A 72,089-nucleotide genomic window follows, 5' to 3' on the forward strand; every position below is an offset into this window, starting at 1 on the left:
GACGCAAACAGAATGCTTTAAAGCCTTTTACGTATTCTCTATACATTACGACTCATCCAAAATTAGCCCCAAAATGATGTCAGTAACAATTTACTCAGGGATTTGGCACGTCACCGTGGGAACGTTTTAGAGAAAATAATGGCAGATAGTCCATTTTAACAAACGTTGAGATACTATTCCTGTAATGTATGAGATTCTTTTCTATGCTGAAGATGTGTTAGAAGTCATAATTTTGCTTTTCTTTTTTATATGGCTAAAACACAATAAATATATATTTTTTAAAGATACTAACACTGACAAGAAAACGTGACGGGATTCAGAAAACCATTTTCATAGTAAGTGGGGTGCTTTTCATTAGATTTTTCTAGGAGATTATTGTAAAATGTGACCTTTTAAAAGGCACTGGGCTCATAACAGATATAGCCAGCCACCACATTCACAGGAACAAATATGCCCTGCCCCTTCGTACACAGAGCCAGGCATGATAGTCTCCACATGCCCATTAGAGCAGCAGCAGGTATTGCAATACCCCATAAGACCAGAAACAGGTGTGGACAGCCTTTGCATGATTAGCCAAATGTATGACTAGGCCACCATATGTTCAGCAACAAATATGACTGCCCAGTAACAGATACGACCATTCCCTACATGTCCACTAACAATTAATGCTCCGATCTCCCAGCCATGCCTACTCATGGCAAGATGGCACTGATGCGCGGGGCTCTGGTGGCGGGCTCTGGCGGAAGACTGCTGCATAAGAGGTGGCGGCCTGTCCAGCAAGTCTAGCGTAAGTTAGGCGGGAGCTGCGGGTACCGCTGGAGTGGCGCTGGCTGGCATGAGTGGCCATGCACCCGACCGAGGTGAGATGGAGCTGCTGGTGTGGCACCGACAGGGGGGCCGTGTGCCTGAAGGAGCCAAAAGCCAGATTCCACGAGCCGGTACTGCGTGGCCACCTGGGCCAATGAGGTGAAGGATGATTATTATTATTGTTTTTATTATGATATTTTATTGAGCGCAGACCTAGCTTTGAGGAGCAACAGAGCACTTTACAGAGGTATACAACAATACAGATACACCAGAGCACTTTACAGAGGTATACAATAGTACAGATACACCAGAGCACTTTACATAGGTATACTGATGTCTTCTGGAGGGCTGCAGAATGCTGTGCTTGCCAGGTGGACTCTGGAGGCAATGGCTTGTGGGCAGTGTGTTCGGGCGGGTCTCAGTCTGCATCCATGGGGGTCCTGCTTAGATACTGCATGGAGTGTGGAGGGCTCTCTGGGGGGGTTGTGGCTGCTCTGGTGCAGGGTCTCTTGTGGGCTGACTAGAATGGCTCTGAACCATTGGCTCTCTGACTGCCATGCTGTGGATTTACCAGCCCAAATTTGGGTTTAAGTGATGACTTACGTGATGACTTTCTTCTTAGCCCAATTTTATTTTTTAACAGCTCGAATCCTGGTTTTGCAGCTAGTGGATTTTTACTGTTTTTAAGTTGTGCTTCTTTCCAATGTTTTTCTGGGGGGTGGCTTGTTTTTGTATTGCAACTTCTTCATTATGTTGCTCGACTTCACTTTGACTGTGTTATGGACCATCAATACAATTTTCTTCTTGTTGGTGTTCTTTTGTTCTTCTTTCTTTCTGTGCCTTGCTCTCCCCTGTTTTTTGATTGTCAGCATTACTTCTAATATTCACGAATTATGTAAAGCACCTTGATGTAAGGTGCTACAGAAGCAAAATAAACAAACATTCAATGCTAGTCTCCACATTCCCAGATAAAAGTATGAGCAAGCTTCATTTATCCATGAACATGTAGTGCTAGTTCTATTAGCAGATCAACAGTTGTGGCCAGCCTCTGGAAGGCCAGCAGAAGATAGGGTCAGTTTCCAGTAACAGTGACTCCCAGCTTCTGGTTTGATCATTTACAGTTTGGGTTGACCAGCATCAGCCAATTTCCCCATGGAACACCTATCCTGTTTCCTTCGAAGCCATCCCCAAGCTTTGATGACTGTTATTTGGGAATGGATGAATGGGTAGCTTTGACTCTTGTATTTTGGCCAGCAGGACCTCAGAGGGCATGTGGCCACTGGCCAGTTGGGCTTTGAGGTCTTTTTGTGGATATGAGTTGTGTCCAGTTCATTCAACAGCACCCCTTGAACATTCTACTTAAACCAAGCAAACAGTTCTGGAGATAAGGAGCATGGTAGAGAATCTGTCTCCAAGTCCACACACACAGTCGGCAAGAAGCAAGCATGCAGCCACGGACAAGGGGTGGAGCGGTTTCTGGTGAACATTAGAGCTAATGCAGTGTGAGTGCTGCTGTGGCCTATTCAGTTGGGACAGGAGCAGAGCTTCTATGTCCTTGAGTAGAGGCATTGAAACATCTGCTTAGAAAAGGGCAAGCCACCAGCCACAGCTAAAATGTTTGATGCTGTGAAGAACCAACCAAGGGTGAAACAGTGGTGTTTGGAGCAATGGTAGGGCATGTTTAGGGCTGGAGGGCAACTGAAGGTGAAACGTTGCAGCTGTGCTACAGAATGAATTTGTGAAGTACCAGCACTCTTTAAAGCAGGTTGTGTCCACCTCCCCCATCATCTCACTTCACGAATGTATGTTTTCAGTTTCTGGCATTGCACAACACAGACTGCGCGGATAGCAATCATGTGCTCGTATGATAACTCATATGTTGCTTTTGCCCTAATTACTACACTGTGCAACAGGCACACATGATCGGGCCTTTACTTCGTAATGTTATTCTTGCCAGTTGCTAAGCTCTTGTTTGCTCATGTTCTCGTGTTCCTCTGATCTTGGAGTGAACCCTTGCTCTTCATTTTGGTTCCTGATTTTGCCTTAATGTTTGTGCCTATTACCTTAAGGTTGTCCCACCCATCCTCCATTATATTATCATGCTTACTTGCCCTCCTTCAACCCTGCCCTATGCTCTGTCTACCAAACACATGGGCTCGCCCTGTGCTCTGTCTACCAAACACATGGGCTCATTATGAGTGTGCCAGTCTGGTAACAATGATGCCGGTTAGCCTACCGGCACTGTTGTTCCTGGACCGGCACACTCCGAGTCTGCAGGTGGGTGCCGTCCTGCCTGCAGACTTTCACGGAAGCACCGGCAACGTTATTAACGGTGCCGTTGCTTCTGTCATCCCCATTCCCATTGAGTCCTATGGGACTCAAATGGGAATGGGGATTAACATTTTTCCGGTGCCTGTAATCCCCCGTTGTTTCCGTGAAGCCAGCTGCCGGATAAATTCACGAGTCCGCCGGCAGCCTGACAGTTTTACCAGCATGGCAATTGCAGGAATTGTAATGAGACCCATTGGGCCTCATTACGACTAGTGCAGAATGGGTTTAACGGCGCTGGTAATGGTGCCGGCACCGTTAAACCCACTCCGCACTATTACGAGGTCCCCTTGCGGGTCCCGCTCTGGACGTCTGGTTTATCCAGACGTCCAGAGCGGGTCCCGCAAGGGGACCAGGGAGCTAACAACGGGCCCGTTCGTAATGGGCCCGTTGTTAGCTCCCTCCCCATTCCCATTGAGTCCTTTGGGGGCTCGAATGGGAATGGGGAAGGACCGGGCCCGGGTTCCCTGAAGGAGGAAATACTGGGCCCTCCATACTCGGAATGGACCAGTATTTCCCCATTCAGGGAACCCGGACCCGGACACGATGTTGGAGGCAGCCATGCCCTTCTTAAGGGCATGGCTGCCTCCAAAGCCGTAATGAGGCCCATTGTCTGCCTTTTTCCTTCCTTCTACGATATCTCTCTTTTTTCCATGACTACTTCTTCCCTCCTTGATCCACTATTTTTCATTTGTCTCTATACTCGCAGCCACATCTCTTCAAAGTTCTTCCTCTAATGCCCATCTCTACTTTTATCTTCCTTTCAACTCCATGTATAACTCTCTCCCCTCCGTCTGTACCTAACTCTCCCTGGCTCACTCTCATTCTAGCTCTGCTGTGTGCAGTTCCATTTATATCTCCTATTTTTTTATTTTTTTGCTGACTTATCTTCCCTTTTTGTTCCTCACCTTCATCATGTGATGTCTCACTCTCTCTTCCTCCCCTACATCTGGCCTCCTGTTGTCTCTATTTCTAGCTGTCTTTCTCCAACCTCCGCCTCTCGCACTGTCCTTCTGTGTCCTTTTAGCATATGCCTTATTCTTTTGCCCACAGTCTTGCAAATCACAGTTTTCCCACATTCACATCTACTTCTGTAGCCCCACCCTCTGCTCCCAATCTCTTCTAGTTCCTCATCACCTCCAACTCTCATTTGTCTCCCTAACCTACCTTTGTCCCTCCTCCAACCCTTACAGTTTCCAGTTTTCATCTCATCTCATCATTGTTCTAACTCTTTCAAACCCAGTCTGCATCGCACCTACACCTTTGCCTCTACCTCCAGTGTCTTCTTTCCTCTCTCTTACTCAGATACTATCAAACCTTCACTCCTGTGCCTCTCTAGTGCTCCTTTAACTCACTCCTCCTATCAAGTATTCACGTCTATTCAACAATGTTGCCCTCTCAACTCCACATGTTATTCTTACAACACTCCCAGTTGTCCTCTTAGCCCTACCGCTCATTCTTTCACTCATATATGTGCTTCCCTCTCCCTCATTCATTAACCCCTTATGTCCCTCTCAGTCAACATGACCCATTCTTCTGTATGTATCACTACATAACTTGCTCTAAACCTCTGTATTTCAGCTTCCCTGCCTCCCCACCCCACCTCTCATTCTCTCATCTTCATTCCTACCAGTTTCCCTCTCAAGTTCACTTCTTATTCTCTCAGTTGTATCTCTTTCACCTCCCATCTCATCTTCATCTTTAGGTTCCCTTTCGTCTCCATTTCTAAGTTTCTTCCACTTCCACCTTTTTCTTTTTCCTCACACTTAACTCCCCAACTATATTCGCTTCATCTCCCATTTTCCTCGGCACCTTGAACTCTCCCTTTCTTTCCTTTCACTTCCTCCATGTCCCTGCTTCTTGCAACTTCTTGTTCTGTCATTGCATGACTTCCGCGTCTAGGATATCCCTGTGCTCCTCCCATCCCTCCTTATTGGCTCAGCATATCCAATCGTTTGCAGTGTCCTTCATGATATTCCACGAATGATGGGGTGGTCCTCTGTTGCCAGACAGTGTGTGAAGTTTGAAGTGCATTATAAGGGTGCCACCGCAGCCGGGCACCAAGTTTGCAGATTTATTCATTCAGCAAATATTAGTTTCACCTATCAAGCTGGCTAATGCTTCTACATAAGTTATACCGTATAGCCAAGTTTCAATTGTGAACATATTCTCTCATTTGCTGCTTTTCTATTCACTTAGGGCTCACTCTGCAGGGATCCCCCTACCTCTCTTGGTTCGAGTTTGGAACATGATATGATATAATACGGCATTTATAACGCGCCTACACACACGTGTTTCAAGGCTTGGAGCAGCCTCCATGTCGCCTCCTATTTTGCATCAATGGTTACCCCTTAGAGCTCACAATAGGAACAAGAACTTCAGCAGTGAATTTTGTGTATTATGAAGTAGTGCAGCCCCATGCCCAAGTCAGTAAACAATAATGTCTGACACGGGCCCCCTGACTGTTCATGCCCCTTTCAATTACTCCCTTGCAAGTGCCACCATGGACTCCCAGTGGACCCCCAGTGCACAGACTGCTACTCCCCTCATTGTGTCCACAAATGCATGTTCGAAGTATGCTTTCCCCATGTCAAAACTCAATGGACCTCATTACGAGGTTGCCAGTAGGCAATACTGGCAGCCTACCAGAAACCTAGACTTACCCTTTGCCCTGTCCGATATCTCAGTATTACCGGGATATTATGGGTGGTGGTGTTACGGTAAGTTCCCATTCCCATGAAGTCCCACAGGACCCCATGGGAATGGGAACACTGAAGCACCGGCACCGTTTTTAATGGTGTCGGTGCTTCGGTGATTTATCTGCAGGTAGGGGCCTTGATGGGGAGTGTCTTCCTCGTGCATCTCCCGGGCCAGTGTGTGGGTGTCCGTGCCAATTCCTGCAATCCCCTGGAATTGCATTTGAAGTATGGGTATCCTTACCAGTCTTGACGCACAGCTTCTATTCCCTAAGCCTAATAACGAGTCAAGGTTATGCATTGTCTATCCAGTCCTCTTTCCAGCTCTCAACAGAATTGTAGTCCTTTGTCATCCTGAACCATCAAATTGAGATGATACCACTTTGGATCGAGTGCCGGATGGAGGAGGCTGACTAGAAGCATATACTCAGTTGAGTATGTTTGAGGTGCAAATATTGCATGTCTTTCAACCATTTATTGAGTGTTTCTCATAGTTCATATCAATTGTATCTTTATTTCATGTGACGCATATAAGATTGGTCTGGGGTGACCATTTTAGCACGAGCATAAAGCTACATTAGCAAAAGGTTTATGAACATGTGATTTCCACAAGGTCAGGGTGACATTTGTTTGTCATCTCTCCTAAGGGAATTCACGAGGATCCAAAAAAGACAGTATTATAATGGCCAGCACCAAATAATGCAAAAACAAAGAGGTGATGGCTGGAAGGTTTTTAATGAATCTTAACCAATGGCATTGCTCTGGGCAACCCTCCAGACCATCACAGAGGGGGAAAGACCATATGCAAATCAGCTTGGTCTGGAGGGATGCCCAGAGCAATGCCAATTGTTAGGATTCATTCTAAACCTTCCAGCCATCTCCTTTTTGTTTTGCTAGTGTCACCCCGAGTGGGACGGGTATGCCCAGACGTGGGTCCCAAGTCTGCCGGGCCTAGAGACCCAAGCTACTCCTCACTGATGACGCCAAACACGGCTGAAACATGTCTGGGATGCTTGTGGTCTCGTGCAGGAGGGATGTGACCAAGCAGTTTAGGCAGGACTGCCCCTTTTGGGGTAGGACCAAGCCTGATTTGCATATGCTTTTTCCCCTTCTGTAATGGCTTCTCAGGCTGGAAAACGATGGTCTGGAGGGTTGCCCAGAGCTGTGCCGGTGGTTATGATTAATTCAAAACCTTCCAGCCATCACATTTTTGTTTTGCTAAAGTCACCCCAAGTGGGACGGGTATGCCCAGACGTGTGTCCTGAGTCTGCCGGGGCTAAAGACCCAAGCTACTCCTCACTGATGACGCCCGACAAAGCTGAACCATGTCTGGGGATGCTTGTGGTCTCGTGCAGGAGGGATGTGACCAAGCAGTTTAGGCTGGACTGTCCCTTTTGGGGTAGGACCAAGCCTGATTTGCATATGGTTTTTCCCCTTCTGTAATGGGTTCTCAGGCTGAAAAGTGATGGTCTGGAGAGTTGCCCAGAGCTGTGCCCGTGGTTATGATTAATTCATAACCATCCAGCCATCACCTTTTTGTTTTGCCAGCACCAAATAATCCCATGGATAATCATGGTCCTTGGGCTTTGCATATGGTTCCTCCCGTTCTATTCAGATTATCTCTCAAATTGTAGCCCCTCTTGATGCTTTGCTTCAGAAGACTGATCAATGAGCCTCATTAAGAGTTTGGCGGTAAATAGTAAGGTTGGCAGTTACTCTGTTACCGCCAACTTTACCACCATGCCAAATTACGGGTTTGGGCATGGAGTGGAGGATTTGCCTCCAGGAAAATCCTGGAGGTAAATCCTCCAATTTTCCATCTCAAAATTGGCAGAATCGATGGAATTACCGCAGCGGAAATTCTGCTGCGATAATTCCACCAAAAAAGCCCCATTCAGTCTCGGACTCAAATTAAATGGGGAATTTCACTGCCACCACCACTTGTAATCCGGCAGAAATTCAACTGTACCAAGTGGCAGTAATAGTAATTTGTTTGGGTGCAATTGCAGCAGATTTACCACCGGGATACTGCCCAACTCGTAATGAGGCCCAATGTGTCCAGGTTCTGAAGCTATTGTTGCATTCGAGGAATTGTATAACAAATGTTACTCCCAAGAACTAATCCACTGATCTACCATTCTGCAGTTTGTCAAAAAGAACATGTGGAAAGTAGTCAATGACCTCCAGTGCGTCTTACTTTTAAAGAAAGTTGCCAGACTGTGTCCACTCTTCTATTCTTTGGGGTCTTCCTGGCTACTTGACATTTCGGCCTATAATTCCACTTAAAGTGGCAGTTCTTACTCATAACTGTCTATTTAAAATGTCTCCTTCTTATCTGAGCTCTCATTATTCTTTGCCAACCTTACTGGCGTTTAACATCTCACAATGCTTCTCATCCATTCTCCCCCAGATGCAATCTTACCAAGGAAGGGAGCAGATCTTTCACAGTCCAAAGTGCTCGTCTTTGGAACCCTCCTCTGCTTTATCTAAGAACTATTCCTGATCTTACTCTGTGAAGGAAATATTTTAAAACAATGCTTTTCGCGGTTTTAATTATGTGTAGCTCACTTTTACAATCCCTTTGATGGCCCTTCCTATTTAACTAATGTGCATTAATGAATGTAACTTCTTGCACAGCCCTCCAGCGCTCTAATGCCTATCAGCACTTAGTGTTATAGGAATACAGTTAGAATAAGCCCATAACACATACTGAGCATAATAACGCAATAGCTAAGATTGAAAATTCAGAATGGAAAACACTCTGTGGCACACCCAATTCTTGACACCAAGGGCCTCATTACACGGTAGGCGGAGGACCAAGGAGCTATTAGCACCTTGGTCCATGCTGGTAAAATACCGGCACCGCCTTGGTGGAAAGGGGACTTACCGCCCTATTCCAAGGTTGGCGGGGCGGTAATTCCCCCTTCCCCCATTGCCCTTCCCCATTCCCATTTTTGCCCCATAGGGCATAATGGGAATGGGGAAGGTGCTAATTACGGTACCGCAAATTGCGGTACTGTAATTAGCACCCTGGTCCTTTTGCGGGTTGGTTTTTAACACCTGCTAAACAGCAGGCGTTAAAGTACCTACCCGCAAAGGGACCTCGTAGTAAGGCGGTAAGGGTTAACGGTCACCGGTACCATTACCGGTGACCGTTAACCCTTACCGCCTTCCATGTGATGAGGCCCCAAGTATGTTATGTCACTGGAGAGATCAAAATCCAGAGGAATAAACACCACAGGACTGGCAAAACCTGTTTTTCTTGCTAATCACTCAAAACACAGGGGCAAGGTAGCTGGTAAAGAGGGGACTACTGTCAAACGCTCACTTCTCAGCAAAGTAGACAAGGACTGCAAACATGTTTTGCACTCTAGATAAGAATTACAAAACTGCCCCTAGCATCTCAAATATACATGGGGAGGGCCTTGTTGGTTGCATGCAGGCCCCAGTGAGGCAGTGGGGAATCAACCCACCTAATTCCCCTTCATACGCCAAGGGAACATTCAGCACCCATTACTGACTGGACAGCTCCAGAGAGCAATATTAAACAGATCCAAGATGGCAGCCAAATATTTAAAAACTCCCTCCCTGGTCTATGTGAAAGAGATTAGAACCTGGGAATACTGGAGAATGACAATGAGGAGGAGAAAGAGAGATTCTGCTCTCTCCACCAATGTGGTAAAGACTAGAGAGCAGTGCCAGCTCGTCCATAATGGGAGACAGAGCACTGACCTGCTTCCCATTGTGGCAGAGGCACCACCAATGCTAAAAAAACAGAGACACTCTATTTCACTTTGCAATTTGCTGTTCCCCAGCGTGCATGCCATATTGGACATGTAGGTATGTGGTGTTGCTTCCTCAGCCTTGCATGGGCTGTTGTGTAAATTGGGTGGGTATCTGCTGGAACGAATGTGCCCAGTAAAAATGTCATGCCTCAGTAAGAAATGGCTAGACTGGCTGCACCAAAATGCATGTCTAGGCACCAATAGCACATATCATGCCTGCTTTACCATGGATGCCCATTTTAGTGCACCCCCCATCCTGCCCCACCTTTCCAACACATCCCCCCTCCCTCCAACTCTCCTCCTCCAAACTACAAAACTAGCTCCTCTGCCCAGAATTTCCTCCACATCTCTCTTCCTTGTACTAGGGCTTACATATGAGGCCAGGTGCTTCATAGGCAAGTACTGGGAGAGGGAAGCGTTGGACTAGGAGTAATGAATATTATTATTCAGGACTCGGGCATTGAACGCAAGCACACATATCACACACATTCACACACCATCCACTTGCTTGTTTACGCATGCACTCATTCACCATTCACTCACACATGCACATCCACACATGCTGATCCACACACACACTTAACAAAAATACATGTCCTTTTACCTTTCCCGCCCAAACCGTTTCTACCAATGTTTAGAGATAAAGTGGAGGATTAACCCTCGGCATTTTGCTACTGGTAAATCCTACACTTTACCTCCAAATTTGGAATTCGGTGCTGCACTGCACTGCTGCACTGAAAGTGGTAGGAATTCCATTACAACCCAAAAAGTGCCAATAACGGAATTGCTGTCACTTGTATTTGTATTTGTATTTGTATTTGCAACAGGGCGCATATATTAAGGCAGGTACATACATAAATGGTAAAGTACAGTTGCAATCAGACAATGGCCCTCATTAGGACTCCGGCGCTACACCATGGTGCTATTAGCACCATGGTCCATGCCGGAGTCCGCCATGGAGCAAGGGGGAATTACCACCCCATTCCAAGGTTGGCGGGGCGGTAATTCCCCCTTTCTCCATGGCTCTTCCCCATTCCCATTTTTGCCCCATAGGGCTCAATGGGAATGGGGAAGACGGCAATTACGGTACCGCAAATTGCGGTACTGTAATTGCCATCAAGGTCCCTTTGCAGGTCCCTACTTTAATGGCTGGTCCAGACCAGCCGTTCAGGTCGGGTCCCGCAAAGGGACCTTGTAGTAAGGCGCTAAGGGGTTAACGGTGCCGCAGCCTTTTACGGCGCTGTTAACTCCTTAGCGCCATGGTCGTAATGACCCCCAATCCGTTATTGGGAAACAGTATTCATAACAAGGTGGTAGAGTACATACTTGTATTTTGCAAACATAACATAGCACAATTGAAAGTTGTGATTTTGGAGGTAGACAAAAGATCACAAAGAGGGTGGAACCATGGAAACACATGGACCGGCGAGAAATCTTCTGGGTAGAAAAACTGAATAGTTTATCCGCTAATGGCATGAATGAGGAGTATAACCTGGGGGCTTTCCTCTAAGGCTTTCCTTTATGGATTGATGCTAACTGGAGAGTTGTAACAAATGTGACCAATGGACCATAAAAAAGGAATACATGGATGACGAAATGTAAAGAATGTGAGCATGATCTTGATTTTATAGACACCTATAGTTTTGGGATCTTATAGAAATCTTCTATATCCACTTCAAACTCACTGTGAGATTTATCACCCATGCCCCAGACATCAGAACAGATGGGATTGAACACAAACTAAGGGACTCACTTAGGACTTCCTTTTATCCAATTGATTACTTTTTCTAACACCACCTCTCACTAAGACACCAAGTCCTTAGGGATTAAACCACACACCGACCATGGAACAAATAGACTAGTGGATGACAGCTTAGTTAATCATTATTACATGTACACTTTCTAAACCCCACAATTATGAGCCTACGGTACCAATGGGCTATATGTTGAGCAGAAGGCCAGAAATTGACTGACATTTAAGGCATTACACATTAGAACTGGTTATGCTAAAAAACTAGGCACCTCTTTATTTAACATTTGTTAATTTTTATATTGGGTGTCCTTATACTTCTATAGACGGCACCTACCTCTTTCACCAGGGGACTACCATTTTAAACCATCCCAACAGGGAATGACGTGCACTACATTATTTACTATTTTTGTGATGTCGCGAGTGTGACGTCATCACGCACCCACGTCAGAACGTTTGTAAACAATAGACGCCCATTTTGCTGCACCGCGATTTTCACGGCACCCGTGAGGCTCCACAGTACCCGTAATTCTACACAGCACTAAGACATTGGGGAGGTAAGACTGCTAGGATATGGAGGACGCCTAATCTTTAGGCTAGATTTCTTTTTAAACGTTACACAAAGGGACTTCTACTTTAAATGTGACATATTACTCTGCATTACAATTTGCAGGATATGCCCCAGAGATTTTTCTGCTACCAAAATCCGTGAACAGAGCTCAGTTTGACAACTTGAGAAGGGAGCAAACTTGAGAAGTAATATCAAACCTGGAAGAATACTCTGGGTAAGACAAGTCACATTACGTATTCTTGCATAACAAACCACCAGAGTAAGGTAGAGACTTACTCTGAATTTACAATTGTTATTGGTAAATTAAAGGGGCAACTGGAGAACAAAGGATCTCCTGCACGGAGCAGCCAATTAGGGGAGATTTACCATATTGTAGAACTTTGGGTCTCCTACTGCACCACACAGGTAAACAAGATTCAGAATCTTTTACCAGTTGTGTACATACATATGTGCTGTGACTCCAACACACAGCTGGCACAATTTGTGCTTTCTACTAAGGGTATCTAAGTGTTGACAGTTATATATTTTTAGATTTTTAGGGAGATTATGTACCCAAATTCCCATGATTGGATAACAGAACTACTTGGATTGAATTTCCATGAGAGATATTTACATAGGTGACTATAAGATGGAGAATCATGACAGATAATGAATGAACTGTATCATAAATTAAGTTGTTGAGATTAAGAATTACTAAAACATGATTAATTATTCATTGAGATTTGCTAAGAAAAAGGGATTGGATAGACAACTCCTGAAGCAGTGGAAATTTACATCCCGAAATGCATATAGAAACATACAAAGATTAAACGTATCACAGTATATTGACTTGATTGAGCTAGTCATATGAGAAACTATTCTACATTCAATGTATGAAATTGTCTATCTAGGTTTCTGAAATTGTTCATTTGAAATCACTGAAAAAATTATTGATTCGATCTAACTGCAAAGCATATATCATGTAACATGAGTTATTGGTCCAGATACCAGATGATGAAGTAAAAATACTTGAGTTATTTTAACAAAATTCTGAGTACTTAAATAATTATTTGATTTGAAATTAATTCAATTAATTACTTTGATTGATCCACACAAATTGATTGTCAACACAATACCAATTAGGTGTGCAGGGGACGGGAGAGTTCCACAATTTTGTGGACATCTGTTGTCTTATACTTGTATGCTGCACTGCCAAACTCATAATGAGGGCCTAACAATTTATTTTTTAAAACACATTTTCCTGGTAGTTTTTGTATGTGTTCCAGAATACCTCTTTCATATTGGATGTCCACTTAACTTCAGAGAAACAAACCAAATACCATTTTGCACATATCGTAACAAGCACATGATATGATATGATAGGTTATTTACAACGCACTTAATACCCAGAGGCTTTTAAGTGCGGACCCGGGGATCGAACCTGCGTTGCTCCGTTTCATCTTTCCGTTGAGCTATCCTCCCGAGACAAGACTGCATCGCTCTTGCACTGTATTTCCTGCCATTATTTAAATGAGATTCTCAATTTCAGATTACTGCAACCATTGCATTCTTTCTCCGGAACATGCATACATGACTCTATGGTCGACCTTATCAAAGGTCTGCAACCAGCAGCTCTCCAGAGGTTTTCCTATACAACTCCCATGATCCCCATCATTGACTATGTTGACTAGGGTTGATGGGAGCTGGAGTCTGCCCACACTAGTTTACATTTTAATCCAGTCATTATCAGGTAATATTCACCTGATATTACCTCATTTCCACAGCTCTTATTCACAAAACCCTAATTAATGCCACATATTCGGTGTACAAAATAAGACCATGGGTCAATTCAGAACACCATGACTTATATCTTGTAGTTTATATTTGTTCAGCCGCTAGCGATAACACAGATCTAGTCCTTCGGTATGGACAGCACTTCATTATGTCACACACTCATATGACTGTTTTTTTTAATAAACTGCAGTTAAATCTCAACACCATACATTGTAAAAAATCGTTGTTTTGTTTTTATATTAACAATTAGATAATCGTGTTTTCTCAACTCATATACAACATATACGAGAGCATAATAAAACTCTGCTTGGATGCTCGATATTCAGTTAAGTACATTTCAAATGCATTTCATGAAGAAGATCAACAATTGTTTCAATATATTGAAATGGGACTTTCATGTGCCTGCTGGATTTCAATATTGTGTGGAGCAATAGAAGAGTTGTAACAAACCTACCCTTATTGTTGAGTTCTAATATCATCAATACAAAATATACCGTCAGCAGTCTGACTTCTGTCACAGTCGCCCGACCAGATACAAGACATTTGGTGGCAGATCTCTTCAAAAGAGGGATCCACCCTCTGGAATTTCTTAAATTCAGAAGCGGTCTTAAAACTCATCCCTTCTAATTGATTGATGGTAACGACACACCAGTGGTTGCCATCAACCACCTGACACACCACCAGCCTGTTGATACAGTGCAGCTTCTCATAGTGTTACTAAACCACTGTTTCTGCCTACTGTGACGGCTGCTTTCTGCTGGTCAGATGATTAAAGCAGATTCACTGAATGCCAACCTTTGGGACTGACGAGCTTCACGTCAGTTTATGGCTCTAATTGTAGCTCGTTTCAAACAGATGATGGATGGTCATTCTGAGCAACATGTTAAATGGTGAACTGATGATTTCCAGGGCCATCGTTCCACATTAGACTATTGAAAAAAAACGGAACAATAAAATAAAAATAAATTAAAAGAATTTGTGATATGGCTGAATCAGGTTTATGTAAAATAATCAAAGTAGAATATTTCTGTGCATCAATAGAAAATGCAGCCCTATAATGTTTAAATTGCAATGGATGTCTCCCTTTTATTCGTGTTGCCACATGCAATATTGCACTGAACATGACCATCCTGGTCAGGAGGATAGCTCAGGGGCAACGTATGTCTCTTGGAAGAAAGACATAGCATAGCAACACAGGTTCGAATCTCGGTCCAGTGCTTAGAAACTGGTCTCTATATTGAATGCATTAAAAAAGATAATTATATGTAATATAATATATAATAATGAACAGTCTCTAGACATTGTTCCCAAGCCAGCAAAGAGCATGAAAAGCATAGATGGGGAACGCATCACCCACACTTTGTGCTTTTTACCGGCTCGTTGTCAAATGCAGCATTCAATGAAAAACCCTATGCATCGTCCACCATGCTTTCTGCTGCAGGAGTCCAGAAGTAATCTTGATGTAGGTCATCCCACATGTACCATCCAGCGAGGCAGCCTTAGCCTGGAACATGCACCCTTTAGACTTTGCCTGCAGGAGGACCATCTGACCTGCTGGAAACTCCTGAACATTTGTCTGTTCAGTAGGCTGCAAGAAGGAAAACAATGCCAATACAATCCCCACGTGCCAGCCCAGGACAAAGATACAGATCAGGCACACCCACAAACTTACAGCAGCTGGACAGTCAACAAAAAACATCACCACATTTCCAGGATAATACCCCCCCCCCCCCATCCCGGACACTTCAGTAACAGGTCACGTGCCAGGTTTACCACTCTGATCCAAGTTCATACCAGCTAATATTAAAAGGAACACAACTCTTTGAGAATGAAGCAAGAAATCCTACGGTGGCAGCGCATATTCAACTAGTCCAGTGATACCAGACATCACCAGATGCCCCGTGTAATGTCCATTAACCCAGATTTATCAGAAATAGGACATGTGCCAGGTCCTCTCTACTAACCCCAGGCAAACCAGTTTCAAATGAACAAGAAAGTAAAGCATTAAGAAGCTAGCACACATGTCTTCCAGGAAAGCTTATTCATAAACTAATACAAGAGACCCCCCCCAAACCCTCCCTCATCTGACCCCCCCCCCAACCCTCCCCCAGATCAACAATAAAAGCAAGGAAGCTCCTCCGGGAACGGTATCCCTACAAAATATCCCTACCAAAAATATCGCCGTACCTATGGCCGTTTGTCTCGCCATAGGCAATATTTTTGGGGGGGATAATTTGTGGAAGCAGGGGTTGGGGGGTGTCCCCCGCACATTTTAAAATAATGCAGGGGCTGCAGGGGTGTCCCACCGCAGGGTCCATGGGTCAATATCCTTACCTCTCTCAATCCGCTCTATACCTACATTCTCCTCCTTCCGCACCTCACTTAAATCTCTCCTTCTCCATCCCCCACCAAGAAACCCTTCCCCCTTCTTGCTCCCCATCCTTCCTTTATCTTTCTCCTTGATCATCTCCCTCCCCTTCCCCCACCCACCCCATTCTCGCCCTTATTCCCCTTCTGTTTCCCTCCTTCTTCTCCTCCTTACCCCTCCCTCTTCCCTCTCAGTTCTAGTGCTCTACTCTCCCTCCTCCCTTTCAGTTTAATTGCTCTACTTACTGTTGTTTTGGTTGATTCATAATTGTAAATTGCTTCTACTGTTATAATGTTTTTTGTATCCAGTTGTTAAAATGTTCAGCGTTTTATAAACATAATAAATACAATACAATACAATATCGCCGCAAAAATATGGCGATATTTTTGTATTGCAATATTTTTGCGGGGATGTTAACACATGGAACCCTGGGAACTGCTTACTCAAAACTGATACAAGTCATCCTGGACTATCACTTAAGCAAAGAACGCCTGGACAGTAGAAACAGATTACCACAAAGCAGAAAGAGAATGTCTGCAGCACAGCTTAATTCAAAATGAAGATTGAGCAAAAATCCATGGATACGGGCCAATTAACAAAATACGCACAGCAGTGGACCAGTCACTTGAATGTCCTCCTATCATGATCATGTACTTACTACTGAGGAGAAATGTTCATTTATGAGTTCTCCAACAGGTCTGGGCTCTCCCTCTATTAGTATCATCAAAGTGGGCAAACGCAGACCACCGGGAGAAAGAAACCTTATGGTAGGAAGTCTGGGGACTCGGAATGCTTCTTAAAAGCTAGTCCTTTTTCTGAAGTCTTATTCCCGGCTTCCTTATTTAAACAGTGATATAATCATGATTAACAAGTCCTCTCTATTCTGTCAATTCAGAATATAAATTATTCGTTATCCCCCTCTCGCCCAGGTACTATGCATTCTCTTTCTCTATGTCCCCTAGTTACCTGACAAGATGTCTCAACTGTAATACTTAATTCAGAGTTTTGAAGTTTATGAGGCAGGAAAGGCAACCAATCAGATTTCTCGGATGGTGGGCTGAATGCCACAATCTCAGCTTGTGTTCCAAGCATCCTGATGGCTGCTTTCCCTGCCCTCTGCCCCCCACCATCCTCTCCGATTTCTCGTCCCTTCCCAACCACAGCCCCACTTTCCTGATTCATTTGGCGGCAGTGCCCCCGCCACTGCTGCAGCTCTGTGTCCCTGCTGGCTGCCATGGAAATGGAATAAGAGCCTCGTATGGGGCCCGCCTTCCAGATCCATGGTAGCCATCTTAAGTAAGTATTTTGTTTCAATGAATGGGACTCCATGAGGCGTCCCATTCATTAAAACAAGATACATTTCTCTTAACACCCTGCATTACCAGATTTAAAAACCAGGGAGGTAATAACAATAACACCCAGTCTGGTGGGCCGGATGGGGCGGAAACAGTGCTGGACCCATCGTTAAGGTCGGGGAAGGATGCTAAGCCAATCAGGTGGCTGGAAGAGCAGGTGAGAAAACAGTGTGTACCGTCCACTCTTTCCAGCTACCCGAGGCCCTTCCCTCAATCTCTTGATTGTGAGGAGGCAACAGGGAGCTTCCCCTTGTTGCCTCTCCACGTCCCACCCTAACCCTCTCCACCAAGGACATTAGCACCTTTACCCCACCCTCTACCCTTGCACACTTACCTCCTGTTCCGGTCCTAGCACTCCTACCGCCCGCGACCGCCGCCATGGAAATGGAAAAGTCCCTTTTCCAACAGCTCGAGCCACCTTTTTCTTTTGGTGGGGGGTTTTGTGTTTGCACAAAAGCACGTAGCCCATCTCCCGAGAAAAAAATACTTTATTTGGTCCCCAAGCAAACCCCTGGGTGCAAATAGCAATCAAGCCAGAGCTGGGGCTGTACAGGCCGGTAATGGCCAGCAGTCCTCGCCAAGGTCCTCGCCCCCAGGCTGGGGTGTGATTGCCTCATTCTGAAACTGAAGTTATGAAGCTACCTCAGCGTCAATTGAGGGGGATGGAAGTTTGTTGGGATTCATTTTTGTGTTTTTGTGTCGTGCTGGATAGGAGTTTGAGGCATTTTGCAGACACTAGGGTAGACTCTGGGAGAAACAACCAGGAATACTGCCCTCTCCCCAAATTGCCTGACAAGTGCACGACAAAATGCACCCATTGTCTGATGAGCCAATGTCACAGCAGGACCCACTAGCGGTGGACCTGAGTGAGGTGTGAGACAGTACTCAGCCTGGAACCCACCTTACTCTCGAAGGTGAAGTGAGAGCCTGGGGTTTGCATATCCCAGGTAGACCTTTCTTCGAATGTTCTTTCTTCATATAATCCTTAGCCCTTACTTGACCTTAGTTCTCTTGCTCAACTCAGTTCACAATGTATCTATTTTAGTGAGAGAGAAAGAGAGAGAGACAAAGAGAAAGAGAGAGAGAGACTGGCAGCTGCAAAGTGAGAAATAGAAATGGCAGGTGTCTGTAAAGGTCCGAGGGAAGAAGCCAGGCAGTTTTCCATAGATAGGACTTTTCATGCTTTGATACGACTTCTATTTTGTTCTGCCATGCCATGCCCTTATCATGCTTTGTTAAGTCGTGGTATGCCTGCTGTATATGGCTGGATTGTTTGCGCCCCTCGGTAACCTGCTCACCATTCCATTTTCTACCTTATAGTATACAGCTCCTGTGTGTCTCGCTATAGTTCTGCCCACTTGAACTAGCTCCCATGCATCCCACTGTACTTTTGATCCTTTGCGTCCCGCTGCAAGTTTGCACCTCTGAGGTTTTGTGTCCGAGTGTCCCATTGCGATTTCACCAGTGGTGCCCAATGTGTTTAGTGTCCTACTCTATCCTGCTCTCTGATGCCCAATGTAATTCATAGGGCAGCTCCTAGATATTTCACCTTGATCTTGTAGCATGCTTGTCTGTTCTTCACAAGATATCTTCCCGCTGCAGGATCCTGACTCTGTCTCTTCTTAGGAACTATTCTCACCCACTTCCTTCTTGGTACCCACCACTATTGCATGCCCCCCTTGTCTTCCAATGCTGCCCATGTTCAGTCACTCTCATAAAGTACCAGTTACTGCATGCTGCCCACTGCCAGAGATGCTGCCCACTCTTCAGTGCCTCGGAGCATTGCCTCGAAAGTATCTTAACCGAAGGGCACCACTACAGAGATGCCACCATGGCCACACTGGATGGCAGCTCCAAGTTGCCAACGGGGCCCTTCACTAATCTCCCTGGATTAACCTTCTCAACCTCTGTGCTCACTATGCCACACATGATGCACATGCCAACGAAGCCACTCACACATGGCAATTGAATACCCTTCCCCAAGGATATATAACAACAACCTCAATAATCAATTTACATATCACAGTCCACACCAGTGGATCCCAACACCAAGGCCCTGATTCATGGAATTATTTGCATGTAAAACAGGGATTTGCGTGCCATTCTATCCGCAAATCCCCCTTCATCAAACAGGGTTTTGCGGGCAGAATAGCATCCAAATCCCAGTTTTACTTGCAAATAATTCCATGAATCAGGGACCAAGTGTACCAAAGGCCCCCCTTTGGAAGCAAATGCTTCTATGCACTCAACACTTAATACATAGAAACGGACCCAAAGGCAGAGCTGAGGGTGCTTCTGTTCTGCACGCATCAACTAAATAGAACAGCTCTCTTGCATTTGACCTCTCCCCCTGCTAGCCTCACACACACCTCTCTCTTTCAGATCTGCCAGAACCCCTGGAGGCCATGCAAATGGCCGTAGTGTTTAGTATAAATAGGGTGACCAGACGTCCTGGTTTTCCCCTTCCGTAATTAAAACCGTGATTATTTTTCACAATACGTACATAATTTTGAAGCTGGAGGTTTGGCTCGAACCGCCAACCTTTCAGGTACAAATCACAACACTTACTGACTGTGCCAGAGAGACTTAATTGGAAATCATTATACAGCAAGCCATGTAATATCTATCAGAACTAATGCTTGGTTTGAATTAACATGCCAAGATTCACAGATAAAACTGCACAAATGAGATCATATACAGTTTATAGAAAGGAGAAGTGCTGGAAATATGGTTGGGTGGTGGTTGGAGGAGGGTGTTGGGGGACGGGCGGTAATTGGTGGGCTGCGATGGGTAGTCCCTCTTTTATGTTGTTGGTCGTCCTGGTTTTTTCTTTTGGAAATCTGGTCACCCTAAGTATAAATCCCAAAAGCATAACACTATGCAATGCTTCTAAGGACATTTTCGTTGAAATAGTAGGAACATTCATCAGCATTGAAGTAGAGATTGCTGGTCAAGCATTAAAGGCATGCTATAGACCAGCACTGTTAGAAATCTGCAATGTCTTTCATTGAATTATTATTACAGAGGTTTTGTGGGCTTCTCAAGTTCAGATGGCCCACAGCGGGCCTCGGAGGTGGAGGGGGTCTAATAAAAAGAATGCTGTGTGCATTTCAGCAATTCTCAGGTAATCCCTCCCCAAATATCAGCTGATACTAGATATCGTCAAGGGACCCCAAAAGGGATATAGCACAAACATTGCCCTAGTGCAACAATGAATTGATAGAATACTCTTGTTGCACTAGGGCAATTTCTGCCGCAGTTATAATTGCACTTTGACGGGTGCACAGTTTTTGTAATACCGCCTGTTCTAAATCCTGCGCGTACCGGCTTGCCCCTTCACATTCAGCGCAGAGGTTTAGGTTTTCGGTTAATTGCCCTTTCCCCGCCAGCTAGCTTGCTTCAACACGGGGCAAAAGTTTGAGTTCTAAACATGTATCACTTTGGGCATTTGTTGCATCAAATGGCCCAAACCCTGTGGATTCCCATTATAACTCACTGATGCAAAAAAAAAGGGAACCATTATCTCAGAGTGCATTTAAGACATCTGTGGAGAGAGAGAGAGAGAGAGAGAGTGAGAGGGAGAGAAAGAGAGAGAGAGAGAGAGAGAGAGAGAGAGAGCTGTTGCTGGAGTAATGTGGTCTTGACAGTAACCGTTTATTGTGCTGTATTTATTCTACTTTCTAATGTTGTCATCTCTCTTTTTAAACTCTTACACTGAATTTACCAACTCATTAAATATTAAATTAAACATTATTAAACATTACATTTTGAATTATTAAAAACTCATGTTCCAGTATTACCAAATGTCCATTTAGGCAGCGCAAGCAGTGCGGGCCCTGTGAGTAATGTGTTTGCTAATGAGCCAGGCTGGCACTTGGAGATGCACAGAAGGAGCTCAATGCACCGCCGCAGATTGCAATTTGTACACGTTCCATCTAGGCTACACTCCTGCATAGTGCACATACGCATAGGTTTCGAAATGCAGCTGGGTGCTCAGGATGTCCACAATGAAAGTGCACGTGCAAAGTTACAAACAATTAATATTCGTCTATGTCTATATGTTCACATCTTCCTGGCCGATATCCCTGCTGCCCGATGTTAAATCGTCGAACATTAAGTCTCGAAAATCTCTATTGTCATGGATTGTATCCTCTGGCCGATATTTGGTCAATAACAGTTTGTTGCTATTTTTGTCTTTCATTTGGCTTTTGTTTCTTACCCCTTTCATTACTGAAACTCGTCCTCAACTCATCCTCTCTCCTCCGCCCTCACAGCACCTCATCTTTCTCCCTGTCTCTTTTATTTCTATACAAAACCCAAGGTGGGAACCTCAACAATTACTGGCGCCTTGAGGTGAGAACATACAATGAAACATATGGTGGTGCCAGGAGAAGGAGACTATTCTGAAGAAGGAAGGCAGAAAGCTAGAAAAATCAAATCATGATTTCATTTTATTTTGATTTGAATATGTAAAAAAACATGAAACAATTTAGTCAGTTATGTTATAAAAACATCCTATATATCACGCATCCATACATTCATTCAATCTAAATACATTTTTAAAACATTTAATTATTTTAAGATATTGAAGAGGAATATACAATTAATTTCCAATTCATTTCACCTATACAATTAATAATAGTTCATTCCAGACAAAGTATCGACTATTGGTGCCCATAAGTGTAGATCTTCTTTAAAGCACAGGCTTCCCAGTTGGTAAATAGTTTCGACTTGGCAAAATATATAAGTCTTCATCAGGATGGGATGAACATTAACAATTTCTAAAAACAAACAGATAAACATATTGTTAAAAATAATTAACCTAGCTTGCTGTCTCCCCTCACTCAGTAGAACTCACAATAGTATTGGACCAGGGGGAAATCAATCAAATCTATCTCTCTACCCATCAGGCTCATCTATTAGCCCACAACATAGGTCCCAAAGTTTGCTGCATACCTAAATGCAGCAGAAAACCAAAACAATGCCTCAACAAATGTCGACAAAATTTTCAGCAAACCATCTGGACCCTTTACTAATTTAAGGTCAATGGTATGTAGCACAAAAATCAAAATTCCTTTCATTTAGTGCCATATCTCACACTTTATACTCATCCATGCTCCACATCTGTCGGGACTCAATGTAATTAAATATTCGTCATACCTGCAAACCCTGCTTGGGTTCGCCTGGTAACTTGTACTCCAATGGCCCGGTAACTTGTGCTCCTGTGGCCTCTGGTGAACATCAGTATAGCTCACTCTTCACATACACGCTAGTCTAGCGAAGATACAAACGTTTACTTTAATAATGAAAGACTACCTGCAGGAATCTAACAGAGAAAAGCAGCAGAGGATAACAATTAGCAAAAAAGTATATATATATACCTTTGTTCGACAATGCTAATTCACCCGTGCGAGGAAACTCCTACATATCAATGCGTCTCTCACGCGTTCTCATTTTGGTAAGTCACGCCGCGGAACCGTTCATAACGAGCGGAAAAGGAGTGATGCACTCTTAGCGAATCATCGCGTGTGTGCATTCTGTTCTCGATCTATATGGAACCAAAACAGTAGAAAATACTACCGTAAATTTACTTTTCTCCCTTTCAGAAAGTCAAAAGCCAGCTTAAACTAAAAGGCTTACCTTGCTATCAGGACCAAGAGATCGATCGTGGTAGCATCCGTTTCCAAAACAAAGCGACCAGCAAATGCTAAGGAAAACAGAGCCATCTTTTATTTCACTTGGCCAACTAGTAGACATAAAAGGCGTACTCACGTTACTGCTCAAAAGGAAGTCCAATGGCTAAAAACAGATGACAGACTATTACGGCAGAAGTCTGTGAAGGAAGAAAGTGAAAGGGTGCAGCTTCGAAATACCGAACTGCATTCCTATTTCTGAAGGGGAATACATACCCTCATATACAAAGTATAGAAATGATATATAAAGAAAGGGAAAATAAGGAAAAAAATAATAATAAAAAATAATAATGAATAAAACAATAGAACACCAAAATAAGATAGAAGACAAAAGAAACACCAAGGGAAGGTCTACATAAATAAAACAACAAGGGAAGGTCTACATAAATAATACAAATATGAAGCCGACCCCTAAGGGAATCAATTCCATTCTTCCTGTTGATTCAATCCCCTACTTAGACAGTTAGTGTGGTATATCCACCACTGTTCCTTCTGGGACAGACGTGCCGCCATGTTGGCCGCATCAGTGCCGACTACTTTTTCAACAGCCCACCATTTTAGAACCTCTGGGCTATGTTTCAGCTCCAAAAAATGCATAGTCAAAGGAGCATTCAACTGCCCCGTCCTGATTTTGGATTTATGCTCACTTATACGCAATTTTACCGCTCTAGACGTCTTACCAATGTAAGCCTTTTTGCAGGGGCATATTATTGCATATATTACATTAAGGCTGAGGCAGGTTGTAGGATGCCTCAATTTCCAATCCCTATCATGAATTTTGATAGTGGAGGTCGCCGAAGTGCTTGCACAGTTAGAGCAATTACCACAGGGGTAATGTCCTATAATAGGGGGCATACCCCAAGTCGCAGTTAATGTCCGTTGGCTGTCTTGCACTTGGTTTCTGTCGGCCTTAGACACCCAATTTTTGATGTTCCTGCCTCTTTTAAATGCATAGATAGGTTTAGGTAAATCAACCATATTTAGCTGGAGTAGGTGCCAGTGGTTAGATATTATCTTCTTGATCTTATTGTGCTGATTATTGTAGGTCAAGGCACAAACTAACTGGTCATTTCCCAACTTTCTTTCTTTGGTTTCCTTTTTCAAGAGTACTTCCCTATGTTGATATCGGGCTTGTTTTTTCGAGTATTTCAGCAATTTTCTAGGATAACCTCTCTCAGTTATTCTTTCTTCAATCACAGAAGCCTGCTTAGTAAAATCTTCCATTTTGGTACAGTTTCTCCGGGCCCTTAGGAACTGTCCATATGGAATATTAGACATTAAAGATTGAGCATGAAAACTCTGGTGGTGCATTATCGTATTTCTATCGGACTCCTTTCTGTAAAGGTCCACTGCCAAGACATTTTTGTCCACCTTAATTAGCAAATCTAAAAACGCAATCTCCTTGTTGCTGGTCTGGATTGTAAACAGCAAGTTAGGGTTCAAATTATTGATCCATTAAAAAAGGCATTGTAGTCCCCTTTGGAACTATCCCAAATTATGAGTATGTCATCTATATACCTCTTATATAATTTGAGAGCAAGTTTGAAGGGATTAGAGTCTGCCATGATGTTAGATTCCTCAAAGTCCCACATATATAGGGTGGCGTAATTGGGAGCGAAAGACACCACCATAGCCGTCCCCTTAATTTGCATGTAATACATGTTCTTGAACCTAAAGAAGATTTTTGAAAGCGCAATTTCCAATAACTTTACCAGAAACTCACTGGGAACGGAAGTGGTGTCTGTCCTGGTTTGTACAAATGTCCTCATAATGCCCATGCAGTCTCCCTGGGGGATGTTGGAGTACACAGACTCCACATCCAGGGTGATAAGCATATCCTGGTCGCTATTGAATGTAAAAGATTCCACCATCCTGATCACATCCGTCGAGTCTGAAAGATAAGTGGGAGTATTCTTAGCTAAGGGTTTCAAGAAAAAATCCAAGTACTGCCTCAATGGTTCCAAAATGGAACCACTTAAGGAAACTATGGTTCTACCTGTGCTGCTTTTCTCTGTTAGATTCCTGCGGGTAGTCTTTCATTATTAAAGTAAATGTTTTTATCTTCGTTAGACTAGCCTGTATGTGAAGAGTGAGCTATACTGACATTCACCAGAGGCCACAGGAGTACAAGTTACCAGGCCATTGGAGTACAAGTTACCAGGCGAACCCAAGCAGGGTTTGCAGGTATGACGATTATTTTATTACATTGAGTCCCGACAGATGTGGAGCATGGATGAGTATAAAGTGTGAGATATGGCACTAAATGAAAGGAATTTTGATTTTTGTGCTACATACCATTGACCTTAAATTAGTAAAGGGTCCAGATGGTTTGCTGAAAGTTTGTCGACATTTGTTAAGGCATTATTTTGGTTTTCTGCTGCATTTAGGGATGCAGCAAACTTTGGGACCTAAGATGTGGGATAATAGATGAGCCTGATGGGTAGAGAGATAGATTTGATTGATTTCCCCCTGGTCCAATACTATTGTGAGTACTACTGAGTGAGGGGAGACAGCAAGCTGGGTTAATTATTTTTAACAATATGTTTATCTGTTTGGTTTTAGAAATTGTTAATGTTCATCCCATCCTGATGAAGACTTATATATTTTGCCAAGTCGAAACTATTTACCAACTGGAAAGCCCGTGCTTTAAAGAAGATCTACACTTATGGGCACCAATAGTCGATACTTTGTCTGGAATGAACTATTATTAATTGTATAGGTGAAATGAATTGGAAATGAATTGTATATTCCTCTTCAATATCTTAAAATAATTGAATGTTTTAGGAGTGTATTTAGATTGAATGAATGTATGGATGCTTGATATATCGGATGTTTTTATAACATAACTGATTAAATTGTTTAATGATTTTTTACATATTCAAATCAAAATAAAATGAAATAATGATTTGATTTTTCTAGCTTTCTGCCTTCCTTCTTCAGAATAGTCTCCTTCTCCTGGCACCACCATATGTTTCTTTTATTTATATATACTTTTTTGAATAGATACCCATAAACATTATATTTAGCCATCCATTTATAGATTTTAGGTATGCATGGAGTTATCACCTTGGAGTTATCGCCCTCTGTTAGCTTGATCAATATTACCATATTGTCAGTATGTAACCCCAATGGAACAGCAAACCCTTCGACAATGATGGTGAGCGGCCTCTAATGGCCGCGGGACCGTTTTCGGACGGGCCCGTGACGCGATGACGTCATCGCGTTACGTGTTGGTGCGCGATGACGTCATGACGTCACATTTTCAAGCCGTTTTTACCCGCGAAAATCACGGGGCGCCAGATCCTAGCAGGAACACAGGATTGGTGCTTCTACGGGTTGGTGGTAAAGAGAAAGGATGCTCAAGTAAGTGAGGGCAGAATTTGGATGAATAAATCCATGAAAAACTCCATGGTGGAGGTGACATTTGTAGAACTATAAGGACTATAGAAATCTGAATGGGGATCTATCTCTTACAGGAACTTGGCCCTATAAGGGGAGTGGAGTCTGGTACTCACCATTATATAGGAGGAATCCTTACAGAACACTTGGGATCAAGATGTTCAGCCATACTGTAGCATAACCCTGCTTTGATATAGGTAAGACTTTGAACCTATTTTTTAGCCTATGAAGTTGACATATATGGGAGGTTGTGTTAAATCCCATATCTTTTTGCCCTATTTACATACTACTAGAGAGAAGGGAGAGATAAGGAAGCGCTAGAATACCTGAAGAAATCGGGAATCTACAATATTTAACTGAGAAAGCCCAAGATTCATGATTGAGCAGAGAGGTATGTAATTTAAGACATACTCTTTACCCTTGGAGGGATGAGGGTATACATGTTTTATGTAAATAGAGATTGATACTCAATGACTAGATACTAATAGGGTGTTCACTTTTTGACCAACAGAGTTCTCCCCTAAGAAAGAAGAATTTTTAAATTGCGGCACAAGACAATTTCCCCTGAAGAATGTCCTACATCACTGTATCTTAAGGACAGAAACTTGTACAAGTCGGGTTGTTTGTATTATACCAATAGTAAATAGGCCATTAGTAGTGTGACATAGGAATCAGAGTGTGAGTTGTACACACAATGTAAGATCCTTATAGAACATCTGAAAACTTGCCGTACTTATGGTATTTCTACTTGTGTGGTTTTAAGCATAATGTATATGTTTTATGTACGATGATCATCATTTTTTTGATTGTTTTATGAAATTTAGAATCTTAATAAAATTTTGTGATAATTGTTACCACTTTTTGCTGTGGGAAGAGTGTTTAGTGACACCTAAGTAAATATCGGACTGTCTTTTTGTTTATATAAGTGTATGTGCACAGAGCAAGAGGTCTGTTTTATCCCTACCTGTGATTTAGTACCGTTTTGAGAATAGAGTTGTTGGAGACCAATAGGGTCTCGGAGGTTAACGTGACAAGTGACACGAATTTGTCCTTGACTCTCCCCGATTTCACGTAGTGTGTATAGAGACGAGCTAAAGGGTTCTCATGATGGAATCCGAGAAATGTTTAGCTTATGATGATGAGTATGTTCGAAAGTTAATAGAATCTTTACCAATAGGAGGTCTCAATAAAGATTTAGAAGCATTCGATAAAGATGACCAATGGGATGAATTGGTCCAGATGAGGAAGAGACTCATCCGTACAGAATTACATGCCATCATCATGCTAGAGTATGTCAAAAACCAGGCTTTACCTCAAGGTCTTACTGTAAGAAATGAACCCAGATTATTTTTAGACAACCCAGAGTTCAAAGTAAAATGGAGCTATATTTCCAATAAATATGGCCGGGATTGGCTAATATTAATTATCGAAACAGCACAAGAAACAGCTAAAAAAATCGAAGTAGATCTGAAGGACTTAGAAGAAAAAATCAAGAGTAAATTTGATGTGGAAGCTTTTAAAAAAGGCTTAGATAAGCATCTTAAAGAGATGCAAGAATTCAAGAATGAAACTGTCTCTGAAAGAATTAAAAGAATGAAGAAGGACATTCTTAATTTCTCTCACTAAAAAGCTTTTCGTTATACTAACAAAGACTATAAATTTGGAGAGCCCGGACCTAATACTAAACAGAATCGGAGAGTACGGTTCCGGAATACATCGTATAGTTCGAGTGGAGGTGGCTCCTCGGACTATGACGAATCCGGCGATACAGATGTTCCCAACAATAGGGGTGGAGGCCGTCCCTTTAGAGGTAGAGGAAGAGGTACAAGGAACAACAGCCAGAGGGGGAATAACCAAAGGCAGTCTTTTTTAGGAAGAGGAGGAGATCAGAGACAGTGGGAACCAGAACGGATGCAAACGAGGAGTTACAGGGGTTGGTAGTGAACCTTTCAGATACTCATATCACTAAAAAGGAAGAAGAAGTACTCAGTAAGGGTTTGAACTTTGTACTCACCAAGTTTCATAATCCTTTTGAATTTAGGATTGAATTCAATCAGTTCATGCGGAAAGTTCACCTTAAAGAATTCTTTATGGATAACGCCTTTGATAAAAGTGATAATTGCAGTGGTTTGAGAAATCCCTCCGTTTTTTGTGCACCTAGCAGTGCACAATCAGCTGAATCTAAGGTTTTTGAAAAAAAGGTTTTGGAAGAGGTAACTAAGTTGGAAACTAAGGGTATTCCTCACCATTCTAATTTAAGTATAGCAGAGCAGAAGATTTTGAAGAACTTGGGGGCAAATGATAAGATTATTATTCGCCAAGCAGACAAAGGAGGCGCTATTGTCATAATGAATAGGAATGATTATATTCAGGAATGTGAGAAACTGTTATCTGACGAGAATCATTACCTTAAAATAGATAGAGATCCCAGTAATGACCTCTTAAATATCATTCGAGACAAGGTACATAAGGCAGTGGATGAACAGATGATTAGTAAACAAGAGGGTGAATATTTGATAAGAGAGAACGGGCGGGTACCCATTTTTTACATATTACCTAAGATTCACAAGAGTTTAGAGAACCCGCCGGGGAGACCTATTGTTTCGGGAGTGAGTTCCCTTTTGGAACCACTTTCTAAATTTGTAGATTTCTATTTGAGACCCTTCATTCCTATTATGAGAAGCTATATTAAGGACACCACTGATGCTATCAACAGAATAGAGGGCAACACTTTTGACCCCGCGGTTAATTTACTCATGTGCTTAGATATTCAAGCACTATACACCAACATACCCCAGTTGGCAACTTTGGAGGTAGTGGAGGAAACTTTATTGAAAAGAGATGATGGGCACCCGGTAGCCAGTTCTTTCATAAAATGGTGCACAGAGATGGCCCTCACTAAAAATTTCTTCCAATTCATGGGACAGTTCTACAAACAGATTGAAGGGACAGCAATGGGCTCAGCCATGGCCCCAAATGTCGCCAATCTGTATGTCAACATGTTTGAAGAAACGGTAGTTTATAATGAACGTAATCCTTTTCAGAATAACATCATCTGTTGGTTACGCTATATAGATGATGTTTTCGTCATTTGGAAAGGGAACGAAGAGAAAGCAGACCAATTTTTACAATGGCTCAATCTACAAAATAGATATCTTAAATTCACTAGTAATATAAGTAACAAGGAAGTGAATTATTTAGATATCAGTATATACCATCAGAATGGATTACTTTTAGTTCGACCATATACTAAAACAACTGATAAGAATGCCTTATTACATTTCAAGAGTCATCATGCTCAACATGTGAAGAATAACCTCCCATTTGGCCAATTTTTGCGGTTAAAGAAAAATAGCAGCACTAATGAATCATACGAGAATGGAGCAAACAATCTGATTACCAAGCTGGTACATCGGGGATACCCGGCCTCTCTGGTAAAAAAAGCAGCCAAGAGGGCCTTTAATAATAATCGTGAATCCCTCCATGACCAGCAAATTCAAAGAGAAAGAAAAACAAAGGAGAACCCTTTAGTATTTGTCAATACGTTCAGCAATCTGTCATATAAAATTAAGGGTATTGTGACAAGAAATTGGAACAAGATCATGACCAAGGAAGTGGGTAAACCCATTGTAGCTTTTAAGAAAAGCACCACCGTACGAAATTTGATAATGAGAAATGATGTGAGTACCAAAAAGAGACCTTTGCAACAAACAAATCTATGGGGTTTACCCCCTGTTGTTGGACATTTTCCATGCGGTAATTGTTCTATGTGTACTCAAACAAGAAAAACAGCAAATGTAGATCTGGGACTGGACAGGATGTGGAACATTAATGAACATACCAATTGCAATACTAACAATGTGATTTATTTGATTGTATGTCCATGTAAACTGATCTACATTGGTAAAACTAATAGGAAATGCAGAACTAGAATGATTGAACATAGGAGCTGCATCAGGAATAAGGTGGAACAAGCTCCTATGGTCAAACATTTTATAGAAATGGAACATTCATGTAACGATTTCGAGTGGTGTATTTTGAAACAAGTTAAGGGACAGTCACAGGTGGCTATCAACAGAAAATTATTACATCTAGAACAAAAACTTATTTTTTTGTCCAAAAGTCACATTAGGGGTTTGAATGAAGGAGTCGAATGGAATAATGCCTAATTAGGCAAATAGAGAATATGGACAATGGGGTTCTTCAATCTAGTAGAATATCTATGAATTCATATTCATATTAGTATAATAACTAGATTTGGAATTTTTTGACACCCCTTGGTGATGAGGATTTAAGTTGCGATACCCATCTGGGGTCTTTTTACCCATGACTTGCGTACAATGAAATGTAAAGTTGATGTATTACAAGATAATGCCAATGGGAAGAGTGTTATGAGTTTTTGACACCTTGAAGTTTGGCACATGACATCGGGGGACCCGCCAGGGTTTTTATGACCTGTCTCCCGCACAATGAAATGTTAAGTTGATGTGTTACAAATTAATATCTATGAGAATAGCGCTATGTTGTACAGCTGAAGACACAGTTCCCTTTTTGTTTTCGACATGGAGACTGATTGTGTGGTGTTTGTATCTTTGTTCTGCTATCTGGTGTTTATTCAGTTTACACCTAACTATGTTTGCGACTCTCCGTGGCCTTGTTGACTTCTACCTGGAAATAGAAGGTTAGATATGAAATTTGAGAAGTTGTCCCAAAAAAGGGGGGTATTTGTGTGCCCTAAGTCACGTCAATAGAGAGATGACGGCCATCTTGCCTTAAAAAAGGAAAAAAAAGGGGGTTGGGTTTATTTCCCAGTCTTCATTTGGCACAGTGCTGTTTTTATGTTTTTATGTATTGGCTTGTTGTGGTGTAAGCCCTATCTGCGCCATTATTTCCCAGTATTATATTGGTCAGCTATTTAGTTCTAGAAGGACATAGGCCAGCCACTATCCTATTTTAAGGCATTCTTGGGGTGTCTGCATGCGGCGCCTAAGAGTCCCAGAACCACATGGGGTGCCTCTAATGGCCGCGGGACCGTTTTCGGACGGGCCCGTGACGCGATGACGTCATCGCGTTACGTGTTGGTGCACGATGACGTCATGACGTCACGTTTTCAAGCCGTTTTTACCCGCGAAAATCGCGGGGCGCCAGATCCTAGCAGGAACACAGGATTGGTGCTTCTACGGGTTGGTGGTAAAGAGAAAGGATGCTCAAGTAAGTGAGGGCAGAATTTGTATGAATAAATCCATGAAAAACTCCATGGTGGAGGTGACATTTGTAGAACTATAAGGACTATAGAAATCTGAATGGGGATCTATCTCTTACAGGAACTTGGCCCTATAAGGGGAGTGGAGTCTGGTACTCACCAGTATATAGGAGGAATCCTTACAGAACACTTGGGATCAAGATGTTCAGCCATACTGTAGCATAACCCTGCTTTGATATAGGTAAGACTTTGAACCTATTTTTTAGCCTATGAAGTTGACATATATGGGAGGTTGTGTTAAATCCCATATCTTTTTGCCCTATTTACATACTACTAGAGAGAAGGGAGAGATAAGGAAGCGCTAGAATACCTGAAGAAATCGGGAATCTACAATATTTAACTGAGAAAGCCCAAGATTCATGATTGAGCAGAGAGGTATGTAATTTAAGACATACTCTTTACCCTTGGAGGGATGAGGGTATACATGTTTTATGTAAATAGAGATTGATACTCAATGACTAGATACTAATAGGGTGTTCACTTTTTGACCAACAGAGTTCTCCCCTAAGAAAGAAGAATTTTTAAATTGCGGCACAAGACAATTTCCCCTGAAGAATGTCCTACATCACTGTATCTTAAGGACAGAAACTTGTACAAGTCGGGTTGTTTGTATTATACCAATAGTAAATAGGCCATTAGTAGTGTGACATAGGAATCAGAGTGTGAGTTGTACACACAATGTAAGATCCTTATAGAACATCTGAAAACTTGCCGTACTTATGGTATTTCTACTTGTGTGGTTTTAAGCATAATGTATATGTTTCATGTACGATGATCATAATTTTTTTGATTGTTTTATGAAATTTAGAATCTTAATAAAATTTTGTGATAATTGTTACCACTTTTTGCTGTGGGAAGAGTGTTTAGTGACACCTAAGTAAATATCGGACTGTCTTTTTGTTTATATAAGTGTATGTGCACAGAGCAAGAGGTCTGTTTTATCCCTACCTGTGATTTAGTACCGTTTTGAGAATAGAGTTGTTGGAGACCAATAGGGTCTCGGAGGTTAACGTGACAAGTGACACGAATTTGTCCTTGACTCTCCCCGATTTCACGTAGTGTGTATAGAGACGAGCTAAAGGGTTCTCATGATGGAATCCGAGAAATGTTTAGCTTATGATGATGAGTATGTTCGAAAGTTAATAGAATCTTTACCAATAGGAGGTCTCAATAAAGATTTAGAAGCATTCGATAAAGATGACCAATGGGATGAATTGGTCCAGATGAGGAAGAGACTCATCCGTACAGAATTACATGCCATCATCATGCTAGAGTATGTCAAAAACCAGGCTTTACCTCAAGGTCTTACTGTAAGAAATGAACCCAGATTATTTTTAGACAACCCAGAGTTCAAAGTAAAATGGAGCTATATTTCCAATAAATGTGGCCGGGATTGGCTAATATTAATTATCGAAACAGCACAAGAAACAGCTAAAAAAATCGAAGTAGATCTGAAGGACTTAATCAAGAGTAAATTTGATGTGGAAGCTTTTAAAAAAGGCTTAGATAAGCATCTTAAAGAGATGCAAGAATTCAAGAATGAAACTGTCTCTGAAAGAATTAAAAGAATGAAGAAGGACATTCTTAATTTCTCTCACGAAAAAGCTTTTCGTTATACTAACAAAGACTATAAATTTGGAGAGCCCGGACCTAATACTAAACAGAATCGGAGAGTACGGTTCCGGAATACATCGTATAGTTCGAGTGGAGGTGGCTCCTCGGACTATGACGAATCCGGCGATACAGATATTCCCAACAATAGGGGTGGAGGCCGTCCCTTTAGAGGTAGAGGAAGAGGTACAAGGAACAACAGCCAGACGGGGAATAACCAAAGGCAGTCTTTTTTAGGAAGAGGAGGAGATCAGAGACAGTGGGAACCAGAACGGATGCAAACGAGGAGTTACAGGGGTTGGTAGTGAACCTTTCAGATACTCATATCACTAAAAAGGAAGAAGAAGTACTCAGTAAGGGTTTGAACTTTGTACTCACCAAGTTTCATAATCCTTTTGAATTTAGGATTGAATTCAATCAGTTCATGCGGAAAGTTCACCTTAAAGAATTCTTTATGGATAACGCCTTTGATAAAAGTGATAATTGCAGTGGTTTGAGAAATCCCTCCGTTTTTTGTGCACCTAGCAGTGCACAATCAGCTGAATCTAAGGTTTTTGAAAAAAAGGTTTTGGAAGAGGTAACTAAGTTGGAAACTAAGGGTATTCCTCACCATTCTAATTTAAGTATAGCAGAGCAGAAGATTTTGAAGAACTTGGGGGCAAATGATAAGATTATTATTCGCCAAGCAGACAAAGGAGGCGCTATTGTCATAATGAATAGGAATGATTATATTCAGGAATGTGAGAAACTGTTATCTGACGAGAATCATTACCTTAAAATAGATAGAGATCCCAGTAATGACCTCTTAAATATCATTCGAGACAAGGTACATAAGGCAGTGGATGAACAGATGATTAGTAAACAAGAGGGTGAATATTTGATAAGAGAGAACGGGCGGGTACCCATTTTTTACATATTACCTAAGATTCACAAGAGTTTAGAGAACCCGCCGGGGAGACCTATTGTTTCGGGAGTGAGTTCCCTTTTGGAACCACTTTCTAAATTTGTAGATTTCTATTTGAGCCCCTTCATTCCTATTATGAGAAGCTATATTAAGGACACCACTGATGCTATCAACAGAATAGAGGGCAACACTTTTGACCCCGCGGTTAATTTACTCATGTGCTTAGATATTCAAGCACTATACACCAACATACCCCAGTTGGCAACTTTGGAGGTAGTGGAGGAAACTTTATTGAAAAGAGATGATGGGCACCCGGTAGCCAGTTCTTTCATAAAATGGTGCACAGAGATGGCCCTCACTAAAAATTTCTTCCAATTCATGGGACAGTTCTACAAACAGATTGAAGGGACAGCAATGGGCTCAGCCATGGCCCCAAATGTCGCCAATCTGTATGTCAACATGTTTGAAGAAACGGTAGTTTATAATGAACGTAATCCTTTTCAGAATAACATCATCTGTTGGTTACGCTATATAGATGATGTTTTCGTCATTTGGAAAGGGAACGAAGAGAAAGCAGACCAATTTTTACAATGGCTCAATCTACAAAATAGATATCTTAAATTCACTAGTAATATAAGTAACAAGGAAGTGAATTATTTAGATATCAGTATATACCATCAGAATGGATTACTTTTAGTTCGACCATATACTAAAACAACTGATAAGAATGCCTTATTACATTTTAAGAGTCATCATGCTCAACATGTGAAGAATAACCTCCCATTTGGCCAATTTTTGCGGTTAAAGAAAAATAGCAGCACTAATGAATCATACGAGAATGGAGCAAACAATCTGATTACCAAGCTGGTACATCGGGGATACCCGGCCTCTCTGGTAAAAAAAGCAGCCAAGAGGGCCTTTAATAATAATCGTGAATCCCTCCATGACCAGCAAATTCAAAGAGAAAGAAAAACAAAGGAGAACCCTTTAGTATTTGTCAATACGTTCAGCAATCTGTCATATAAAATTAAGGGTATTGTGACAAGAAATTGGAACAAGATCATGACCAAGGAAGTGGGTAAACCCATTGTAGCTTTTAGGAAAAGCACCACCGTACGAAATTTGATAATGAGAAATGATGTGAGTACCAAAAAGAGACCTTTGCAACAAACAAATCTATGGGGTTTACCCCCTGTTGTTGGACATTTTCCATGCGGTAATTGTTCTATGTGTACTCAAACAAGAAAAACAGCAAATGTAGATCTGGGACTGGACAGGATGTGGAACATTAATGAACATACCAATTGCAATACTAACAATGTGATTTATTTGATTGTATGTCCATGTAAACTGATCTACATTGGTAAAACTAATAGGAAATGCAGAACTAGAATGATTGAACATAGGAGCTGCATCAGGAATAAGGTGGAACAAGCTCCTATGGTCAAACATTTTATAGAAATGGAACATTCATGTAACGATTTCGAGTGGTGTATTTTGAAACAAGTTAAGGGACAGTCACAGGTGGCTATCAACAGAAAATTATGACATCTAGAACAAAAACTTATTTTTTTGTCCAAAAGTCACATTAGGGGTTTGAATGAAGGAGTCGAATGGCATAATGCCTAATTAGGCAAATAGAGAATATGGACAATGGGGTTCTTCAATCTAGTAGAATATCTATGAATTCATATTCATATTAGTATAATAACTAGATTTGGAATTTTTTGACACCCCTTGGTGATGAGGATTTAAGTTGCGATACCCATCTGGGGTCTTTTTACCCATGACTTGCGTACAATGAAATGTAAAGTTGATGTATTACAAGATAATGCCAATGGGAAGAGTGTTATGAGTTTTTGACACCTTGAAGTTTGGCACATGACATCGGGGGACCCGCCAGGGTTTTTATGACCTGTCTCCCGCACAATGAAATGTTAAGTTGATGTGTTACAAATTAATATCTATGAGAATAGCGCTATGTTGTACAGCTGAAGACACAGTTCCCTTTTTGTTTTCGACATGGAGACTGATTGTGTGGTGTTTGTATCTTTGTTCTGCTATCTGGTGTTTATTCAGTTTACACCTAACTATGTTTGCGACTCTCCGTGGCCTTGTTGACTTCTACCTGGAAATAGAAGGTTAGATATGAAATTTGAGAAGTTGTCCCAAAAAAGGGGGGTATTTGTGTGCCCTAAGTCACGTCAATAGAGAGATGACGGCCATCTTGCCTTAAAAAAGGAATAAAAAGGGGGTTGGGTTTATTTCCCAGTCTTCATTTGGCACAGTGCTGTTTTTATGTTTTTATGTATTGGCTTGTTGTGGTGTAAGCCCTATCTGCGCCATTATTTCCCAGTATTATATTGGTCAGCTATTTAGTTCTAGAAGGACATAGGCCAGCCACTATCCTATTTTAAGGCATTCTTGGGGTGTCTGCATGCGGCGCCTAAGAGTCCCAGAACCACATGGGGTGCCTCTAATGGCCGCGGGACCGTTTTCGGACGGGCCCGTGACGCGATGACGTCATCGCGTTACGTGTTGGTGCACGATGACGTCATGACGTCACGTTTTCAAGCCGTTTTTACCCGCGAAAATCGCGGGGCGCCAGATCCTAGCAGGAACACAGGATTGGTGCTTCTACGGGTTGGTGGTAAAGAGAAAGGATGCTCAAGTAAGTGAGGGCAGAATTTGTATGAATAAATCCATGAAAAACTCCATGGTGGAGGTGACATTTGTAGAACTATAAGGACTATAGAAATCTGAATGGGGATCTATCTCTTACAGGAACTTGGCCCTATAAGGGGAGTGGAGTCTGGTACTCACCAGTATATAGGAGGAATCCTTACAGAACACTTGGGATCAAGATGTTCAGCCATACTGTAGCATAACCCTGCTTTGATATAGGTAAGACTGTGAACCTATTTTTTAGCCTATGAAGTTGACATATATTGGAGGTTGTGTTAAATCCCATATCTTTTTGCCCTATTTACATACTACTAGAGAGAAGGGAGAGATAAGGAAGCGCTAGAATACCTGAAGAAATCGGGAATCTACAATATTTAACTGAGAAAGCCCAAGATTCATGATTGAGCAGAGAGGTATGTAATTTAAGACATAGGGCCTCATTCCGAGTATGGCGGTAAGGGATAGCGGCCACCGCTAACCAGAGCGGTGGCGGTAATCCCTTACCGCCATACTCCGAGTTCCCTTAGCGCCATGGTGCTTTTAACACCTGCTTTTAGCAGGCGTTAAATACCATGGCGCTAAGGGACCTTGATGTTAATTACGCCACCGTAATTTACGGTGGCGTAATTGACGCCTTCCCCACTCCCATTATGCCCTATGGGGCAAGAATGGGAATGGGGAAGGGTAAATGGGGATTGGGGAATTACCGCCCCGCCAACCTTGGAATGGGGCGGTAATTCCGCCAACCACCAAGGCGCTGCCGGTCCGGGTACGGCGTCAACCAAGGCGTTAATAGCGCCATTGGTTAGCGCCGTACTCGGAATGAGGCCCATACTCTTTACCCTTGGAGGGATGAGGGTATACATGTTTTATGTAAATAGAGATTGATACTCAATGACTAGATACTAATAGGGTGTTCACTTTTTGACCAACAGAGTTCTCCCCTAAGAAAGAAGAATTTTTAAATTGCGGCACAAGACAATTTCCCCTGAAGAATGTCCTACATCACTGTATCTTAAGGACAGAAACTTGTACAAGTCGGGTTGTTTGTATTATACCAATAGTAAATAGGCCATCAGTAGTGTGACATAGGAATCAGAGTGTGAGTTGTACACACAATGTAAGATCCTTATAGAACATCTGAAAACTTGCCGTACTTATGGTATTTCTACTTGTGTGGTTTTAAGCATAATGTATATGTTTTATGTACGATGATCATAATTTTTTTGATTGTTTTATGAAATTTAGAATCTTAATAAAATTTTGTGATAATTGTTACCACTTTTTGCTGTGGGAAGAGTGTTTAGTGACACCTAAGTAAATATCGGACTGTCTTTTTGTTTATATAAGTGTATGTGCACAGAGCAAGAGGTCTGTTTTATCCCTACCTGTGATTTAGTACCGTTTTGAGAATAGAGTTGTTGGAGACCAATAGGGTCTCGGAGGTTAACGTGACAAGTGACACGAATTTGTCCTTGACTCTCCCCGATTTCACGTAGTGTGTATAGAGACGAGCTAAAGGGTTCTCATGATGGAATCCGAGAAATGTTTAGCTTATGATGATGAGTATGTTCGAAAGTTAATAGAATCTTTACCAATAGGAGGTCTCAATAAAGATTTAGAAGCATTCGATAAAGATGACCAATGGGATGAATTGGTCCAGATGAGGAAGAGACTCATCCGTACAGAATTACATGCCATCATCATGCTAGAGTATGTCAAAAACCAGGCTTTACCTCAAGGTCTTACTGTAAGAAATGAACCCAGATTATTTTTAGACAACCCAGAGTTCAAAGTAAAATGGAGCTATATTTCCAATAAATATGGCCGGGATTGGCTAATATTAATTATCGAAACAGCACAAGAAACAGCTAAAAAAATCGAAGTAGATCTGAAGGACTTAGAAGAAAAAATCAAGAGTAAATTTGATGTGGAAGCTTTTAAAAAAGGCTTAGATAAGCATCTTAAAGAGATGCAAGAATTCAAGAATGAAACTGTCTCTGAAAGAATTAAAAGAATGAAGAAGGACATTCTTAATTTCTCTCACTAAAAAGCTTTTCGTTATACTAACAAAGACTATAAATTTGGAGAGCCCGGACCTAATACTAAACAGAATCGGAGAGTACGGTTCCGGAATACATCGTATAGTTCGAGTGGAGGTGGCTCCTCGGACTATGACGAATCCGGCGATACAGATGTTCCCAACAATAGGGGTGGAGGCCGTCCCTTTAGAGGTAGAGGAAGAGGTACAAGGAACAACAGCCAGAGGGGGAATAACCAAAGGCAGACTTTTTTAGGAAGAGGAGGAGATCAGAGACAGTGGGAACCAGAACGGATGCAAACGAGGAGTTACAGGGGTTGGTAGTGAACCTTTCAGATACTCATATCACTAAAAAGGAAGAAGAAGTACTCAGTAAGGGTTTGAACTTTGTACTCACCAAGTTTCATAATCCTTTTGAATTTAGGATTGAATTCAATCAGTTCATGCGGAAAGTTCACCTTAAAGAATTCTTTATGGATAACGCCTTTGATAAAAGTGATAATTGCAGTGGTTTGAGAAATCCCTCCGTTTTTTGTGCACCTAGCAGTGCACAATCAGCTGAATCTAAGGTTTTTGAAAAAAAGGTTTTGGAAGAGGTAACTAAGTTGGAAACTAAGGGTATTCCTCACCATTCTAATTTAAGTATAGCAGAGCAGAAGATTTTGAAGAACTTGGGGGCAAATGATAAGATTATTATTCGCCAAGCAGACAAAGGAGGCGCTATTGTCATAATGAATAGGAATGATTATATTCAGGAATGTGAGAAACTGTTATCTGACGAGAATCATTACCTTAAAATAGATAGAGATCCCAGTAATGACCTCTTAAATATCATTCGAGACAAGGTACATAAGGCAGTGGATGAACAGATGATTAGTAAACAAGAGGGTGAATATTTGATAAGAGAGAACGGGCGGGTACCCATTTTTTACATATTACCTAAGATTCACAAGAGTTTAGAGAACCCGCCGGGGAGACCTATTGTTTCGGGAGTGAGTTCCCTTTTGGAACCACTTTCTAAATTTGTAGATTTCTATTTGAGACCCTTCATTCCTATTATGAGAAGCTATATTAAGGACACCACTGATGCTATCAACAGAATAGAGGGCAACACTTTTGACCCCGCGGTTAATTTACTCATGTGCTTAGATATTCAAGCACTATACACCAACATACCCCAGTTGGCAACTTTGGAGGTAGTGGAGGAAACTTTATTGAAAAGAGATGATGGGCACCCGGTAGCCAGTTCTTTCATAAAATGGTGCACAGAGATGGCCCTCACTAAAAATGTCTTCCAATTCATGGGACAGTTCTACAAACAGATTGAAGGGACAGCAATGGGCTCAGCCATGGCCCCAAATGTCGCCAATCTGTATGTCAACATGTTTGAAGAAACGGTAGTTTATAATGAACGTAATCCTTTTCAGAATAACATCATCTGTTGGTTACGCTATATAGATGATGTTTTCGTCATTTGGAAAGGGAACAAAGAGAAAGCAGACCAATTTTTACAATGGCTCAATCTACAAAATAGATATCTTAAATTCACTAGTAATATAAGTAACAAGGAAGTGAATTATTTAGATATCAGTATATACCATCAGAATGGATTACTTTTAGTTCGACCATATACTAAAACAACTGATAAGAATGCCTTATTACATTTCAAGAGTCGTCATGCTCAACATGTGAAGAATAACCTCCCATTTGGCCAATTTTTGCGGTTAAAGAAAAATAGCAGCACTAATGAATCATACGAGAATGGAGCAAACAATCTGATTACCAAGATGGTACATCGGGGATACCCGGCCTCTCTGGTAAAAAAAGCAGCCAAGAGGGCCTTTAATAATAATCGTGAATCCCTCCTTGACCAGCAAATTCAAAGAGAAAGAAAAACAAAGGAGAACCCTTTAGTATTTGTCAATACGTTCAGCAATCTGTCATATAAAATTAAGGGTATTGTGACAAGAAATTGGAACAAGATCATGACCAAGGAAGTGGGTAAACCCATTGTAGCTTTTAAGAAAAGCACCACCGTACGAAATTTGATAATGAGAAATGATGTGAGTACCAAAAAGAGACCTTTGCAACAAACAAATCTATGGGGTTTACCCCCTGTTGTTGGACATTTTCCATGCGGTAATTGTTCTATGTGTACTCAAACAAGAAAAACAGCAAATGTAGATCTGGGACTGGACAGGATGTGGAACATTAATGAACATACCAATTGCAATACTAACAATGTGATTTATTTGATTGTATGTCCATGTAAACTGATCTACATTGGTAAAACTAATAGGAAATGCAGAACTAGAATGATTGAACATAGGAGCTGCATCAGGAATAAGGTGGAACAAGCTCCTATGGTCAAACATTTTATAGAAATGGAACATTCATGTAACGATTTCGAGTGGTGTATTTTGAAACAAGTTAAGGGACAGTCACAGGTGGCTATCAACAGAAAATTATTACATCTAGAACAAAAACTTATTTTTTTGTCCAAAAGTCACATTAGGGGTTTGAATGAAGGAGTCGAATGGCATAATGCCTAATTAGGCAAATAGAGAATATGGACAATGGGGTTCTTCAATCTAGTAGAATATCTATGAATTCATATTCATATTAGTATAATAACTAGATTTGGAATTTTTTGACACCCCTTGGTGATGAGGATTTAAGTTGCGATACCCATCTGGGGTCTTTTTACCCATGACTTGCGTACAATGAAATGTAAAGTTGATGTATTACAAGATAATGCCAATGGGAAGAGTGTTATGAGTTTTTGACACCTTGAAGTTTGGCACATGACATCGGGGGACCCGCCAGGGTTTTTATGACCTGTCTCCCGCACAATGAAATGTTAAGTTGATGTGTTACAAATTAATATCTATGAGAATAGCGCTATGTTGTACAGCTGAAGACACAGTTCCCTTTTTGTTTTCGACATGGAGACTGATTGTGTGGTGTTTGTATCTTTGTTCTGCTATCTGGTGTTTATTCAGTTTACACCTAACTATGTTTGCGACTCTCCGTGGCCTTGTTGACTTCTACCTGGAAATAGAAGGTTAGATATGAAATTTGAGAAGTTGTCCCAAAAAAGGGGGGTATTTGTGTGCCCTAAGTCACGTCAATAGAGAGATGACGGCCATCTTGCCTTAAAAAAGGAAAAAAAAGGGGGTTGGGTTTATTTCCCAGTCCTCATTTGGCACAGTGCTGTTTTTATGTTTTTATGTATTGGCTTGTTGTGGTGTAAGCCCTATCTGCGCCATTATTTCCCAGTATTATATTGGTCAGCTATTTAGTTCTAGAAGGACATAGGCCAGCCACTATCCTATTTTAAGGCATTCTTGGGGTGTCTGCATGCGGCGCCTAAGAGTCCCAGAACCACATGGGGTGCCTCTAATGGCCGCGGGACCGTTTTCGGACGGGCCCGTGACGCGATGACGTCATCGCGTTACGTGTTGGTGCGCGATGACGTCATGACGTCACGTTTTCAAGCCGTTTTTACCCGCGAAAATCGCGGGGCGCCAGATCCTAGCGGGAACACAGGATTGGTGCTTCTACGGGTTGGTGGTAAAGAGAAAGGATGCTCAAGTAAGTGAGGGCAGAATTTGGATGAATAAATCCATGAAAAACTCCATGGTGGAGGTGACATTTGTAGAACTATAAGGACTATAGAAATCTGAATGGGGATCTATCTCTTACAGGAACTTGGCCCTATAAGGGGAGTGGAGTCTGGTACTCACCAGTATATAGGAGGAATCCTTACAGAACACTTGGGATCAAGATGTTCAGCCATACTGTAGCATAACCCTGCTTTGATATAGGTAAGACTTTGAACCTATTTTTTAGCCTATGAAGTTGACATATATGGGAGGTTGTGTTAAATCCCATATCTTTTTGCCCTATTTACATACTACTAGAGAGAAGGGAGAGATAAGGAAGCGCTAGAATACCTGAAGAAATCGGGAATCTACAATATTTAACTGAGAAAGCCCAAGATTCATGATTGAGCAGAGAGGTATGTAATTTAAGACATACTCTTTACCCTTGGAGGGATGAGGGTATACATGTTTTATGTAAATAGAGATTGATACTCAATGACTAGATACTAATAGGGTGTTCACTTTTTGACCAACAGAGTTCTCCCCTAAGAAAGAAGAATTTTTAAATTGCGGCACAAGACAATTTCCCCTGAAGAATGTCCTACATCACTGTATCTTAAGGACAGAAACTTGTACAAGTCGGGTTGTTTGTATTATACCAATAGTAAATAGGCCATTAGTAGTGTGACATAGGAATCAGAGTGTGAGTTGTACACACAATGTAAGATCCTTATAGAACATCTGAAAACTTGCCGTACTTATGGTATTTCTACTTGTGTGGTTTTAAGCATAATGTATATGTTTTATGTACGATGATCATCATTTTTTTGATTGTTTTATGAAACTTAGAATCTTAATAAAATTTTGTGATAATTGATACCACTTTTTGCTGTGGGAAGAGTGTTTAGTGACGCCTAAGTAAATATCGGACTGTCTTTTTGTTTATATAAGTGTATGTGCACAGAGCAAGAGGTCTGTTTTATCCCTACCTGTGATTTAGTACCGTTTTGAGAATAGAGCGGTCTTGAATACACAGTGGAAAACTATGGTGATATAGTGGAACCTCGGGTTAGCCGCAAGAAGGTGTTGTGGTGGGCGGGGAGGTTTTATAGAGTTATTGCCCTAGTATGTAACTACCTGCTGTAGCAGGGTGTCATATTCACTTTAGAGGAACTCTTCTAATTCCTATGTGATTAAGGAAGCAATAGTGGAGGACATTATGTTTGATCGCATCATATGCAGCTAACCAATCCGGGATGATCCGTGCTACTCCTTGGTCATCATCAGCATTGACAGGATCTCTTCTCTTCTCCTGGGGAAAACCTGTTTGATTTTCTAAAAGGGTATTTTCCATGCTGGCATTTTTTATTTGAAGGACCTCTATCATATAGTATGTCGACTTTGATGTGTAGAATGATAGATGTAGTTAATTGTGCTCACTCTGCGCTAATCCTCAAGGTATTGTTCGGTGTGGAGTCTTGCTGCCCCGGGCACCTTAAAGTATGCCCAAATCTTAGTTTCATCTTCAAGTGTTAGGTTTGGAACCTGGGTGTGGCACTGGTTCATCAGTCAAAAAGTGTTCTTAAATGATTTTACTAGAACATATGTGGAACAGTGGGAACAAAAGTATTTATTCTAGAAACGTGCCCTTTCGTTGACACATGTTTCGACCAACTATGGTCTTTTTCAAAACATTGCATTCGTTCTTTCAGGGTCCTGGCACTCTGGCGGGGTGTAAATAAACTATGTGTATAATTAAATTGGAAAGATTTCCTTTACACCTAAAATGATGAGGATCCGCGTGTTACGGCGGGACCCGAACCTGATGGGGCGCTGCGTTCTAATTAGGACTTTGATGTGTAGGTTGACAATAAGGCTACAGCAGGTTAGAACCAAAGGGTTTGCAGTGATGTCATGATGGCTTTTTTGTTCATTGGGTCATGGATTCCGCCTCGTAGGAAGATTAGCTTAAGGGGCCCATAGCAAAGGGGCAAAGGTGTTTATGTTCGCCTTCATAAAGCTGGCTGGGCAAGGGTTTCCTTGGGAGGACGAGGCTTTTGTTTAAGGTGGCATTTTAATTATTTCCACTTCTGTTGAAAGGTGGAATTGAAATGATATTGTAATGGAGGACACTGTGGGGATCATGCTAGTCTACTAACTGGTTTGTTGTGAACGGAGATGTTCCATTTAGTAGTGTTTATACATTTTTATAAAGAAGTCAGAACGGTTTCCGTATGTCATGTGGGACATTTCTGGGATGGCAAGCTATTTCTTTGTATACTTACAATAGTTTGGCCATCTTGTTCAGAGCTTGGGAGATGCAAGTTTGAAGGGCCTCTTTTTTCTGTTGGGTTATCTAATGTTTTTTTTATTTATTTTATTTATTATTTGCGCTTATTAAGCACTCTATGCCCAGAGGTATCAAGGCGCTAGTTACAGTGTTGGAACGGAAAAGTAAGACAGTATAAGCAATATATAATCATAGTCGGAGGCTAACACCGGGTTCGAGCTCTGGACAAAAAGCAATGTCTTTAGCAGCTTCTGGATGGTCCAATAAGATTCTTCTGATCTTAGAATCAAAGGTATGGCATTGCACTTCTTGAGGGCGATGACTGGGAAGCTCAACCCCCCGGATTTCTTTAGTCTGAAACCGCATGGTGTTGACACAGAATTTGGTGGTCTACAAGGTTAAAGGCTGCCGACAGGTCAAGCATCAGTAGGAGGACTGGGTTGCGGGCGTATTTGATCTCATCCAATTGTTTTTTTAAATCTAACAACACAGATTCTGTGCCATGCCCTGGTCGGAATCCTGATTGGTGCAGACCGAGGAGGCATCTTTTCGCATGTAACCTGCAGGCAGTTTGACTTTAGCAGATTGGGATGCTTTCCATCTATATTTCAGTTTTCTTTCATCACTTCTGACTACAGCCAGTTCCTTGTTGAACTATTTTTTCCTGTTTTTGTTCTTTTTTGGCTGATCAATTATGGGATGCTCAGTGTTCTTTCTATTTTAGAATGTTGTCAATCCAGCGATCATAATCATACAAAATGATGACCCTTGTAGAGGTGTCTTGTCTGCCCATCATTAGGCTGATCCAACTATCTCGAAAGTTCTCAGAGAAACCCTGAGGCATCAAGCTGCTACCAGAGGGATAGATGAGTAGTCACCGAACATGGATTTGACAGCAGCGTTAAAAGGTTATATAGATATTGGTTATAATGTTTGCGTTCCACAAGCACTACTGGCCTTTTGGATTTAGTCATTCTTTAATTTGTATCAAGCTTTAGCCCCTTGGGAACTAGAGTGCTAAGAGTGGTGCTAGAGCGACCAGGAAATCACTTCTATGTCATAACAGTGAAGGATAGGACGTGGATATCAGTTAGGTTGTTTTTAAGTTTCGTTTTATTGTTTTTCAGCGGGGCAGGTTGTAATTGCTCCCACCGTTTTGTGGCATTTTGTGGTGGGACTAGCAACATCTAGCATTTTGTGTACTTTTGTTCTGTGGGTTTAACTAGCAAGTTTCTGGGTAAGAGAGGGTTTATATTTCGACTGTCTATTTTGGTACTGCTAGTCAGTTTCCGCGGTTAGCTTTTCTGGGCATCCCTTGCGTTTGACATATCTTGAGCTCTCATCCTAGTGTTATCATTATAGAACTTCAGAGCATTTCTCTTTAGCTGGTTAGTGGGGCCAGACATTTTTAAACGTGTCTTAAATGCTTTGTATGGATGCTGGTGTGAACTGGTGATGTTATTATGATGGTGTCCCGGTGAGCGGGATGTTGAGAGTATGGTGCATCCAAGAGGTAGGTGAGGGGTTGAGAGTGACAGTTGAAGTGGTGACGGCTATGGAGGTGAGTTTGTGCTTATGTTGTATTTCCTGCCCTTAATTACCTTTAAATGAGAAGATTAAAATAACATTTTGTCTGTCTGTGTATCTTTCTTAGATCCTGACTCATCATTTTAAAATAAATGCAAGCTCGCATAAAATGTGGGGGTCAGTGGGTTTCCAATTAATACGGTAAAATAAATAAAATGTCAGTACTACGGTGTTTGAAATGTACGTCATTTAAATGCACAAACATCCTTGTACCTGTACAGGTATCTGTAATCCTTTTTTATATAGATGGTGGTGTGAAGGGAAAAGGGGTTCATGTAAACTATATTTTGGTATAAACCATATAATATGTTTAAGCTTCAATGCATTACCTGTTTTTTGTTTTTGTTTTGTTATGCTCTAAATCTGTGGGATAAAAGTAAGCAATCCACCCTTTATAAAAAAGTATTTATTTACCTGACTGGCCCTTTCACTAAATGGTTGCCGTTAGTAGTTTCCCATCACGGGCACACGTGTTAATTTAAATTGATTAAATGACTGTCACCCCTCTGGGGACTGTACAGAATTGTACAGCCCCCTTGCTGCATATAAGTACATTAGCCCACCAAATCCGTGGAGAGTTGTGGGATATTTCCTGTAAGGTGGACTGCTGTCCCAGACCTGTCCTATCAAACCCTCTTTTTTCAGGCCCTTTTGGCTAGCCATGCAATGAGGAGGCTGCCTTAAGTCCATGCCTATTATGGAGAAGGAAACAGTCCTCTGTAAATTCAGGGTCCATGCCTTGAAGCAGCATGGACCAGATCAAAAAGAGTAATCTATCCCACGGCCCACTCGAAGCACTCCGAATCCCAACTCAGAGCACTGCCAGGTTAGTAGTAAGGTGTGCTGCCAAAGCGTCACAGATGGCACGGAAAGCACCCTGAGTCTCAAGGACAGTTCAAGGGTCTTTATTGAATTGTTAATTCCCCTAATTGACCAGTCTTCATTTCCCCCAATTGAACAGGGCATGAAACTGCTGCCCCGATCAATCAGTATCTCTGCTGGGAAACACGCTCATGGCACTAGGACTTTCAGAACAGCCTTTGTGGTGTTGCTTCCACTCTGGGTATTGGGTCACGTGGTCAATGTTTCCTTGGATATATTTGTGTCCCCGAGATTGAGGGTTCAACTGGTCTGCCTGGGTACATCAACAGTGGAGGTTTTCTGACTGATGGAACAACATGAACAGAACTGTTTCACCTCAGTGTATACCTCAGGCCAGTGCAATCAGGTTAATGGTGTTTATTGAGGGTTTTTTGCAGACCAAATGCCCAACAGTCCGGTACGTCTTTGAGAGTACAATCAATGCCTTCTTGAATTGTTTGGGCACAACTCAATATTCTTCATTAACTCTGTCGACTCTTGGATGAATACTGACACTGCTCCGGTACAGTTACACCACTTTCTCGAAGAAATGCGGAACCTTCATTGTTCTACTCTTGTCTTCTGACATCAAGGACATTTGGGCCTGGTTCAAGAGGGTATCTGTTCTCTGGGCTGTTGCGAAACTCCACAGATGATGGGTTGGTGAGGCCAGCTGAAGCTGTCTCTTGTGCTTCCGTCACCATTTGCCCCTGTGTCCGAAAGTATAGCTGTCATCATAAATTGAGTAGGAGTACCTTGACCTCCTCTCAAAGGTCTTGGTCAAACACCTCCGCGTCAACCTCTAGGGAATGTTTCAAGGCCAATCCTGGCTTTGGAATAATTCTCCCATAGGTTCCCTCTGGTATTTCCATTTTCAAACTGGTCTGAACCAGGGCTTGGGCATCTGATGGTCCCTGTGGTGATGCAGCAGGTAGACAGTGTGTTCTTGTAATCCTCGCCACTTTTCAACATCTTGGGGCCATGGGCAACCTATGTATCAGGGTCTAACTGGATCTCACTTCTGACAGCATGACCTGCCACAGAAAACACTCCTAGTGTTAAGGATAGGTAAAACATCTTACTGTATACTTTGTGGGGCCCATGGCCGTTCCTCTTTCTCTCACCTTCCCACTAACATCCTCTATAACCAAGGCGTCCATAGCCCTGCTTTGGGCTATGAATTGTACTGTCTACCTTAGACTAAGGATGTTTTCATTAATAACAGGCTCACTGACTTCCTCTGGGACTCCCATACGTTCCCTGCTCTCACCAAGGGATAGTGTTTCAATGTGTTTATTCAGAGTTTATAAAACTGCTCAGTCAGGAACAATGGAGCCACTCAATCCACCGTTATTAATGCTAGAAACACTTCAAGCACATAGACCCCTCATACCAGGAAGCACACCACTTACCATTTGTCACACTGTTGGCTGTGGGAGCCCCGGTGGCTGAGACAGTATAAGGAAACAGCACCAGGCCAGCACCTGAGTCATCGTCAAGTACATACAGTGAAAGCTCCAATCCGAGTCCACGCTGTTCACATTCTCTTCCCATGATCCAATGAGAGCCTTTCTTGGATGAGGCAAGACTTGACTCTGGCATAGAGAACACATGCCGATTCCATGATGGCCGCTGCAAGGACCCACTCTCAACTAACATCATATGACTCCTACAGTCTCCCTGATTGCTCCATGTGTCAAACCAGTCAACTGAGGACTCTGCAGACGCTGGAAGAAATGCCTCAGGGGACACAGTTACAAGGTCTTTGCTATCACTCAAGTATTCCATGGAATTCAACAGAGGTCTTTTATTTGCTCCAAGATGCTAGTGCTAATTTCCTGATACGAGAGTCAACCAATGTTGAGTTTAAATCTGAATCATGTACCACTGCTGTATGTCTTGGTGTATTCTTTCCTAACGTGTTCTTTTCAAGGAAATTGAAACACAGGCAAGAAGGATACCACATCAGGGCAGGCAAGGGGTGGACTACATGCTTGGTAAAGCAAGTGCATCACTGTCTTTATTTTTTGCAGCTGTAGGTGTTTCTGTTATTCCTGTCCCTGTCCCTGAAATATTTGCATGTTCCATGGATATGTATCCCTCTGCCTTGGGTAGGTTTTGTTCATCTTTTGAACTTGACTGGAGAGTGAGACTGGTGAATGTATATTTCGGAAGAATAGCCCAGGGGCAACGCGCTCACCACACGGGTTCGATCCCCGGGACCGCGCTTAGAAACCTATGGGTATTAAGCACGTTATAAATAACCAATTATAGTTATACCTGAATCATTCCGTCCAAGCCAGTGTAGTGAGCAAGCCTGAAATAACACTGGTTGGGGCAGAGAGAGAGGGAGTTCTCCCCCGGAGATATTATTTTTAAAAATGGGTCTAAATGTTATGCTATATTATTAGGGATTATACTGCATCCTGCAGCCATTTACTTTGTCTCTAGATGCTCTGGTGGATCTGAAAGAGAGGGTGGTGGGTAAGGTTAGTGGCGAGAGTGGCAATAATGCAAGATAGCCTTGCTGTTGGGTTGATGCTTGCAGACCAGAATTACTCTGAGCTCTGCATGCGGTTCAGTTTCTAAGTGTTCTCTGTTGGGACCATACATACATTTCTGTCCAAAGGGGAGCCTTCTGTGCCCATGGTGCTAGGATGTATTGGTCCAGGTGTGGTATATAAATTGGATGTAGAGGTCTAAGGTACTGATGTTAGATGTCTGTTGGTAGGGGTTTTCATCTGACATGTGTTTTGTGTGTTGGAAGTAGAATGTAAGAGTGTTTAGTGCAGGGGAGCACTCAGAGACCTTGATATGCAGACAAACCTGAAACTACAGATATCAGATAATTAATTAATTTATCTTTTATATTGTGTTTAATGACTATGACTCCTAATGCGTTAGGGTGACTTTTATGCTTTATTCATAAGCTTTGCTATTCCATGCTAGGGGACGGGGATTTGAACCTGTGCCGCTCTTTGGTGTCTTGCTTCCAAGACAAATGTGTATCCGCCGAGGTATCCTTTCCGCCCCCTAGCATGAAATAGCAAGGCTTACGAAAAAGCATGAAAGTCACCCTAAAGCATTAGCAGTCACCCTGGCAGCCACCCTGGCTTTTTTTGTTGTTTATTCTGGCGGGGGGTTGAGGAGGGTGTCCCCAGCAACCCCCGCTCACTGTAGTGAGCAGAGTGTTGCGGGGGACACCCCCCAGCCCCATACCGACACCACCGAAACACCTAAACACATACCACAAAAAGTTCCAAATTTTGGTAGTTAGAACTTTTCGTGGTGTGTGTTTTAGGTCTTTTGGTGGGGTCGGTAATTTTAACTCAGACATTTCGTCCTAGTCTCCAAACTCCTCTTACACAATGTCAAAATGAAATGAAATGAAATCCCCCCTTGCCCCAACTCACCAGCACTCACCTGGTTTTGCGGCCATTACATAACTTCACTTTCTGAATGAGGCTGACACCCTGCTGGGGGTTCTTCATAGTAAAATCAGGTGCAGGAAAGATAAAAGGTGGAGTCTGGATTTCTCCAAGTGTCCCGTGAAGCTGGGTGCACAATTCCTTAGACCTAGATGGTTGCTGCGGTGGCAGGAAGGTGACTTGGTAGGGGACAGCATGGGCAGTCCAGTAACACTGCAATTTCAAATTTCCAGTATCTCCCGCCCCTTACTAAATGCTGCCCGATGCCCAATGCATTTTACAGTACCAATTTCCGAATGATCGTTCAGAAAGCAATAGAATTGACAAGTGGTTCTGGAGTGGAGCACATGGCATGCACATTGTGTATATTCCGGCTGATCAACAGAAGACAGAGGCGTTTTCCAATACATATATTCATGCTTGCAGTGCCCAAAGAAAATCATGCATCCTGTCTCAATAATGCAAATCAGTGTAGGAGGTTAATTGTGTTTACTACCCACTGAGAATGACTTTCTACCACCCAGCAAAAAAAGTCTTGCCGATCGTAATACCTTACTTTCCCTCCTAGGTCGATGGGAGACCTCTTCACACACATGTTACTGTCGTTTCAAAACCTACAAGATCAGTTGATCACATATTTCCTTAAAATCGTATGAACTATTTGAAACGGTTTCACCATGACAACAAGAAACCACTTCAACAGGTGGCTTCAGGCCTGCATTGGTGTCGGGCACCCTGGTTCTGGCATCTCAGTCGCCCTAACCTTGGCCCCAGGTGAGACTCTCGACTCCTGCCACAGTGCCAGCCCCTGCCATCAACCCCAGATTCTATCAGGGTGGGATCTCAGATGCCATGACATCGTATGCTCAGTAATTACTCTGGGCATCCAAGATTGTTTATTCTTTTCATACTCAGTTTAAAAATCACTTTATGATCAGGCCTCAGGTGTATGCCTCTGTGACTTTCATGTTAGTAAACCTCGAAGGTGATGCTTTAGTCTGGGCCGTACCTTTGATAGATTTCAACAATCTGATCTCAGAGGACTGTAAGGGACACCTACACAATACAGCCTTCTGTTTGGTAGACATTTATGTACACCAGTTCATCTGGAATGTATTGATTGAAATAGACCAGAATGATGTGCTGTCTTGTCCAATGTATTACATTTCTGGTAGAAATGGCCCTCTGGGCTGAGGCTGTCCAAACCACAGTGTAATGTAGCGACATAACGCATGACTTCAAGGATGGCCTATGCCAAGTCATTATCCCCTCAAACACTACATCCAAGGTCATATATCTTGTGGTAGAATTGGATCAGTTTCAAGGGTTGGACTCATCATACCTCATTCAGAGGAAACATAGAACTTGATATAGCTCGGATGCAGTAGGTGAACCATAGCAAACAAAGAAAACAACAGGAGTCACAGGCCGAACCTACGTTTTACTGTGGAAAACCTGGTTACACTTTTAGGCTCTTTCCCGAAAAAACCTTTGGGTTAAGGGGAAATTAACAAGTTATCTGCACCAAAAAGTCTGTTAGAGAGAGAAAAATACTTTCCCTGTCCACTCTCACCACCTTCATTGATGTCTGAAGCTTACCACATCCGCCTGTCCATACCTCTAGAGCTATTGTTGTGCAACCAAAGGTGGTATCCAGTCAAAGCTCTACTGGATATCAAATTTGCAAGGATCAGTATTGACACAGGGTTCACCTGTGCTTACTATATCATTGATTCAATTAGTGGATGAATCAGCTCTTATATTCATCTGACATATGGTCAGAGATACTAAAAGGATACCGTGTTCAATGCCATGAGAGCCCCCACTTCCAAGGGATACTAGGCATGCCTTGGATGCATAACCATAACTGCATTATGAGTGCAATAATTGGAGGTTAAATTCAAGGCAGGTCATTGTCAACCCTCCTGTTATGCTCATCCACATGGAATTAACATTGTTTCTGGGGTCCTTTTGACATGTGGAATGATGGTACTCCTTCACAGTATAACTCCTGACAACCAGGCATATGCTTAACTGTGTAATGCTTGTAAAGCCTACACCCTGCCTCCTCACAGTCTTGATGATATCAAATAATCATCCTACAAGCACCACAGATCCCCTATGTTGGTACATATGTTGTAAACGATAGAGAAAGTGACCCTTAAATGACACACCAGAGAGAGACTGGCCAAGTGGTGCATAGAAGGGGGTTATAAAGCATTCTAGGTACTTTACAGGAACCCTGATATTCTTTATATGCCCAAAAAATGAGATTGAACTCTCGGAATATGAAGACTTCAGATTCAAAAGATTGGGCTCCTGGTTTGGAGCCTATTCTACCCAGGAGAGTTAACTAGAAAACAAAGAATACAATTGAATAGGTCCAAGGACACTATGCTCAAACAAAACTCCCAAATCTTGTCAACCTCTGCATGTATAAAGAAGGAATCACTCTTGAATACTCTATTAGTGAGACAAATCTCATTTTTTATATTAGAGTTGTGTAAATCAAACTATAAATGGACAATTAAGAAATATGACATCAAAAGGTATTTAACCAGAAATACAGACAGCAATATTTACAACACACAGCACCAAACATTTTTTGGGACAACAGCCAAATTGTGTGTGTACAACAAACTCAACCTTTGTTGTGGTTTGCCACGAAATTCACATATTACAGTGTACATATTTAAATCGACATTATAAAATCACATAGAAAGGTTAGAAACACACAATCGTTTTCCTTGTGTTAACAGCATCAATGTGCTGCAGTTTAGGGTAGTAGTGCGTCACTACTGTTTGAGCATAGTGTCCTTGGACCTATTCAATTGTATTCTTTGTTTTCTATATGAAGACTTCAGACAAATTACTTCTATCACTGTCAAATGCAAGTATGTGTTACCTCTCATCCAAGTCCTCCACTGTAACACAAAGTCAGGACATTTCACATCTATGTGAAAATATTGTATTTTTCATTCATTTGGAGCAATGGCCTTCAACCTTTAGCTGTCCAGATGTTTTGGACTACACCTCACATCAGCCCTAGCAGCATAGTAAATGGTGGGGGATCATGGGAATTGTAGTTCAAAGCATTGTTAGAGCCACACGTTTCAGACTCCTCGCTTAAAGGAACCACTCTTTATTATTTGTTAGTTTGCTCTCATCCATCAATCAAAGTACAGTAAACATGTTCATCAGTAGAAGCCACAACCATATCAGATGCTCAACTCCATAGAATAGTAATTCTAATAGTGCAATATTGGCAGCAATATGAATACTGTCATAGGATTGTCAATTGCCTGCTCAGCCTGAACAGCTTGCAAGTGAAAGCCTTGGTGTGGATAGTACCCATCATTCGATCCCACATCTGTTAAAATTAGGGAAGACTGCATACCAAAGATAGGAATCAGCTACCTCTCCATCCATGAATAGAGAGAGAAGGTCCCTTTAGGGAATGAATCTTGGTAAAAACCTACCTAGAGGATTTCTTGCATTCCTTACTAGCCCCTATTTTCTGTTACCCACATTAATGCCTCTCATGGAACACATTCATAAAAACCTTCCCTTAGTCCTTTACTCTTGGTTTGCAGGACATACATCTAGTATCAATAAAAATGTTAATACACACATAATCAATTCAAGTGGATGGTGTAGCACCTTCTGAGCTCAATCTGGATTCAAGACGCCTTATACTCTGGGGTGAATTTGATCACAATATTTGAGAATCCCAGATTTTTAAAGCTTACCTCACCAGAGTTGTGTGTTTTTGTCCCTAGTTTAATGTGTCTGTGTCTTTTTGTATTAAAGAGTTTGGAATATATTGGCTAGGCTGATGGAGTACCAATCATTTCTTTTGTTGTTATTGACAAGTCCATTGCACCGAGCTAAGGATCTGCAGATTTTCATGAAAGTAAGTTTTTAGGAAGGATATAATCTTGCATAAATGTACAAGGTGATTATAGATAAATGGCCTTTGGAACATAGTTCAGCAACATGCATGTCCTGTGATGCTGTTGAGACTGCTGTAAGGAAGCCATGTTATCAAACAGTAAGACAGATACAAATGATCACTGTTCAAGGGTGTTTATTGAACTTCAACTTGGTTTGAACAACACCTATCTAATCCTAAATCTAAAGGTGGGAGAAAGCTACAACCATCACATAATAGTAATGCTGTCCTAGTTGAGTCTGTCAAAATAAAAGGGCCTATAGTAATACACCTATTGCCAATCCTTTCTTCTGAATACAAATAGTGTGGGAAATAATGTTGTGCAAAAGAAAAGTGTTCACAAAATGATATGTCAGGATATTCCAGCTGTTGGCTTCCCTTCCACACGTTTTCAGCACGGGACAAGGCGGCACACTCGAGCTTAGCACTCTCTCTGGCTTCTCTAGCATGCGGATTCAGTTCAAGACTTCAACATCAGGGCCTTCTGTGCCAAAGTCTCTTTGCCATTGAAAGTATCTTATTTCAGAGAGCCTGATGCAACACAACAAAATATTCAAGGTCCTTTCCTCTCAGGATTTTCACTTATACAACTTCTCTGTGAATTAATGTTCACCCCTGGTCTCCCTCCGCCGGCTCAAGGCCACTATAACACAAAATATACAATTGGTCTCCCTCTGCCAGGCTTGAACCAAATTCATGTACTTTTCCAAACTTTCTGTACTATAACAAAATTGAAGACTTTCAATTGTGCACAGGATTTAGCTTGACCCATCACAGGACATCTTAGATTCACATGTATTCATTCTCTTTCAATTGGACTCCCTCTGCCGTGCTCTGCCCAAATGTATCTACATTTGTCATTTCTCAGCTGGATACCTTACAGATACCTTCAACTGAGCACTAACACAGTGCCAGACCTCTCTGTCACAGGTATTGTAGCTTGCTTTAAAATTCAATCACCCATCAGCAGTTCAACATCACCTGCGTCTCTTATAACACACGTTTTAACAATGTTCGTTCCACCACAAGGTTGCTTGCAACCTTGACTTCAACACAGACCGGTATTATATGAGTCGCGCCAACTCACCGGCTGTGTTGATTTCACTGGAGTGGCTTTGTTCTCGGAGCCAAGGACAGTACCACAGCGACTGGTGATTCTCCACGCCTTGATTATTGCTGCAGTAGGGCCCCAGGTATCTCCGACACACAATGCAGGATTCTTCAGCCTAGTTTCCTGGTCTCATGCTTTCTATTCTCAAACTCTCTGGAAAGTAACAGTTCCTTGTCATAAAGGTCAAGGGAATTTCCCTCCTTGCGATCCCCTTCGGTTTTGCCATCTTTCCGCTCTTGCTCAGCTGCCATCTCGAAACTGCTGTTTCTTCATGTGCTTTGCCTCGCTCTGAGTGTGCTCTCGTGCTCGGACTTTCATCCGAGGGGGTAAGTGTAATGGAAGTCAGGTGTGTGTGATGTCATTAATTGCCTGACCATTTTATTGGGACATGTCAGGTATACTGCTTGGGTGTTAGTCTGTTTTCTCTCATAGCGGGCAGTCTGTGACAAAGTGTTGTAAAAGGGGGGATAGAGTTCCTAAAAATCCTACCAGGTAGTATGGGGTAAAGGTGTTACAAGGAAGGGGATACTGCGTCTCACCATCCGTTGTCCCACTCCCACTCCCCGAAGACTCCTCACCCAGGTGATCCTCCCTCACTGGTCCACCCCCAGGAACTGGATCCAAAAGTGATGGCCGTGTCCTGGCCACCTGATTGACAGATCCACCTTCTGGTTTCTCACACTGCACACATCTGCAGTGCCATTCCAGCCCTTTCTGAAATTATGTATTTAAGGACTTAGTGGAAACTTACATAGTAACATATCTTGGCAATGTTCTTGCATTCTCCTCGTCATTCTAGGAACACATTTGTCCTGCTGAGTTTCGTTAAAAATAATATTTCTGCAGTAATTCTTGTAAATGTTTTTTCCACCCAAAATGAATCCCTTTTTTATTATACATAATCACACCCACACATATGTAGCTGGGCCCCATGTAAAGGTTACTGGGATTTGCACCCTTTAACAATCAATGTATCAGTATCTATTCACAAGTAATACCTCATGAGGAATAGTGTGTCTTCCTGTATACAGACTGGACAGAGAAGTGTTCCAGACCATCAACACACATTTTACTTCAGCTCATATATCAGGTTTCGTAGCTTTCTTTTTTTCTTACAATGGGCTTGATCCTGGATTCGTTCCACTTCTAAGCACTTTAATAATAGCTCTTTTGTCAAATGTAATGGTAGTCAATTTATCAGCTTTAGGAGAAAGAATGTTTGGTTGGCTCAGCCGAAATTCGAACTTGGAATTAGAGTCATGCCCCATGTGAGAGAGGAGCATTTAACATGTGAGCAATCCACCAGTGTCTCCCTATCCCATTTCCTTTTATAGCCAGATGCCCCAGAGTATGCCACTGGAGCAGACAAATCCAGATATCCAGGACCATCATCCTGCAGCACATGTCTCTAGAAATATCAATGCTGCCTTGAAACAGCATTGAGATTTCTAGACACAAAGGACACCAGGCCATAAAGGTTGCTTTAAGACTTGGAGTCATCACCTGGGAAGTGCCTGCCTCTGCATAACCATCCTCCCTGATCATCACAATTGGGGTTCTAATAAACAGCAATCACCATGAATCAACAGCCAATCCAATGAGTCCATTTAATTTCTCTTCTTGATTTCACTTTTGCCTTCCGTCCCCGAATCAAACATATCTTGTTGCTTGAATGTCACAATGGGTATTCCTTTAATGTCCACAGACAAGACCAGCATTATGGCTCTACTAATCCCAATTGATGGACGGTTGAAGTCTTACATTCATGCTTAACCCCAGAGACCATAGGGAGATGCTTGCACTAACTAGCAGTTCATAGAAGCAAAGATGTATGTTACTTGAGAGTCAGTTAAAGTAGAACAAACCTATTGAACTCAGGTTATGAAACCCCTTTTAGCAGAATACTTTGGGGTGTGCAATATATGGTGGGAAATAACATATAATGGTTTTATAGATAATATGACTTGTCGCAGGTTTTGGGCTATGCCAACAATTCTCAGAGCAAGACCTATGTGCTGCTACAATTCCTAATGAAACCTAAAGGCTCCTGGATATATATTCCATTGAGTTGATCACTCACCTGCCCCTGACTCAAGTAAAAGCTTTTCTATGGATGGTGGTGGATTTCCATGCAAAACTGGCTCAGTTTACCGCTCGGATGGAAATCCCTTGCAATGTTCACAAAGATGAGATGAGGAAAAACCAGAAAGGGCAATGATAATAAACTTCTTATGGTTTTATTTAGGTTGGTGGAATCATGAGAGGCTGCCATGATCATCAAGCAAAGTGCTCTCCTGATTCTATTGTGGACTAAACAGAAACCAACAGGATGGTGTGTGTAGTAAGCATAGAAACAATGGGGAGAGGGGCAGTTAGCATGGTGGCCTCTCTTAGGGTGCAAATAAATGCGGCTCTGGATTCTACAGCTTGTGCTTTTGCCTGGGCTCCACTGAAAAGAGTTACAGTCCCACAAAGTCCTTGGACTGGAGCGCCTCTGTGCTTCTTTCGTGGCAGTTACAGTCTGTCAATGTGCCTCCTCTTGGCATCTGGGAGATGCGGCTTTTGGGTCTTAGGTTCAAAGTTGTTTTCAGGTTATGGTGGGACCGTAGCGAATGCTTGTGCAAGTGAATGTTGAGTCACAACCCAGAGCGGGCACCAAAGAGCTGGGTAGCAGCTGAAGCGTCTAGATAGCTTCCAACAAGGAGCTGGATAATAGGTGAACAAAGCCCAGAGCAGGTGCCAAGAATCGGCTCTAAACTCGCGAGACAGCGTGGTGTGACTAGCTATTCTTGAGGTCAGGCATCAGAAGGGCTACTTGACCATTCAAATCTTGGCACAAAAGAAATGTCAAAAACATTTCCGACATATAAATGCTGCAAGCCATTCTTTGTGATGCGAAAATCATTGAGGACCTTTGAAATTTGTGAACAATGGTCATATCCTGGAATGTATTTTAGCAGCATTGGAGCTAAAAGACGAAATCATATAGCCTATACATCAATTTCCCAGTATGCTTTTATTTAAGAACACACCTGAAATTTTCGATTGGGGGATCGTGTTCCTCAGCATATAATCAGGAATGCAGTATTAACATAGTGAAAATCTATTGCCACCCAAATAGAAATATCACAAAGTGGCAAATGGAACTGAACTGTGAATCAAATAAACAAATGGTTGTCTATGCAGATCCACAACAAGAGAAGTGAATGACTAATGTCCTGTAGTAGGCTGTGGCATTTTTATTAATAACCTATAGGCCAAAAGACATTATGAACATATGCTTTGTATTGTTATTTTGACATGATCACAAGTTTTTGTTTTATATGTTGCATTAAAGAGTTTGAATGGGGGATAAAAAATATTTGTTTGACAAAGTGTTGTTTTGCAATTTATTTGGTGCACTATGTACTTTGTGGAAAAATATTTAAGCAATAGGCCCCGAGCGGGGAGGGTGGGGGCATTACCACTTCAGGTAATGCCCCGGGGCCCATAGTTGCAGCCTCGAGCGAAGCGAGGGCCTTTAATGAAGGCCCTGGGGCTTTACCTAAAGTGGTAATGCCCTCCCCCCGCTCAGGGCTTATTGTTATTAGCACCCCGGGCCATAAGACTAGGGTAGTAAAAGCATTTTTCTTTCTGCCAGAACATTTTGGAATGGAAAAAAGAAATTGAAAAAAATGACCGCCGGGGAAAGGAAAACATAGTCCGTTTTACCTTTCGATGGCGGCCATTGAAAAAAATTGAAAAAAGCCAACGACAGAAAATGTCTGTGATGGAAACGGGAGCAGGAACTACACATAGTCCCTTCCCTCTTTCCGCGACAGCCATTAAAAAAAAGTAAACACAAACAATGGTCACCATGGATAGGGGAGAAGGGACAATTTGTAGTCCCTTCTTCCTTTCAATGACGGCCTGTTGCAGTTCAGGAGCGGACACGCTGGGGACAGAAATGGTCCCAGTGTGTCCGTTCCTGAAATGGGCAGAAAATAAGGTAAGTGGTGGTGGGAAGACAGTGAGGGAATTCTGCGAATGGGGGCTGAAGAGAGGGAAGACTTACCTCATTCCCCGGCGAGGGGAGATGGTGGCCACCAGCCGTGAGGAGATCAGGGCAGTGGGATTACCGTCTGGGAACGGCTGCATTCTGAGCCTCCCCATTGGCTGGGAAGCCACCACATCCCCCTCACCCCCTCACCGAGTACTAATGAATAATGTTCCATTGAGAACAAAATGTGTAGTCAAAGGATTTGGGTCACAGGTCTTCTCTATAACCATACAACCTTCTCCCGGTCTTACTTCTAGATCTCCGGACCATGTTCTTAAGTATGACAAGACACAATGGTCTTCGGTGTAAGGGGACTTCTTATGTACGTGCATCAACTGCCCTTAATTTAATTGTCTTTTTTATAATGCGCTTAATACCTGAGTTCCGTTTTTAAGCACGTATCCGGGACTCAAACCTCTGTTGCTCTGGTGGTTTTGTTTCCAAGAACAGCATGTTGCCCCTGTCCTATCCTCCGTTCCTTAGTGCTTTCTTTCTCCTGTTTACTTTGTTGATGCCTCGCCATGTTCTCATACCTCCACCCCTTCCCAACTCATAACTTGCTGACGGGTGGTGTGTTTTCTTATCCCAATCTCAGGTCTCAGTCATTTCCTCACTCGCTTAGACTGCTCCTCCTTCCGCCTTCACCCACTGAATCGTGTGTCTCTATTCCCCTTTCGTGTGAATGCCTCCAAACATATCTTTAATCTTCCTTTTTTCTTCCTTGACTGTGTCTCCTACCAAACTCCTCTCTACCCTTTGTGTGTCCTCCTGCACCAGTATTTTATCCACACTCCTCATGACCCTCCTCAAGTTCCTTCTGACCTCTGTGTATCCTTCTCCCCTCTCCCTATTGTCTGGCATTCACCTCCTCTTGTCTACTCTTGATAACTGTTCTTTCCAACTCTTGCCTTTTTCTCACATCCTCCTTGTTTTGAATGTTTCACCTCCCCTCCTCTCCAAACTCAAGTGCCTTCTCCTTTGATCCTCTCTTGCATGCTCTTTCCTCATCTGAACTATTGCCTGAGCTCTCCTCACCTCTTATGATTTTCCTCCTTCCCACTGTCTGGGTTTTCTTCACTTCCTTTCCACCACCTCCAATGCTTCTTCACACCTCCTCTCTCTCTTCCTGCATCCTGATAACCTATCTTCTGCTTCATGACCTCTGTCTTAGATCCTCCAACTCATTCGTCTAGCACCCTCCCAAACTGCTCCTGCACCATCTTCAAATACCCCCACTTCCTTTCAGTCCCATGGCCGGATAAAGGGGTTTAAACTCGCCTCCAGGTCCTCCCTCCTCAAACAGGGCCCATTTGCATGGGCTATTCCATGCTAACCCTGATCCATTATGTGTAAGTGGGCCGTGACATTACTACCAATGTTCTGCCCCGCCCTCCTTATATCCCAGCCTGCATCCTGAGTCTTTTTGTGGGCTTGCCCCCATCTTGGTTTTGACTCTTGCACATGTGCAGAGAGGATTGGATTCGCAGAAAATATGCGTTCTGTGGTCTCTCACTGGTTCTCCTGCCTGCAATGCCAGACAGGTGAAGAGGGGTTTGCAAGTACGACATAGGAAATATTGTCTGATTTAACACAGCTGCTGCACATTTCTGATACTCATGCTCCCGGAGATTTCACATGCAGAATACATTGCAACCCACCAGGGACATCTTGTTGCATTCTTACTTTCGTAGTAGATCTGCCTGATAATTTATTGTCCAACAAGGTGGTGTGCAACAAGGGTGACTATGTTGCACCACTTTCCACTAAAGTGACAGCACCAACTTGTGGCTCCATACTTGTCACTTGGAGCATAGCAGAGGGCCAACTTGCTGGTCTTGGAAGCAAAACCACACAGAGCAACAGAGGATCGAATGCCGGATCCATGCTTAGAAACCAAACTCATGTATGGTATAAGGGCGCATTATAAAAAAAACAATTCAATAAAATAAATAAGTCTATGCCTCCCAACCACGGCATGGTAGGGGTAGCCAGAGACTCTCCAGATTCCAGGCCAGCCCAGTATAACACAGCAGGTGGTGGTGCCTGACCCCCTTGGCTACCACGCCGTATTGGGTCAGGCCAGGTAGCCCACTATAAACTTGATCATGGATCTCAAACGTGACTTCTGGTATCATGCAGTCCCTGTGAATATAACAGATAGAGAAACCCCACATGTTTTTGAAATCCTGCAAAAGAGTTAGCTTACTAGCTGACATCACACATCTCTGCATGCCACCATCAGAGTGACAGCCACCATAGTATAGCATGCTACACAATCTGTCTGCCCTTTGCCAACATTGTGTACTTTCTCGTATCTGCTCCTTGTCCCTCCTCTCCCCCTTCACTGGAACCTGGTCTCCTCTGACATCAAACATGCCTGAGACATTCACTCTCTGAAATCCACTCTCAAGCTCCATGTCTTTTGTCATTAGAAAGAGCAACCACCCTATGACATACAATTACCCTGGATTGCAACTCAGTTCCTACCATCAGTGTGAATGAGCTGGCGGCTCACAGTAACTATACCTCCATACCATGCATGCATCTGTTGGTGTGTGGTCTGTTAAACCCCCATCACCAAATGGTTCTATGTGTGCTGCTCATTGTTCATTACATGCCTGTAAGACACCTGCTCATGTCACTGCCCAGTCTACTGCATATTACTCTGTGGTTCTAATTGAAGAAACATGCGCTATATTAAATAAATGCAAAAATAACATATTCCTGCTACCTGTGCCACTGTTCACTGTCACAGACAGTTGCAACAGCGTCTGGTCTTCGAACACAGGAACAGAAAGGTTTTCTAAAAGCATCTCATCTCCTTAAAAGAGAAATGGTAAGACAGACCACCACTAATAACCAGCCCCCCAATACAAGTTATTGTCACCGCCCACATACACATACCTCCTCTGCCAGTTACACTGAATACCAGAAGCATCACAAAACGGCCAGCTACATCTGCCACACCATTATCAAATACACCAATATTTCATGCGCCAATGCACACCTGCAAACAAACACCTTAGACGAAGATCCTCACGCCCTCCAGACCTCTGGAAGAGTATGATCTAGGCTGTGTATTAGATTTACCAGAATAGTTTGTAGACTGGCAGGTGTATGGACGTGAGGGTCACATATGGTTTCAAACCCATGATGTTTGAACTCATCGATTCATGCAGCCAGGCCAGGCACAGAACATAATTGCACGAGCCAAGTCCCTGACCATGGAAGATGCCACTATTTGGACAGTGAAAAACACCACTCTTAGCGGAAATGACATATGCTGTTTGCAGACACTTTTGGTTGTAGCAGGTCCAGTGGTTAGTGGCAGCTGTGGCAGTCCCAGTGGTTCAGGGCTGTATGGGGGAGTGTTATAATCACAGCACCAGAGTTTCAGGAGAGGCCTATGGGTAAAGCTGCAGTTCTGGGCCCATTTGTCCACACTCCCTTCCAAGGACTTGATGAAAGGCATCCAGGGATGTGGCAGACCTTCACTACTTGCTCATTTGAATACACCTTCACCAGGATCCAATTCCTCCTGACATTGGAAACAAGAGCCCACCCCAAGAAGGCCCACCATGATCTAATACCTTCTTTTAGCTGTGTTGGTATCCAGCACTCCTCAATGCATCAGACCAGTGATGCAGAGGCCTTCCCCACAGCTGGAGGTTCTAATGAGTCTAGAAATAAGACTGCAAAGGACGCGGCTACTGCATCCTTGTAAATAGGTATGTTCACCATGTGATTAAACAAGGACACGCTGGTCTGGTAGAGCGCTCGCCTTCATTGACGGTGGTTCGAATCCCGGCAGGGCCAAACTCAGCCTTTCTTCCTTACGAGGTCGATAAATGAGCACCACACACCGTGGGTGATAATAAGCAGCGCTCAGATACCTGAGGTTTCGCAGCGCTATATAAATGCTAAATTATTATTATTATTCTATGCTCCAAGCTGTTGATGCTAATTTCCCGGCATGCAAATCACATGCAATTGTTGTAATACTTTGTGCACCCTTTACTGACATGATTGACTATGCAAGCTTGGCAAACATGCAAACTGGGTTTATTTATTTATTTATTTAGTGGTGCTTTTATCCAAATTGCTTTACAGCCTTGAAAATCGCAGTACATTAAAAATTGAAAAGATGGTATTAAAAAAAAAGCCAGCAAGAACAAGATCTTAATTCACATGACGATTCCAGTAAATCCGATTATAGTACATACGGTTTTGAAATGTTTTTCAACTGAGCAACAGAAGAACAGGAACGAATATCAAAAGGTAAATAATTCCAGCGCGTGGTAGGCACAGGAAGTTGAAAAGAACGACATTGTGAAGAGGCACAAGGAGGAAGAGCGACGGACAACAGAAATTGTGATGCAGAACGGTGACTTCTAGAAGGATGATACATAGAGATCAGAGAACAAAGCTACAGCGGTGACGGAGTATGAATACTTTTAAATGCTAAACAAAGGAGCTGATATTCAAAACATTGCTGAATCGGAAACCAGCAAAGATGAGCAAGATAAGGTGTAACATGAAAAGAGGAAGGAAGGCAAAAGCGAGTCCTAACTACGAAAAGTAAAATGGAACTTAAATGAAAAAAGAGCATAAAGAGAACGGCAGTAATAAACAGCAGATAAAACCATAGTTTGCAACAAAGTTTCAATAGAAGAAAAAGTAAGCAGATGACGTATTTTTCTAACATTGAAAAGAGGACAAACACAAGATTTACCCACAGCTGAAATCAGAGACGGTTCAGTAGCGAAAAAGAAGCATTAAAAAAAATGCCCAAATTGCAGACCTGGTGAGAACTACAAAGCTGAAGTGGAGAAAATGTCATAAAAGAAGGAGGAGAAATCCTATGAGAAGCAGGAAAAAGAGGATTTCAGATTTCTTTGGGATTGAGACAGAAAGCCGCTGATAAATGGAATCCTGAAAAGAAGGCAATGACACCATAATCTGTGCATCATCAGTATAAAGGTGAACCTGGAACCCAAAGTCGGATATTAAAGAAGCTATGGATGAAGTGTAAGGAGTAAAACGAATTGGACCAAGGACAGAGCCCTGAGGAATACCATAAGGGGAAGAAACGGAGCAAGAAGCAGAACCCTTCCAAGAAACGGCAAATGAACGATTAGAGCGATTGGAAGAAAACCACTTAAAAACAGAACCACAGACTCTCGTAAAACAGCAGGACTGGGCTCATCTTTTGTGTGAAGAACCCCTTCAGGTGGATCGGCTCGTCTTGAACGCCCTTCTCTTTTATACTTGGAGGATTGGCTCCCCCTGACGAGATATGGTCTGTTCCTCTTTGCAGCCACAGTGCCAGCCTAGAGGTACAGGCTAGACACGGTGACCACCGCCAGGGACTGCCTTCTGGAGAAGAAAACGTTTCTGGACACAGAAAAAACTCCAAATGATGACTTTAACAGTGGGTAATGGATTCCAAACAGTGTTGCAGAGTGTCCACGCTAACAGTCAAGGACTGACAGGCAGTATGCACGGAGAGCGCGAAAAAGGCAATCAACTAGTGGTTCAGAGAATACCAGAAAGGCAGCTTCAAAGCGGACAGTGAAGAGGAAGGCAGCGGGCATTAGAGCGAACCTAAGAGGATGGTAAGGCAAGGTGGACCAAAACAGACGGGCAGCAGAACAAGGAAAATAAGGAGGAGGGAAGGCAGAGAGCCCAAAAAAGAGGAGTGGAAAAACTAGCATCTTGCCCAAACCAGGACCTAACAGGGTTGCAACACGATGCACCCTCTTGGAGAAAAAAAGACTGGTCTCATAAAAACCAAGTCGGAACAAGCATGACGGAACACAACTGTGTATCTGTTTCCATCTCTGCCAGCGGCACCATCAATGCGCCATGAGAGAAAGACTCGTAGAGGAAAGAGTAGAAAGCAAAGAAGGGTGATCAACAGTGCACTCAGATCAAACAAAATCTAGGTAGAGCACAGTTTGAGATGGCAAGCATGAAGAATAGAGTTGGAAACCGATAAGAGTGCAGTTTCAGTTGAGAAACCAGAATAAAATCCATATTGTTCAGGAGGAAGCACACTAGGAATATTTAGATAGGAAGAACGTTGTGAATTATTTGAGAACGAGAATGTCTCTCTAGAAGTTTAGACAAGTAAGGAGATTGGGCAAATGTGTGCAGTGTCAGAATGATTTCGAGTTTTTTTTTATTACAAAGGAATTACAGTTGCAGTTTTTAATGATAAGAACAGGATCCAGTGCAGGAAAGATAGATTTAACCAAGGAAGGTGATAGGGGATATGAAGTGGTAGCCTTAGAGTGAGTCCAAGAAGTCAAAGAAATAACATTGCCATCAAAAATGAGAGCAAAAGAGGAAAAGGAAGCAGTGGAAACACAAGCACTGATAGTAGGAAGGTGCTTAGATGCAGGATCAGAAAGAGCCTCATTATTTAGAGAAAGTCTAAATGTGTCGATTTTAGACCCAAACAAACACCACAGTCATTAGATTGGAAATAGTAGAAGGACCAAAAGGAGGAGGGCAAGAATCTTATTAAGGGTTGAGAAAAAGCAATTTTGGGGGGTTATCTTGGGACTGAATCAGAGTTTGAAAATAGTTAGTATTAGCCTGTTTTAGGGCAGAAGAATAGGAATTAAGCAGTGTAGAAAAGAGCTTATATTTAAAGGTAAAGCAGTTTTTCAGCCACTGACAATCAGCTTTCCGAAGTTGAATCCTAAGGGATTTTAAAGAAGAAGAAAACCAGGGACAGGCAGGTTAACCATGATGAATTAATAGCAGAGTACATCTTTCTAAGGAAACAGTCAATATTAGAAGTAGGAAACTCTTCAACTTCCAATACATCTGAAAATATAGACGCAAGGAGCAAGCAAGAGAAACACGTACCACAACTGAAACGCACAAGCCGAGGAGCATAGGTAGCGTCAAAATGATTTCAGTATAAAAAGGAACTCACGTTTAAAAGAAATAAATCAATCAAGAATTAAATAAATTTATGACACGATAGAACAAGCATTCCTCAAGCCAAGAGTGAAAGAAAGAGCAGAAGCCTGAGTGAGAGAATAGATAAGATTCGAGTAAGAGATGTTCAACATGCTGCCCTTCTAAAGTTAGAATAGTGAACAGCAATATTCATAGCATGAAAAAAATACAGCAAACAAGAAGCACATAAAGGAAGACATTGTGGATTCGTCAGATTGACATGCTTAGTCAACGTAAAAATTGAGATGTTTGAATACCAGTGACAGACCGGAACAGGGGCAAACAGGGAGTTACAGTGTCCCTTATGAAGACTGCCCTTAGCGAAGGCCACCCAGGCGATGGGCGCCATGGGAAATGAACATTTAATGGGGTATAGTCACGTCCAGCACCAGGAGTCACTTCAAGATGGTAAAATGCTATGCCAGGAGCAGCTGAGAGATGTTGAGTCTCAAGACCACAAAACCAAAAGGTTATGTGACCGATACAGTGCAGACCGGCGGGACCAAGTGCTGGCAGCAGCAGCACACCAGGGAGGTTTCCTAGGACGCCGAGTCCACAGCCAGGAGTCAGTTCAAGATGGTAAGATGCTCGATCAGGAGCATCTGAGAGATGTTGAGTGGCCTGACTATGAGACCAGCAGGCCACATGACCTCTACAATGTAGGGGGGGGTGAGGCCGAGCATCAGCAGCACACACGGGAGGCTTCTCAGGGTGCCGAGTCCACCACCAGGAGTTACTACACAATGGTAAGTTGCTCTACCAGGAGCGCCTGAGAGATGTTGAGTCTCCTGACCACAAGACTAACAGGTGATGGGACTTTTACACTGCTGGGGAGACAGGCCAAGCAACAGCAGCACATCAGTGAGGCTTCCCAAGAAACAGAATCCACCGCAAGGAGTCTCTTCAAGATGATAAAATGCTCTGCCATTAGCAGCTGAGAGATGTTGAGGCTCCTGACCACGAGACCAGCAGGTCACATGACTACTACCTGTAGGAGGTGAGGCCAAGCACCTGCAGCAGTAGCACAGGGAGGCTTCCCAGGATGCTGAATACACTTCCAGGAGTCACTGCAGGATGGTAACCATGTATGGGATTCCATGTATGCATCCCTCCAGGGTTATTAAGTTGAAAAGCGTGAGATGGAGTCTGATTCAGGGGAGGAGAGATGGGAACTAGATTCTAGGCTAAACAAGTGCTGATACTTGTTTTTGTGTGCAGCTTTCAGCGGCAGCTCCTTACTAATAATAATAATATTTTTTTAATGTGATTTAGTTTACATAAGAAACTTTACACATATTGTGATAAGAACAAATCAGAGAAAATACACGAAAAATACGTCATAATATCCATAAAATCAAGAACAATCCTTATAAAAACCATCTACATCATACATACTTCATTTCCCATGTTTAACCTATAAAATGCATTCGATTCACAACTCATATCTCTAATATCTCCAATATAGATCTGGCATATGAACCATTAAACTCATCCTTTATGATCCAGAGCAGTTCAACATCAAGTCATTGCCTTTCATATACTCCATTCTATGTTTTACTCAGTAATAAGAGGTAGTCTTAAAGGTATGCTTAAAGGTATGCTCCCCCAATGGAGATCTACGTAATAGACATAGATACTAACTAATAGGTAATTTGCTTGTTTCTTATATTGCTATGACCAACTTGGCTTCAATCTTTAACCAAATGTCATACAGGGCAGTTAGCAGGTTCATACTATTAGTATTAGTGCAGTGTAACCAGAAGGACATTATCCCAATGGATTCCCAATTATGCACATACATACCAATATAGCATTTGAGTGTACTGGCCATTGCGTGACATTCGGTCAGTAGATGTTTTTCAATGTGTCCTGTCCTTTTCATATGCAGCAGAGTCGTAGTTCGAAAGGATCTTATCTTTCCTCCCTATAACACTCGTTGTTGGGAGCTGTTCCATTCTAAATAGTAGGATGAATCGCCTAAGTCTTTTAGATGGACATAGATTAAAATAAGTCTGAGGCTTCTTGTAAGAGTATAATATATATTGCAAAAATGTGTAGCTCTTTAATCTATCAAGATGTGCGTAATTCTCCAAACAATCCCATAAATCGATATGGTGCCTCAGCGCATTCTGCGCTTCCTCTGAATAGCTCTGTCGTCTACAGATCCAGCCTATTTCCGCCAAGAAATTTATCATAGAACTATTAAGTGTACAGAAAGATGACTTTTTGGAGATTTCCTGGTGCACTGCTACTAATAGCTCCTTAATAATGAGGAGGGAGTGCCAACCCGCTTGAATCCTCACCCATCATGGATGAGCCACGCCAGCCCAGAAGAAACACTGAATGCTCCCTCAGCTGCTTGTTGTAGCTGGAGGAGTGCTCCTGAGCTGACTTGAACTGTAAAAGGATAATTGCAGTTTCCCTTTGACAGTTCTGTTCCCCAGCATGCATGGTCAATGGGGCATGCAAGGCCGGAGGGAATTTAGCTTCACCAGCCTTGCCTGGGCCATTGGGGATACAGGCTGGGGAAATGTGGGGTTGTATGTGCGAGGGATTGCGCCTGCACCTTCCTGCGCATGCAAACAGAGTGGGGCACCACCTCATCAGTCCTCTGGCTCTGCAATGCTTGTGTAAGAACCAGGAAGTGCTCTATGCTTCTTGGTTCCTGTTCGTTATGTGCAGGGTCTGGAGGCTGTCCTGGAGGTGAAGGAGTGGAGCAGAGTCATACTGGGATGCATGCAGGTAAGCATTTTTTAAATGAATTTTGAATATTAATTTATGTGTGAGTGTATAATGTGTGAGTGCAGGTGTGAATGATTGAGTGAATGCTGTGTTTGAAAAAACGAGTGAATGTGTGCATGCATGGGTTTGTGCAAGCTGATTTTGGAAGGTGAGGGAGGGGATTCGGGTGAGGAGGGTTAGGTTACTGGGTCATGAGATCAATGCATTTTCTTACTGGGAATCTATTGTAGATTCTCAGTAAAAAAATGCAGTTGATTCGTTTTAAATGATATTTATTATTATGTGGCCAGAATGCCATTTTGGGGCAGTCAGTCTAGCCATTCCATACTGCAGCATGACTTTTTTGTTCCTGGGCATCTATTATAAAGCAATCATGTCAAGTGTAACACGTGGCAATACTGGTATTTTGGGGTAACCAGTCTAGCCATTTCATACTGTGGCCTGACATTTGTTTCTGGCCATCTATGATAAAAACAATCATGTTAAGTGTTATATGGCTAGACTGGCATTTTGGGGGCAGCCTGTTTAGCCACTTAATAGTGTGCCATGACATATATTTACTGAGCATCTATGATAAAGCAAGCATATCAAGTGTTATTAAGTGGCTAGACTGGCATTTTGGGGCAACCAGTCTAACAATTTCTTACTTTGGAATGCCATTTTATTCTGGACATCTTTGACACAGCAATCATGTTAAGTGTTATTACCTGACCGAACTGCCATTTTGGTGCAGCCAGTCTACCTATTTCTTTTGCTTGGCCTTTTTACTGGGCACCCTTATTAAAGCAATCATGATAAGCCTTTTTATGTGCCTACACCAGAATTTTGGTGCAGCCAGTCCAGCTATTTCTTTGGCATGGATTTTTTTACTAGGCATCTATGACAAACAAATATGCATGATAAGTGTCATAGTGTAGTTAAACAGGCATTTTGATGCAGTCATTTTCAGCATGTTTTCATATTGTGGCATGGTATTTTTAATGGCAAAGCCAACAGGAGTATGTTGCTGCATAGGGATACTTGCAGATATTGGCAGAACCAGCCTGTTTTCTTATGGTATAATTACTGGAATTATGAGCATAACAAATATGAGTATGTTCTTATATGTGAATACTGTCATATATTGGTGCAGCCAGCATGGACATGTATGGGTGCAGCCAGCATGAACATTATTTTACACTGACATATATTGTTGGAAAAAAGCATCATGAAAATGCATTGTGAAATGCTCTTGTACACCGTTGGTGACTTGCATCTATTGCTTTTTTGGATTGGAGTTACCCTACAAAATCAATTGCAAACGGCCTGACTTTTTACCCAATTTTTCTCAGAAAGTGTGCTGCATATTGCACCATTATAATCCATTATTCAAAATATTTTCTTGGAAGAGAACCCCACGAACCACTAGAGTTTGGTATGTGCTACACTCGGTCACGCTGCCAACCACCACTTACAGCTTTGGTTTATGTGATTCCTCTGGCTTTTCCCTTTGTTAGTGCTCTGGTTACAAGCATTGCTGTTTTGTGGAATGCTTCCTTTACTTGTTGTCCTGACTTGAGGGGTAGGGAGTACCTTTCCGACATGAGGGAAGATAATATTCCCTAATGCTAACAGTGGCTTGCTTCCTGCCAGGGGCAACAGGCAGACACTTATCTGGTATAGGAAACTACCTCACTATACTCTCTACTGTTCTATTACATGCTACAGAATGGCACATAGCCTGTTAGCATGGTTGAGATAAAATGCAGAGTTCCAGTTCTCAACAAATTAGCTGACTATGAGTATCCTGATTAAGGCCAATGGTCCTTTTCTACATCGTCCACCTTAGATAATTAAAGATGTTTAAAATGTAAATGCAGCTTTATTCTGGACCCACTCATGAAACACACCGACATCGCTAAATCTGACCCAAACCCCAGTTTTTGTATATAGTGCCTATAACAACCCACAAATGGCCCTTGTTAAACGTTTCAAAGGCTGTGGCTAAGTCAGTGCCACACTATACCATTTATTTATTTATTTGGTGTTTTGTTGCTCTGTACATGCCCATTTTTGGTGATTAAGCAAAACAAAAGAGTTGATGACTGGAAGGTTTAGAATTAATCTTAACCTCTGGCATTGCTCTGGGCAACCCTCCAGACCATTGTTCTTCCCCTGCCAAGCCATTACAAAAGGGGAACAAACATATGCAAATAAGGCTTGGCCCCACCCCAAATAGGAAGTCCAGCCCAAACTACGTGGTCACATGCCTTCTGCACGAGATGACAAGCATCCCCATAAGACATGCTTCAGGACTGTTGGGCCTCATCAGTGAGGAGTAGTTTGGACCTCTAGGCCCAGCAGGCTTGGAGCCATGCCTGGGCATACCTGCCTCACTCTGGAGTGACTAAGCAAAACAAAAGGGGTAATGGCTGGAATGTTTCAAATGAATCCTAACCTCTGGTATTGCTCTGGGCATCCCTCCACACCATCT

At 42.4% G+C, this 72,089-nt stretch overlaps 3 long non-coding RNA genes across 3 annotated transcripts; all 3 read left to right on the plus strand.

Moving 5' to 3' along the window:
• Nucleotides 1-31,677: 31,677 nt before the first annotated feature.
• LOC138498628 (uncharacterized) lies at nucleotides 31,678-32,538 on the plus strand. The gene is made up of 3 exons (XR_011278792.1): nucleotides 31,678-31,736; nucleotides 31,850-31,969; nucleotides 32,066-32,538. It is a non-coding gene; the product is annotated as an uncharacterized lncRNA (long non-coding RNA).
• Nucleotides 32,539-36,915: 4,377 nt separating this feature from the next.
• LOC138498629 (uncharacterized) lies at nucleotides 36,916-37,401 on the plus strand. The gene is made up of 3 exons (XR_011278793.1): nucleotides 36,916-36,974; nucleotides 37,088-37,207; nucleotides 37,304-37,401. It is a non-coding gene; the product is annotated as an uncharacterized lncRNA (long non-coding RNA).
• Nucleotides 37,402-42,569: 5,168 nt separating this feature from the next.
• On the plus strand, nucleotides 42,570-43,442 carry LOC138498630 (uncharacterized). Its single transcript, XR_011278794.1, has 3 exons — nucleotides 42,570-42,623; nucleotides 42,737-42,856; nucleotides 42,953-43,442. It is a non-coding gene; the product is annotated as an uncharacterized lncRNA (long non-coding RNA).
• Nucleotides 43,443-72,089: the final 28,647 nt, after the last annotated feature.

Source organism: Ambystoma mexicanum, chromosome 5q (assembly GCF_040938575.1).
Source record: "Ambystoma mexicanum isolate Mex_15411 chromosome 5q, UKY_AmexF1_1, whole genome shotgun sequence".
NCBI classification, from domain to species: domain Eukaryota; kingdom Metazoa; phylum Chordata; class Amphibia; order Caudata; family Ambystomatidae; genus Ambystoma; species Ambystoma mexicanum.